General features: G+C 50.9%; 1 long non-coding RNA gene across 6 annotated transcripts, besides 8 other annotated features; it reads right to left on the bottom strand.

The window, feature by feature from the left end:
• Positions 1 to 13,959: 13,959 nt before the first annotated feature.
• Positions 13,960 to 47,787, bottom strand: LOC101928391 (uncharacterized). Of its 6 annotated transcripts, XR_007065559.1 has the most exons (8): positions 47,716 to 47,787; positions 45,952 to 46,085; positions 41,509 to 41,657; positions 34,526 to 34,651; positions 34,230 to 34,327; positions 21,023 to 21,147; positions 19,465 to 19,531; positions 13,960 to 15,933 (listed from the first exon to the last, which is right to left on the bottom strand). It is a non-coding gene; the product is annotated as an uncharacterized LOC101928391 (long non-coding RNA). The 6 variants fall into 6 exon arrangements; XR_947110.4 differs by lacking the exon at positions 13,960 to 15,933 and having other exon boundaries at positions 18,791 to 19,531; XR_947112.4 differs by lacking the exons at positions 13,960 to 15,933; positions 34,526 to 34,651 and having other exon boundaries at positions 18,791 to 19,531.
• Positions 20,193 to 20,487: a silencer, noted in NCBI's record as "tiled region #8493; HepG2 Repressive non-DNase unmatched - State 21:Repr, and K562 Repressive non-DNase unmatched - State 21:Repr". NCBI's record gives its function as "represses a minimal TATA promoter and a strong SV40 promoter by Sharpr-MPRA in HepG2 and K562 cells {active_cell/tissue: HepG2 | K562}" and the evidence as "EXISTENCE:reporter gene assay evidence [ECO:0000049][PMID:27701403]".
• Positions 21,213 to 21,507: a silencer, noted in NCBI's record as "tiled region #512; HepG2 Repressive non-DNase unmatched - State 21:Repr". NCBI's record gives its function as "represses a minimal TATA promoter and a strong SV40 promoter by Sharpr-MPRA in HepG2 cells {active_cell/tissue: HepG2}" and the evidence as "EXISTENCE:reporter gene assay evidence [ECO:0000049][PMID:27701403]".
• Positions 28,276 to 29,091: an enhancer, noted in NCBI's record as "H3K27ac-H3K4me1 hESC enhancer chr1:27376945-27377760 (GRCh37/hg19 assembly coordinates)". NCBI's record gives its function as "activates a minimal SCP1, AML or CMV promoter by ChIP-STARR-seq in naive H9 embryonic stem cells {active_cell/tissue: H9 hESC(naive)}" and the evidence as "EXISTENCE:reporter gene assay evidence [ECO:0000049][PMID:30033119]".
• Positions 29,092 to 29,909: an enhancer, noted in NCBI's record as "OCT4-H3K27ac hESC enhancer chr1:27376127-27376944 (GRCh37/hg19 assembly coordinates)". NCBI's record gives its function as "activates a minimal SCP1, AML or CMV promoter by ChIP-STARR-seq in naive H9 embryonic stem cells {active_cell/tissue: H9 hESC(naive)}" and the evidence as "EXISTENCE:reporter gene assay evidence [ECO:0000049][PMID:30033119]".
• Positions 32,741 to 33,241: an enhancer, noted in NCBI's record as "H3K4me1 hESC enhancer chr1:27372795-27373295 (GRCh37/hg19 assembly coordinates)". NCBI's record gives its function as "activates a minimal SCP1, AML or CMV promoter by ChIP-STARR-seq in naive H9 embryonic stem cells {active_cell/tissue: H9 hESC(naive)}" and the evidence as "EXISTENCE:reporter gene assay evidence [ECO:0000049][PMID:30033119]".
• Positions 36,719 to 37,271: an enhancer, noted in NCBI's record as "H3K27ac-H3K4me1 hESC enhancer chr1:27368765-27369317 (GRCh37/hg19 assembly coordinates)". NCBI's record gives its function as "activates a minimal SCP1, AML or CMV promoter by ChIP-STARR-seq in naive and primed H9 embryonic stem cells {active_cell/tissue: H9 hESC(naive and primed)}" and the evidence as "EXISTENCE:reporter gene assay evidence [ECO:0000049][PMID:30033119]".
• Positions 41,082 to 41,582: an enhancer, noted in NCBI's record as "H3K4me1 hESC enhancer chr1:27364454-27364954 (GRCh37/hg19 assembly coordinates)". NCBI's record gives its function as "activates a minimal SCP1, AML or CMV promoter by ChIP-STARR-seq in naive H9 embryonic stem cells {active_cell/tissue: H9 hESC(naive)}" and the evidence as "EXISTENCE:reporter gene assay evidence [ECO:0000049][PMID:30033119]".
• Positions 44,138 to 44,639: an enhancer, noted in NCBI's record as "H3K27ac hESC enhancer chr1:27361397-27361898 (GRCh37/hg19 assembly coordinates)". NCBI's record gives its function as "activates a minimal SCP1, AML or CMV promoter by ChIP-STARR-seq in naive H9 embryonic stem cells {active_cell/tissue: H9 hESC(naive)}" and the evidence as "EXISTENCE:reporter gene assay evidence [ECO:0000049][PMID:30033119]".
• Positions 47,788 to 60,948: the final 13,161 nt, after the last annotated feature.

Below are 60,948 nucleotides of genomic sequence, written 5' to 3'. Positions count from 1 at the left end.
CTCTCCAATACAGCCACTTGCTTCATCAAAGTGTGCAAAGAGGCAACAGAAACCTGGGCAACATAGTGGGACCCCATCTCTACAACATTTTTTTTTTTTTAGATGGAGTCTCGCTCTGTCGCCCAGGCTGGAGTGCAGTGGCATGATCTTGGCTCACTGCAAGCTCCGCCTCCTGGGTTCACGCCATTCTCCTGCCTCAGCCTCCTGAGTAGCTGGGACTACAGGCGCCTGCCACCACGCCCAGCTAATTTTTTTGTATTTTTAGTAGAGACGGGGTTTCACCACGTTAGCCAGGATGGTCTCGATCTCCCGACCTCATGATCTGCCCATCTCGGCCTCCCAAAGTGCTGGGATTACAGGCGTGAGCCGCTGGGCCTGGCCACAACATTTTTTTTTTAATTAGCTGGGCATGGTGGCTTGTGCCTGTAGTCCCAGCTAACTTGGGAGGCTAAGGTGGGAGGATCACCTGAGCCCGGGAGGTCGAGGCTGCAGTGAACCATGATCGCACCACTGCACTCCAGCCTGAACGACAGAGGCACTGTCAAAAAAAAAAGGCAATAGGGAGAGGCTGCTAGCAAGACAAAAGTTACTATCTTATGTAATCTAATCATGGAAGTGACATTGCATTACCTTTGCCATATTCTATTGGTTAGAAACAAATCACTTATCCCGCTGGGCGAGGTGGCTCATGCCTGTAATCCCAGCACTTTGGGAGGCTGAGGCGGGCAGATCACCTGAGGTCAGGAGTTCGAGACTAGCCTGCCCAACAAGGCGAAACCCTGTCTCCACTAAAAATACAAAAAATTAGCTGGGCGTGGTGGTGGGTGCCTGTAATCCCAGCTACTTGGAAGGCTGAGGCAAGAGAATCACTTGAACCCAGGAGGCAGAGGTTGCAGTGAGCTGAGATCAAGCCACTGCACTCCAGCCTGGGCAATAAGGGGGAAACTGTCTCAAAAAAAAAAAAAGAAAGAAAGGGCTGGGCGCGGTGGCTCATGCCTGTAATCCCAGCACTTTGGGAGGCCGAGGCAGGCGGATCATCTGAGGTCAGGAGTTCAAGACCAGCCTGACCAACATGGAGAAATCCCGTCTCTAATAAAAGTACAAAATTAGCCGGGCGTGGTGGTGCATGCCTGTAATCCCAGCTACTCGGGAGGCTGAGGCAGGAGAATCGCTTGAACCTGGGAGGCAGAGGTTGCGGTGAGCCGAGATCATGCCATTGCACTCCAGCCTGGGCAACAAGAGTAAAACTCCGTCTCAAAAAAAAAAAAAAAAAGGAAGAAAGAAAGAAAAAGAAACAAATCACTCATCCCACCCACACTCAAGGGTGGGGGATTATATAAAGCGTTGATAACAAGAGGCAGCGATCACTGGGGGTCATGGAGTCTGCCCACCTTGTGAGTAAAGGAATTGAATCAGTAGTCAAATATCTTCCCGTAAAGAAAACTCCACCCATGCCTGCTCAGTTCTGCCAAGTGTTAAAGTAACAATTCTGATCTTACATAAATCTTTGTCCTCATTTCCAATTATTCCCTTAGAACGGGGAAATTAATGAGGCAAAGCTCTTGACAAATGCTGCTGATTTCTTTTCCAGGAATGTTGTACTAATTTACACTCCTACTACGTTCTATACCTAATCTTTCCAACATTATGAAAATTTTCAAACATGAAGAAAAATGGAGATAACTGTACAATAAATGCACATATACTCACCACCTAGATTCTATAGTTGTTAGTATTTTGCTCTATTTGCTTTATCATAGAGCTATCCCTCTATTGATTCATCAACACATTTTTTTTAGTTATTTTCCAGAGATAGGTTTTGCCTCTTCTAGAACTTCATGCAGTAAGTACTCTTTCGTGTCTGCCTTTTTCTTTTTTTCTCTTTTTTTTTTTTTTGAGACGGAGTCTTGCTCTGTCACCCAGGCTGGAGTGTAGTGGCACGATCTTGGCTCACTGCAACCTCCGCCTCCCAGGTTCAAGCGATTCTCCCTGCCTCAGTCTCCCAAGTAGCTGGGATTACAGGCGTGATCCACAGCACCTGGCCCTGCCTTCTTTCACTCATCCCAGTGTTTTTGAGGCTCATCCACACTGCTGTCTGTATAGCAGTCCCTTCTGTTTTGTTGATGAGTGGTATTCTATTGTTTGAGTACAACAAAATTATTATTTTGATGAACACTTGGGCTGTTTCCAATTTTGGACTGTAACAAAGCTGCTATGAACTTTGTACGAATTTTTTTGTGGATATATATTTTCATTTCATTTCATTGCAGGTAAATACCTGCAAGTGGAATTACTGGTCATGCGGTACACGAATATTTAGTTTTATAAGAAACTGCCATTGGGAGGCTGAGGCAGGAGAATCACTTGAGCTCAGAAGTACAAGTACAGCCTTAGCAACATAGCAAAACCCCATTTCTAAAAGAGAAAGAAAGAAAGAAGGAAGGGGAAGGGGAAGAGAAAAAGAAGGGGAGGAGAAGGGAAGAAGGGGATGGGAAGGGAGGGGAGAAAAGAGGAGGGGAAAAAAGGAAAGGAGGGAAGGAAGGAGGAAGGCAGGAAAGAAGGAAGGAAAACTTTTCCTCTTGCCAACAATATATGAGTTTCAGTGGATCCTTGTCTTGGACACACTTGGTGTTGACAGTCTTCATTTTTAGCCATTCCGATGGGTCATTTTATTCCATAGCATCTCATTGGGGTTTTAATTTGCATTTCCTTGATAGCTAATGATATCGAACATTTTGTCTTATATTTATTGGTTATGCACATATCTTTCTTTGTGAAGCGTCTGTTCAAATCTTTCACCCATTTTAAAATTGGGTGTTTGGCTTTTTATTGTTGAGTTTTAGAAATTATTTATATTCTGGCCAGTCACGGTGGCTCATGCCTGTAATGCCAACACTTTGGGAGGCCGAGGTAGGCAGATTACTTGAGGCCAGGAGTTTGAGACCAGCCTGGCCAACATGGCAAAACCCTGTCTCTACTGTTACATTACTTACAAATGACAAAAACCACAATTGCTTTTGCACCAACCTAATAAAAATACAAATATTAGCCAGGCATTGCAGACCACACCTGCAATCCCAGCTAATTGGGAGGCTGAGCCATGAGAATCGCTTAAACCCGGGAGGCAGAGACTGCAGTGAGCTGAGATCATGCCACTGTACTCCAGCCTGGGTGACAGAGCAAGATTGTAAAAAAAAAAGAAAAAAAAAAGAAGTTCTTTATATTCTGGAAACAAATCTTTTGTCAAGCAAAGTGGCTTGTCTAATCATTTTCTCAGTGATGACTTTTTTTTTTTTTTTTTTTTGAGCCAGAGTCTCACTCTGTCACCCAGGCTGGAGTGCAGTGGCACGATCTCAGCTCACTGCAACCTCCGCCTCCTGGGTTCAAGCAATTCCCCTGCCTCAGCCTCCCAAATAGCTAGGATTACAAGATGTGCGCCACCACGCCCAGCTAATTTTTGTATTTTTGGTAGAGACAGGGTTTCACCATGTTGGCCAGGGTGGTCTCGAACTTCTGACCTCAAGCAATCCACCTGCCTCGGCCTCCCAACGTGCTGGGATTACAGGCGTGAGCCACCGTGGCCGGCCTAGTGATGACTTTTGATGATAGAAGTTTGAAATTATGATGAAGTCAAATTTATCATTTTTTAATGGTTATTGCTTTCTGTGTCCAGTCTAAGAAACAGTTGCTGGCCGGGCTCGGTGGCTCATGTCTGTAATCCCAGCATTTTGGGAGGCCGAGGTGGGCAGATCACCTGAGATCAGGAGTTCAAGACCAGCCTGGCCAACAAGGTGAAACCCCGTCTCTTCTAAAATACAAAAATCAGCTGGGTGTGGTGGTGGGCGCCTGTAATCTCAGCTACTCAGGAGGCTGAGGCAGGAGAACAGCTTGAACCCGGAGGTGGAGGTTGCAGTGAGCTGAGATCCCACTATTGTACTCCAGCCTGGGCAACAGAGCAAGACTCCATCTCAAAAAAAAAAAAAAAAAAAAAAGAACAAAAGAAAGAAAGCGTTGCCTACCCCCAGGTTGCTAAGATTTTCTCCGGTTTTCTTCTAGAAGCTGTATGGCTTTAGTTCTACAATTAATTTTGACAACAACTCAAGAATTTGGCAGGGCGCGGTGGCTCATGCCTGTAATCCCAGCACTTTGGGAGGCCGAGGTGGGCGGACCACCTGAGGTCAGGAGTTCAAAACCAGCCTGGCCAACATGGTGAAACCCCATCTCTACTAAAAATATAAAAATTAGCTGGGCATGGTGGCGTGTGCCTGTAATCCCAGCTACTCGGATGCTAAGGCAGGAGAATCACCTGAACTGGGAGGCAGAGGTTGCAGTGAGCTGAGATCACGCCACCGCACAGCCTGGGTCACAGAACGAGACTCTGACTCAAATAATAATAATTAGATGGTGTTTTTCTTTCTTTATAGGGGAGGAAACTAAGGCCATAGAAAGGCTAAGTAACTTGCACTTGGGCACACACATGCACAGCCATGTGCACACACACAATCCTAGTAAGTGATTGTGCTGGAAGCTGGAACAGGAATCCAGGCAGTAGGCTATAGACCCAGGCTCTGACACCACTCGGTGCCACTTCTGAAAGGGGCAGTGGGGCGTCCTCCTCAAGGTAGTAGGGTTCTCTGGAAAGAAGGAACCAGACCAAACTATTATCTAGGGCCAATGGCCCTGTCCTTTCCTACAGAAAGAGAGAGCCAGGCCCCTGGGGCTGGAGAAGGAGGAAAGAAAGGCTGGAAGGACTTGGGGTCATGGGTGACTCCAGGAGGGGTTGGACGAGTCTGGCCAGGCTCCCTCTGACTGCTCCAGGCCAGCCCCCAAGTCCCTCCACAGGCCCCACCAAGGGGCTTCCCATCCTGTTGGTCCCGAGGGCAGTATTTCTCTCCAGCTCTACCTAAGTTCCTTTTGCATTTAGCCAGCACAGGCACTGCAGCTAGAGGATTCATTCAGGACACAGACTTTTATTCAGGAAGAACCTGAACCCTTGTGTGTTTGCCCATCAAGGGTGAGGTTTCTCCACTGACTTCACCACTGGGCATGGGGGAACCAGGACGCATCTCAGATGATCCCACCCCACCCTGGGCTCTTCAGATCCTCCCTATCTCTGCTCAACAGCAGCTTCCATTTCCCTTTGAGACTCAGGGTCACACCATAATGACTCATATTTTATCATCTGTTTTCTCAGTGGTGGTGACAGTCTCAGCTTCCACTTCAGAGGAATCATTTTTTAACCTCCTGATGGATCCAGTCCTCCCCTGAGGACCAAGGATGTGCCACTCCCTGCACTGGCTCCCAGACCCATGGACACTGACTCCAGGAGAAACAGCATCATGTGTTTTTTTGAGACAAGGTCTTGCTCTGTCGCCCAGGTTGGAGTGCAGTGGTGTGATCATGGCTAACTGCAGCCTTGACCTTATAGGCTCGGGTGATCCACCCACCTCAGCTGCCCAAGTACCTGAGACTACAGGTGTGTGCCACTACACCTGGCTAATTTTTTTTTTTTTAGAGACGGGGTCTCACTACATTGCCCAGGCTGGTCTTAAACTCCTGTGCTCAAGCAATCCTCCCACCTTGGCCTCACAAAGTGCTGGGATTTCAGTCACGGAGTCACCACACCCGGCCGTATCACATGTTGTTACTGGCACAGAGCATATGCCCCCTTCTGCAGATCTGCAGGCTTCCAAGGTGGTGTGACTTGGCTGCCAGGGCAGTTCACCATGCAGAGACCACCTAACCCAGGGTCATGGGTATAAGGAAAGTCCAATGAGCCCCACAGGGACCGGCCCACTGTTCATTGTTGTTGTTGTTGTTGTTGGTTTTTTTGTTCTTTATGTTTTTGAGATGGAGTCTCACTCTGTTGCCCAGGCTGGAGTGCAGTGGCATGATCTCGGCTCACTGCAGCCTCCACCTCCCAGGTTCAAGTGATTCTTCTGCCTCAGCCTCCTGAGTAGCTGGGACTACAGGCACCTGCCACCATGCCCAGCTAATTTTTATATTTTTAGTAGAGATGGGGTTTCACCATGTTGGCCAGGCTGATCTTGAACCTCGGACCTCAGGTGATCCACCTGCCTCAGCCTCCCAAAGTGCTGGGATTATAGGCGAGAGCCACTGTGTCTGGCCTGGCCCACTGTTTCACACCTCTGCAGCCTTCACAGAAGCATGAGCTTCTCGGCAGGAGGCAATGTCCTGTAGGACACCCAACAGGTGCCCTTCAGTGAGACCCTGATTGGAAGTGCAGAGGGAGGATGGAAACGCAAGTCCAGCTCGACAACAAGGATCCATCGAAGGAGGACAAATTGCTGTCTTCCATGAAGGAAAATGTTTGTGTAACCAGGCAGTCACCAGCTGGCTGGCTGAGCCACAAGGGCTCAGGTGTGGCCACTCAGAGGTGATGGCAACCAGGTTGGCTTTGGTGAGGGAAGGTCGTACTGGAGAAGCTGGGCAAAACCTCCATGCCTGCCCCCATACCTGCCCCCATGCCTGCCTCCTTACCTGCCTCCATGCCTGCCTCCTTACCTGCCCCCATGCCTGCCCCCATACCTGCCTCCATACCTGCCTCCATGCCTGCCCCCCATGCCTGCCTCCATGCCTGCCTCCGTGCCTGCCCCCATACCTGCCTCCGTGCCTGCCCCCATACCTGCCTCCATGCCTGCCCCCATGCCTGCCCCCATGCCTGCCCCCATACCTGCCTCCGTGCCTGCCTCCGTGCCTGCCCCCGTACCTGCCCCCGTACCTGCCCCCATGCCTGCCCCCATGCCTGCCTCCATGCCTGCCTCCATACCTGCCTCCATACCTGCCTCCGTGCCTGCCCCCTTGCCTGCCCCCTTGCCTGCCCCCGTGCCTGCCCTCATGCCTTCACCCATACCTGCTTCCATGGCCACTTTGTTCGTGGCCCCATTGATTCGTTTCTTGACCAGCTGTGGCTTATGGGAGACTCACAGAACCCAGGACTTCACCACGTAACAGTATGTTCTCCTCTTGGGAAGCAGATGGAATTAACAAACGGTAACTATTAAGCAAGTTACACCAGGAGATAAATTACATATATTGCAACAAGGGGAAAGAAAACATGTGATGTTTGCAAAATTCTTAAGGGAATTTATCCTTGTCCTGGAAAAAAAAAAAAAAAAGCTGGCTTGCTGGTCAACATTTCTATTCGAAAATTAAGGCTCATCGTGCTTCAAGTAAGGTAAGGAAGTCTGGGATGTCACCCTGGATGCCACCTCAAATGAGGTAGAGTCACAAACTAGTGGTGACTAGTTCTGTCCCCAGGGAATAATGATCACATGTTGATTGGCATTATTAGAGCAGGATAATGGACCAGGAAAAACCCTGTAAATGGTCTGTATCCTCTTTTTATTATTATTATTTTATTTTTTTATTTTTTTGAGAAAGTCTTGCTCTGTCACCCAGGCTGGAGTGCAGTGGTGCAATCTCGGCTCACTGCAACCTCCGCCTCCCGAGTTCAAGCGATTCTCCTGCATCCACCTCCTGAGTAGCTGGGATTACAGGCGTGCACTACCACGCTCGGCTAATTTTTGTATTTTTACTAGACACGGGGTTTTGCCATGTTAGCCAGGCTGGTCTCAAACTCCTGACCTCAGGTGATCCACCGGCCTTGGCCTACCAAAGTGCTGGGATTACAGACGTGAGCCACCGCGCCCAGCGTGTATCTCTTATTCTAAAATTTAAGTCTCATTGCAATTGGAAGTATCAAAGGTAAGGCTACATGTGGTTGGGACATCTTCTTGAATTTTGTCCAGGTCCTAATAATAGAGAAAGGGAAGATGGTGACACCCACAGGTGTCACCTGACTGTTAAAAGCCTCTTTTGAGGGGGAGGGCTTTGGTAAACAGTCACTCGGGTCAAGCATTCTCTTGTAATCTGGGCCGTTTCTGAGAGTCCCACCACATAGTTGCTGACCCAGTGCCTCTGTTTCACCAACTTCCCCATCACCCCCTCCCAAGACTGGCCCACCCGGCAAGACCACCAGCCACTGCCCCGGCTGAAGTAGAGCCAGACCTTGGGCCACCTTTCCTTTCACACAAAGTGCAGCTCTTCATACAGGACCCCACGTGCCTGTCAGTGCTTCTGCCCAGGAGCTCCAGTCTTCACCAGTCTTTCTGCTTGCATCTACCCTGGACTGCTGCAGGCACGGGAAGGGCCTCTCCTCCCTCTTGCTGGTGGAGACAGGCAGCAGTGCCTCCGCAACTCATTTCAGGCTGGGGCTGGCTGCTGCGGAACCATCTGTTCCCAGGCTGTGGAGAGAGCTCAGAGTTGTCTGAGGAATGACCTCGAAGGCTCATCCTGGGTTGCCTGGCAACCAGCAAGCTGGGACCAGTGGCTCCCTGTCCATACAGGAGGGGCAGTGCCTGAACTCAGCTTCCCACGGAGGGAGTTGGGAGCCGAGGGAGATGGGAGTGCAGTGCCTCCGTACAGGCCCACGCTCCACCACACAGCTGGCACAAGCTCAAAATATTCATGCCCCACCCCATTGCCTAAGGTCATTCTCACACCCAGCCATGACAAGGGAGAACGTAGAGGGGCTTGCATCCCTGTGCTCCCTGATGCCTCCAGCCTCACACTGGACGCCATGTGCCTGTCACCGCTTCTGCCCAGGAGATCCAGTCTTCACCAATCTTTCTGCTGGCATCCACCCAGGCTGTCTGCCTGGCTCATGCTCGAGTGTTCAGTTGGTCTTAGGGACCTGTGCCCAAGGTATGGGCGGACGCAGGGGCTTTGGGAAGCTGGAGAAGGGACTCTGGGGAAGGAGCTGCCTGCTGAGAGGCTCAGCTGGGCTTCAGGACATGCCTGCGCTCAGCCCTCACCCACGTGTACTTTCTCCCCTTGATGACAGAAACCGTTGGGCACACCTGACTTTGTGGCAAGGTCAGACAGTGCTCAGCTCTGGTCACATGGTCCCCAGGTGCCGCAAGTCAGGTGTTCCATCTCCCCAGGGCCCAGGAGCTTACCAAAGGCATGAGCTGTTTCTCAGGAGAACCATGGTTTACAGAAGGGGGCGCAGCTTTGCACTAAAATCCTGGCTCCTGAGCTGAGATTGGCTTCCTGGGGCTGGTCCCAGGCTCCATAAGGGTAGCTCGATGTGCTGTAGACACTGGTAGCCTCAGATGATTCCAGCAAGCTTTGGAGTGAGCGCTGTGTGTGAGGGCAGGGTTACGAAGGCTGGGTCATCCTCACCATCCAGGGCCCTGGGGACAGGGCTACCTCCTCAGGGAGGGCTGCCCAGAGCCTGCCTCAGGGGATGGACACAGATGACCTGAGGCCCTGGGTGCTTGACCCCTGCCCTCCACCCTCACTGCCTCCCCCAAGTCCCCTGATCTCCACCTGCCTTCAGTTCACCCAAGGGTTCGGAATGGACTCCTGATTTTCTTAAGAGTTACATGAGGACACAGAATGAAGCCCTGTGGTCTCCAACTTGAGTGTGCCTTGAAGTCCTCTGCATGGAGAACGTGGTTAAAGGAGAACTGCCCAGGTCCCAGCTCTAGAGAGTCTAATTCAGCAGAGCTGAGTGGTATACCAGAATAGACATTTTATTTTATTTATTTTTTTTAGAGACAGGGTCTACTTCTGTCACCCAGGCTGGAATGCAGTGGCACTCACTTCAACCCCAAACTCCTGGGCTCAAGTGATCCTCCTGCCTCAGCCTCCCGAGTAGCTGGGACTGTAGAGAGGTGTGCGCCACCATGCCTAGCTAATTAAAAAATTTGTGTAGGGGCTGGACATAGTGGCTTACTCCTGTAATCCCAGCACTCTGGGAGGCCAAAGCAGACAGATCACTTGAGGTCAGGAGTTCGAGACCAGCCTGGCCAACATGGTGAAACCCCGTCTCTACTAAAAATACAAAAAAAGGCTGGGCGCAGTGGTTCATGCCTGTAATCCCAGCACTTTGGGAGACCGAGGTGGGTGGATCACGAGGTCAGGAGATCAAGACCAGCCTGGCCAAGATGGTGAAACCTCATCACTACTAAAAATACAAAAATTAGCTGGGCGTGGTGGCGGGTGTCTATAATCCCAGCTACTTGGGAGGCTGAGGCAGAGAACTGCTTGAACCCAGGAGGTGAAGGTTGTAGTGAGCCGAGATCACGCCACTGCACTCCAGCCTGGACGACAGAGCAAGACTCCGTCTCAAAAAAAACAAATGAACAACAACGAAAAAAAGTAGCCAAGCATGTGGTGGCGTGCATCTGTAATCATAGCTACTTGGGAGGCTGAGGCAGGAGAATCACTTGAACCTGGGAGGTGGAGATTGCAGTGAGCTGAGATGGCGCCACTGCACTCCAGCCTGGGCGACAGCCAGACTCTGTCTTAAAAAAAAAAAAAAATTCTTTTGTAGAGATGGGATCTTGCTATGTTGCCCAGCCTGGTCTCAAACTGCCAGGCTCAAGTGAGCCTCCCTCCTCAGCCTCCCAAAGTGCTAGGATGATAGATGTGAGCCACTGCACCTGGCCTATAATCTGTGTTTTAAACACGCTTCTCACCGTGATTCTGATTCAGGTAGTCACCCATCAACACTTTAAGAAACACTGGTGGAGTTTCTCAGGGTCAGGCAAGCCTGGGTCTAAATCCAAGTTCTACTCCAGCATTAATCTGGATTCATTTCAGCTACGAATGATGGATACCTGAATAACAGAAGCCTAAATGTGATAGAATTTTGTTGCTCTCATTTAAATTTTATTCTCTCTAGGAATACAGTCCAGGCTGGCACAGTGATGCCACAATCATTAGGGACCTAGACTTTTTCTGTCTTGTTGCTCCCAAATTCTCTGCATTTGTCTTTTGTCTCATGGCCCAAAATAGCTGCTCCAGCTCGAGCCATCATGCCTACATTTCATGCAGCAGGAAAGAAGAAAGGGGAGGAGAAAGACACATTGCCTCCGTTTAAGGGCAGTTCTTGAAAGTTGCATATGCCACTTCTACGTGCCAGAACTTAGTTATTTTGGCTAGAGCTACTGCAAGGGAGGTGGGAAAATGTAGAGATGTATTTAATTTTTTGTAAATAGTGACTTAAGGCACACAAAGAGTGTCTAAAGAAGCTGAAACAGGCTGGGCACAGTGGCTCACACCTGTAATCCCAGCACTTCGGGAGGCCGAGGCAGGTGGATCACCTGAGGTCAGGAGTTCGAGACCAGCTTGACCAACAGGGTGAAACCCCGTCTCTACTAAAAATACAAAAATTAGCCAGGCGTGGTGGCTAACGCCTGTAATCCCAGCCACTTGGGAGGCTGAGGCAGGAGAATCGCTTGAACCCGGGAGGCGGAGGTTGCAGTGAGCCGAGATCGTGCCATTGTACTCCAGCCTGGGCAACAAGAGCGAAACTCTGTCTCAAAAAAAAAGAAAGGCCAGGTGCGGTAGCTCACGCCTGTAATGCCAGCACTTTGGGAAACCGAGGCAGACGGATCACGAGGTCAGGAGATCGAGACCATCCTGGCTAACACGGTGAAACCCCATCTCTACTAAAAATACAAAAAAATTAGCCGGGCATGGTGATGGGCACCTGTAGTCCCAGCTACTCGGGTGGCTGAGGCAGCCGAATGGCGTGAACCCGGGAGGCGGAGCTTGCAGTGAGCCGAGATGGCGCCACTGCACTCCAGCCTGGGTGACAGAGCAAGACTCCGTCTCAAAAAAAAAAAAAAAAAAGGAAGCTGAAACAGAGAAAAACAGAGAAACAGAGAGAGGGAGAAGATGGTGCAAGCTAAACATAAAATCGGCTAACCTCAGTTGTGTACTTCCTGAGTGCCAGTTACAGTTCTAAGCCTAATTCCTCCCACAGTTCTGTGAGGTTGGACCTACTATTTTTTTTTTTTTTTTTTTTGAGATGGAGTCTCGCTGTATCACCCAGGCTGGAGTACAGTGGCGCGATCTCAGCTCACTGCAACCTCTGCCTCCCTGGTTCAAGCAATTCTCCTGCCTTAGCCTCCTGAGTAGTTGGGGTTACAGGCATGCGCCACCACAACCAGCTAGTTTTTTGTATTTTTAGTAGAGACAGGGTTTCGCCCTGTTGGTCAGGCTGGTCTTGAACTCTTGACCTCGTGGTCTGCCCACCTCGGCCTCCCAAAGTGCTGGGATTACAGGCATGAGCCACCGTGCCCAGCCTGGTCCTACTATTTCTTATCTTCTGGAACAGGGACACACACAACCCACCCCTGAACCCAAACTACACAGATTGAAACATGAGCTTTGCCTGCTTACTACCTGCATGACTCTGAGCAAGTTCTTTGCTAATGAAAGGGAATGTGGTGGGGCGCGGTGGCTCACACCTGTAATCTCAGCTCTTTGGGAGGCTGAGGCTGGCAGATCACTTGAGGTCAAGAGTTCGAGACCAGCCTGGTCAACATGGTGAAACCCCATCCCTACTAAAAATACAAAAATTAGCCGGGTGTGGTAGTGGGCACCTGTAATCCCAGCTACTCGGGAGGCTGAGGTGGGAGAATTGTTTGAACCCAGGAGACGGAGGTTTCAGTGAGTCAAGATCATACCACTGCACTGCAGCCTGGGCAACAGAGTGAGACTGTCTCAAAACAAACAAACGAAAATAAAAAAGGAATGGAAGCCATATTTAATTAGGACCAAACAAAATTCACCCCCTCCACCTGGGGATGTTGCCCCAACACCTTCACAGAGTCAGGCCTCTGCCAGCCAGGAGGAGGGGGCACACTCTGCCATGTCTATAAACTGGGTGTCGGCAGGGGTGCTCACGGGACTGAGGCAAGTTTTCCTCAAGCCCCATCCCATGCCCTGGGTCATGCGAAGCCCTCCCTCCATCCTCTGTACACTCCAGAGATTTTTGTTCTCAGGGAACTTCTAACTCTGGCTTCTTGTTCTGCTGAATTCTTAAGTCTGTGTGTGTTTGGAGCCTCGAGGTGCAATTGCTGGGCTCTGGCACTGCCAGTGGGTCTGCTTCTGACACAGTGCCGGGTACCACGAGGATGTTCAGTAAATGCTTGTTGAATTAATAATGACAACCATTATTTAATAAGTGCTTACCATGTGCCAGGCACCATGCTAAGGACTTTACATATATTCTGCCATTTGACCCTGACAACTGCCAAGATCTTCATTGTACCCACAAAGAAACTAAGACTCGGGCTGAATGTTGTGGCTCATGCCTGTAATCCCAGCACTTTGAGAAGCTGAGGCAGGAGGATCTCTTGAGGCCTGGAGTTTGAGACCAGCCTGGGCAACATAGTGAGATTCTGTCTCTACAAAAAAAAAAATTTTTTTAATTAGCCAGGCATAGGCATGGTGGCATGAACCTATAGTCCCAGCTACTTGGGAGGCTGAGGCGGGAGGATTACTTGAGTCCAGGAGTTCTAAGTTACAGTGAGTTATGATCATGCAACTGCAATCTAGCCTGGGCAACAGAGCGAGACCCCATCTCTAAACAAAAATAAATGGAGACTCACAAAGCTTAGGTACTTGCCAAAGGTCTCATAGCTGGTAAGTGTCAGAGCAGGAATTTGAATATGCAAATTTTTTTTTTTTTTTTTTTTTTTTTTTGCCCAGGTTGGAGTGCATTGGCGCCATCTCGGCTCACTGCAACCTCCTCATCCTGGGTTCAAGCGATTCTCCTGCCTCATCCTCCTGAGTAGCTGAGATTATAGGCTCATGCCACCATGCCCAGCTAATTTTTGTATTTTTAGTAGAGATGGGGTTTCACCATGTTGGTCAGGCTGGTCTTGAACTCCTGACCTTGTGATCCGTCCGCCTCAGCCCCCCAGAGTGCTGGGATTATAGGCGTGAGCCACTGCACCCGGCCTACAAATTCTTAACCATAATTATCAGGTGTCTACATCCCTCAAATGACCACCCCTCCCACCCCACTCATACTGCAACAGATCCAGGAGCCTAGGGTCCCAAGAAGGGCAGAGCCTATCTAAGGTGACGGCTCTGTGGGCTGACACCACAAGAATGAGTTTGTTTGTTTTTTTTTTTTTTTTCAGTGCCTTTATTTTTTATTTATTTTTTTTTTTTTTATTGATCATTCTTGGGTGTTTCTCGCAGAGGGGGATTTGGCAGGGTCATAGGACAATAGTGGAGGGAAGGTCAGCAGATAAACAAGTGAACAAAGGTCTCTGGTTTTCCTAGGCAGAGGACCCTGCGGCCTTCCGCAGTGTTTGTGTCCCTGGGTACTTAAGATTAGGGAGTGGTGATGACTCTTAACGAGCATGCTGCCTTCAAGCATCTGTTTAACAAAGCACATCTTGCACCGCCCTTAATCCATTTAACCCTGAGTGGACACAGCACATGTTTCAGAGAGCACAGGGTTGGGGATAAGGTCACAGATCAACAGGATCCCAAGGCAGAAGAATTTTTCTTAGTACAGAACAAAATGAAAAGTCTCCCATGTCTACTTCTATCCACACAGACCCGGCAACCATCCGATTTCTCAATCTTTTCCCCACCCTTCCCGCCTTTCTATTCCACAAAACCGCCATTGTCATCATGGCCCATCCCCAATGAGCCGCTGGGCACACCTCCCAGACGGGGTTGTGGCCGGGCAGAGGGGCTCCTCACTTCCCAGTAGGGGCGGCCGGGCAGAAGCGCCCCTCACCTCCCGGATGGGGCGGCTGGCCGGGCGGGGGGCTGTCCCCCCCACCTCCCTCCCGGACGGGGCGGCTGGCCAGGCAGAGGGGCTCCTCACTTCCCAGTAGGGGCGGCCGGGCAGAGGCGCCCCTCACCTCCTGGATAGGGCGGCCGGCCGGGCGGGGGGCTGTCCCCCCCACCTCCCTCCCGGACGGGGCGGCTGGCCGGGCAGAGGGGTCCTCACTTCCCAGTAGGGGCGGCCGGGCAGAGGCGCCCCTCACCTCCCGGACGGGGCGGCCGGCCGGAAGGGGGGCTGACCCCCCCACCTCCCTCCCGGACGGGGCGGCTGGCCGACCCCCCCCCGCCTCCCTCCCGGACGGGGCGGCTGGCCGGGCAGAGGGGCTCCTCACTTCCCAGTAGGGGCGGCCGGGCAGAGGCGCCCCTCACCTCCCGGACAGGGCGGCTGGCCAGGCGGGGGGCTGATCCCCCCACCTCCCTCCCGGACGGGGCGGCTGGCCGGGCGGGGGGCTGACCCCCCCCCCCTTCCGGACGGGGCGGCTGGCCGGGCGGGGGGCTGACCCCCTCACCTCCCTCCTGGACGGGGCGACTGGCCGGGCAGAGGGGCTCCTCACTTCCCAGTAGGGGCGGCCGGGCAGAGGAGCCCCTCACCTCCCGGACGGGGCGGCTGGCCGGGCGGGGGGCTGACCCCCCCCACCTCCCTCCCGGACGGGGTGGCTGCCGGGCGGAGACGCTCCTCACTTCCCAGACAGGGTGGTTGCCGGACGGAGGGGCTCCTCACTTCTCAGACGGGGCGGTTGCCAGGCAGAGGGTTTCCTCACTTCTCAGACGGAGCGGCCGGGCAGAGACGCTCCTCACCTCCCAGACAGGGTTGCGGCCCAGCAGAGGCGCTCCTCACATCCCAGACAGGGCGGCGGGGCAGAGGCGCTCCCCACATCTCAGACGATGGGCGGCCGGGCAGAGACGCTCCTCACTTCCTAGATGGGATGGCGGCGGGGAAGAGGCGCTCCTCGCTTCCTAGATGGGATGGCGGCCGGGCAGAGACACTCCTCACCCTCCAGACTGGGCAGCCAGGCAGAGGGGCTCCTCATATCCCAGACGATGGGCGGCCAAGCAGAGACGCTCCTCACTTCCCAGACGGGGTGGCGGCCGGGCAGAGGCTGCAATCTCGGCTCTTCGGGAGGCCAAGGCAGGCGGCTGGGAGGTGGTTGTAGCGAGCCGAGATCACGCCACTGCACTCCAGCCTGGGCACCATTGAGCACCGAGTGAACGAGACTCCATCTGCAATCCCGGCACCTCGGGAGGCCGAGGCCGGCGGATCACTCGCGGTCAGGAGCGGAGACCAGCCCGGCGAAACCCCGTCTCCACCAAAAAAAAACGAAAACCAGTCAGGCGTGGCACTGGGCAGGCTGAGGCAGGAGAATCAGGCAGGGAGGCTGCAGCGAGCCGAGATGGCAGCAGTACCGTCCAGCCTCGGCTCGGCATCAGAGGGAGACCGTGGAGGGAGAGGGAGAGGGAGAGGGAGAGGGAGAGGGACGAGTTTGTTTTTTTTTGAGAGGAGTCTCGCTCTGTCACCCAGGCTGGAGTGCAGAGGCGCGATCTCAGCTCACTGCAACCTCTGCCTCCCGGGTTCAAGTGATTCTCCTGCCTCAGCCTCCCGAGTAGCTGGGATTACAGGCACCCACCACCACACTCGGCTAATTTTTGTATTTTTAGAATAGATGGAGTTTCACCATGTTAGCCAGGCTGGTTTTGAACTCCTGACCTCAAGTGATCGGCCCACCTCAGCCTCCCAAAGTGCCAGGATTATAGGCATGAGCCACCGCACCTGGCCAAGAAAGGGTTTTTGTTTAGGCTTCAAACAACTGCAGGACATTTCTGTCCAATATCTTCTATTTCCTGCCCCCAGCTCCCCAACACCCACTTCTCCACCAGCAATTCTGCACAGCAGAGAATGGAGGCCACTTCCACTGTGGAAGGTGTGGGAAGGACAGGCCTTTCACCCACGGGGGAACTGGAAAACATTTCCAGAAAAGCAGCCTGGTACATAGCTGAGAGTCCGGACGCTAGCCTGCCACTCTTCAGCTCTGTGGCCTTGGCCAAGCCAGTGGGGATTAAATGAGTTCATACAGGTCACATAAAGCCCTTAGGATGCTGCCACTGCACTATCTACCCTCCAAGGGTTAGCCTCCATGATGATGACTTCAGCCACAGCCAGTACCAGCAGGAGTCAACAACCCTGGGGAGGGTGGGGTGCTGGCCCCTCATCTTTCTTTTTATAAATAATGACTTTTGGCTGGGCACGGTGGCTCATGCCTGTAATCCCAGCACTTTGGGAGGCCAAGGCAGGAGAATCACCGGAGGTCAGGAGTTTGAGACCAGCCTGGCCAACATGGTGAAACCCTGCCTCTACTAAAAATACAAAAATTATCTGGGCGTGGTGGCACATGCCTGTAGTCCCAGCTACTTGGAGGCTGAGGCAGGAGAATCGCTCGAACCCGGGAGGCGGAGATTGCAGTGGCCCAAGATCATGCCATTGCACTCCAGCCTGGGCAACAAGGGTGAAACTCCATCTCAAAAAAAATTTTTTTTTAAATAGCAAGTGATATATGGTCACTTATTATAAAAAAATGTAAAAATTCAGATTTAAAACGAATCACCTGGCCAGAGGTGGTGGCTCACTCCTGTAATCCCAACACTTTGGGAGGCCAAGGTTGGTGGATCACTTGAGGTCAGGAGTTGGAGACCAGCCTGGCCAATATGGTGAAACCCTGTCTATACTAAAAATACAAAGATTAGCTGGGTGTGGTGGCACATGCCTGGAATCTCAGCTACTCTGGAGGCTGAGTCAGGAGAGTAGCTTGAACCGGGAGGAGGAGGTTGCAGTGAGCTGAGATCACGCCACTGCACTCCAGCCTGGGCGACAGAGTGAGACTCTGTCTCAAAAAAAAATAAAAAAATTAAAAATTAAATAAAACAAATCACCTATAACTCACTCTCCAAAGATCATCTTTGTGGCTGTCTCACCCATCAGCATCTGCCATTGAGTCACCCTGGTCCCAGTCACCCAAGACGCTGGGTTTGCTAAGGGACTGATGTCTCAGGGAGGAAAAGAGGCTGAAGAACAGGCCGTGCAAGTGTGGCTGGCTTGTCCCCAGCAGAGAATTTAGGAGCAAAGCATTTCAGTGACTTTTAAAAGTAAATCAGGCCAGATGTGGTGGCTCATGCGTGTAATCCCAGCACTTTGGGAGGCAGAGGTGGACGGATTGCTTGAGCTCAGGAGTTCAAAACCAGCCTGGGTAACATGGTGAAACTCCGTCTTTACAAAAAGTAGCCAGCCACTGTAGCATTTGCCTGTAGTCCCAGCTTCTCAGGAGGCTGAGGTGGGAGGATCACTTGAGCCCAGGAGTTTGAGGCTGCAGTGAGCCAAGATCTCACCAGTGCGCTCCAGCCTGGGCAACAGAGTGAGACACTGTCTCAAAAAAAAAAAAAAAAAAAAAAAGGTAAATCAGAGGGGCCACCCCTGCTTAAAACCTTTCACCAGCTTCCCACTATGCTGAGGAAAAGGTCAGGGTCCCTAAAGTAGCCCGCAATGCCCATACCCCACACACCTGGCCTGCATGCTGGCCTCCATGTATGAGCTGTATGACTTTGAACGAGTTATTTAAACTTGTCTGTGCTTCAGTTTCCTCATTTATAAAATCGCAATAACAGAACCTACCTCAGGACTGTTTGAGGGTAAAATATGCTACATGAGGTGCTTAGAATAGGGCCTGCCATGCGGAAAGTCCTCAAGAAGCATTGCTGCTATTACTGTTATTATTTTTGTCCCACTGTCTCTTGCTCTCCCCGCTAGGATACACACCCCAGCTGCCTGACTGTGGAGCTCCGCCTTCTAACCCCTCTGGCAGCATCCAAAGGCAAAAGGCCACGGCAAAGCTTCTCCTCAGACGTCCTCCTTGAAGACGTCCTCCTTGTTTTATAAGGGGGTGGGGGAACTTTCCAGAACCCCTTTCTGTCTCATTGACTAGAATGGGATTCTATGCCTGCCCCTAAACAAACAGAGGTAGAGAGTGGGGCCGGGCGCGGTGGCTCACGCCTGTAATCCCAACACTTTGGGAGGCCAAGGCAGGCGGATCATGAGGTCAGGCAATCGAGACCATCCTGGCTAACACGGTGAAACCCTGCCTCTACTAAAAAATATAAAAAATTAGCCGGGCGTGGTGGCGAGCGCCTGTAGTCCCAGTGTAGCAGGACGAGCTGCAGACAAAACTCCTCAGACACCGAGTTGAAGGAAGGGGTTTAATCGGCTGGGGGCATCGGCAAGACTCCTGTCTCGAGAGCCGAGCTCCCCGAGTGAGCAATTCCTATCCCTTTTAAGGGCTCACAACTCTAAGGAGGGTGCGTGTGAGGGGGTCGGGATTGATTGAGCAAGCAAGGGGTACGTGACTGGGGTCTGCATGCACTGGTAACTAGATCGGAACAAAACAGATAGGGATTTTCACAGTGCATTTCTATACAATGTCTGTAATCTATAGACAACATAACTGATTAGGTCAGGGGTCGATCTTTAACTACCAGGCCCAGGGTGCAGCGCCGGGCTGTCTGCCTGTGGATTTCATTTCTGCCTTTTAGTTTTTACTTCTTTCTTTGGAGGCAGAAATTGGGCATAAGACAATGTGAGGGGTGGTCTCCTCCCTTACCAGCTACTCGGGAGGCTGAGGCAGGAGAATGGCGTGAACCCCAGAGGCGGAGATTGTAGTGAGCCGAGATTGCGCCACTGCACTCCAGCCTGGGCAACAGCGAGACTCCGTTTCAAAAAAAAACAAAAAACAAAAAAACAACATCAACAATAGAGGCAGAGAAGAAAGGGAATACCATAGTTATACACACCTGACCCAAAGCAGGGCTCTGTTCCCGTAGACTGGTGGTTCTCAGGTTCCAGGAGAGTCAGAATCACCTGAGGGTTTAAAAAAAAAAACAATTTCCAGGCCGGGCACGGTGGCTCATGCTTGTAATCCCCGCACTTTGGGAGGCCAAGGCAGGCGGATCACCTGAGGTCAGGAGTTTGAGACTAGCTTGGCCAACATGGCGAAACCCTGTCTCTACTAAAAATACAAAAATTAGCCGGGCATGGGGGTGGGTGCCTGTAATCCCAGCTACTCCGGAGGCTGAGGCAGGAGAATTGCTTGAACCTGGGAGGCGGAGTTTGCAGTGAGCCGAGATCGCACCACTGCACTCCAGCCTGGGCGACAGAGCGAGACTCTGTCTCAAAAAAAAAAAAAAAAAAAAAAAAGAATCCCAGCGTGGAAGAGGGGAAAAGATGTAACCCAGCCTGCAAATGCGGGCTCCTCCCTAGAGACTGGCATAAGGTGAGTGCCAGCCCAGACGTGGCCATCACTGTAGCTACACAAAGCCTCCAAGGTTTCTGCCAGCTCTGGGGGCTCATGTGCTCATGGCTGCTGTCCTGCTTCTGCTGATTCCTTGCAGCTGTCGCCTTTACTTCTGTCCTGGAGTTGACCCAAATGAGGGGCAAGAACTGCAGGACATTTTCCCCTGCTCCCAGAGCAACTGCGGGTATAAGGCTGTTGGGCTGTCGTGTGAGGGGGATTTTCCTAAAGACACAGCACACAGGGAGAATAACAGAAGTCACCTTCCTGAGGCTGCCCCGCACTTGGGTTCTGAGGACCTTCGCTCCCTCCCCTCCTTCTCTTCTCCTCCCTCCTGTCTCCCCTGCGGCAACCTGAACTACTCGGCTCTCTCCCCGCTCCTCCTCCTCCTCTGCAACTCAGCTCTAGTCCTGCCTGAGGCCGAACCCTTGAACAGGAGGCCAGGGCTGGAAAGTTGTGGAAATGCCCCTGTGGGGAGCCCTGCCAAGGATGCTGAGGCTGAGCCCCAGCCTGGGGGAGGGGGTGTCCTGATCTGAGCAGACCCTGAGGGCAGACAGAAGGCAGCCAAGGTCTAGAGCTGGTGCCTCTAACCACCTCTACCCCAGAGGCTGTGGGATGCTTGGGAGCCAGGATAGGGCCGGGCTTTGGGTCTACACTACCTTGGTCCTGAGATGGAGTCTAGGAACATTGGTGGGGGTGCCAAGCATTCTGTAGAGGTAGGATGGGGTGGGTCCCTCTCACTTCTTCAGCCCTCAAGATTGCATACAACAGGCTCCTAAGAAATCACTGAGGCTGGCTGGCACGGTGGCTCACAGGTGGCTGAGGCAGGAGAATCACTTGAACCCGGCAGGCAGAGGTTGCAGTGAGCCAAGACCGCGCCACTGCACTCCAGCCTGGGTGACAGAGCGAGACTCCGTCTCAAAAAAAAAAAAAGAAAAAAAGAAAAAAAGAAATCCCTGAGGCTTTTAAGCCTCGGAGGGAGAGCCTGCTGACTCCTTGAGGTGTACAGAGGCACCAGTTTTTAGGAGGACAGAATCTTTCTAAGGCAGTTTGATTTTTACCTTCTCAGGTGCAGGAAAAGTGACTGTTTCCTTCTCTGTGAATTTCCCATGGACTAAGGGACTCCCGACAGGGGGAGGGCCCTCTTGGCAGTCAGCTTATTCTGAAATTTGAATTTCCAATGCACCTGGAGGAATCCAGAGGGGAAAGGTTGTTATTTATAACCAAAGCTTCCTTCTAAGGAAAGTAGATCCTGCTGCATTAACTAAAAGGCCCTTTTGTTCTTAAAAGGCCCTTACTGGGTTTGGCTTGGCAGCCTGGTTTGGGAAGAGCAGGAGGGGCTAGGGAGAGCTGAAATGCAGGGTCTCCTGTGTGAGAATTGGAAGCCCCTGGGGCATCGAGGTGTCTGTCACGCAGGGGCTGAAGAAGGGAGGCGGGTAGATGGGCATGGGCGCCAGCAGATGGGAGCAGCAGCCCTGTGCGGGCGGGGCTGGAGGATGCCTGAGAAACCAGCTTGTAAGAGCAGAGACGTCCCAGTGCCACTTTCAGTCGTGTGCTGAGCCACTCTATAACTCTTCCAGGGACCCACAAATCTTAGTGAAATTCTGCTTACAGAGCAGTCTGGTATCCACGGTTTCTTGGGAGAAGAAACGGGCTGCATCCTACATTTGAGTCAATTCCAGGGCAGAAATAAAGGGAACAGCTGCTAGAATTCAGCAGAAGCCGGAAATCAGAGGCACACAATTGTAAGCCTGAGAAATTGCAGAAGCCTTGTGGAAAGTAAGGGATGGGGTCTGAGCCAACCTTATTTCAATCCCAGTGGGCTGGCGGACCCCAGCTACCAACCATGGGTTCTGCCTAGGGGCAGATATTTGCCCCCCCGCTTCCTTGCTAAAAGAAGCTTGTTTTGTTCTGGTGGGAGGACAATGTACTAATTACCCCCAGGTGGATGGTGACTGGGATATTTACATTTGATCCACTCCCCTCTGCTGGTAATTGGGTTGGGGAGAACCATGGGACCCTGTTCTGGCCAATGAGATAAGAGGGGGAGGCTGCTGGGGGCTTCTGGGAGGAATTTTCCTCCTCTTACAAAAAGAGATGTTTTAGGAGGACCCCTGTCCAAGCCTCCCTTCCTGAGATGCTGCCCGTGGCAAATGCAGCCACACAAAAGTGCAGGCTCCAGGGTCAAACCATCTGGGCTAAAAGCATGGCTCTGCCTCCGATTGGCTGTGTTGTCTTAAGCAGATTACTTGACCTTTCTGTACCTCGTGTTCCTCCTCTGCAAAATGAAAATAATTGGACTTTCTTCTCAGGGTGCTGTGAAAATCAAATGAGTGAATACACCTAAAATGCCCAGACAGTTCTAGCACATGATAAGTACTCAATATATAACAGCTGTTATTTAGTTGCTCTCTGTGGATATGATGCTTGGAGCCACGGTAGTCATCTTTCAACCATGAGGGCCTTGACTCAAAAATGGTCTACCCCAAGATATCTTAAGATAAAAGTCCTGTGGGGTTTTTTTGTTGTGTTTTTTTTTTTTTTTTTTTTTTTTTGAGACACTCTCACTCCATTGCAGAGGCTGGAGGCTGGACTGTAGTGGTGTGATCATGGCTCACTGCAGCCTTGACCTCCCAGGCTCAGACGATCCTCCTGCCTCAGCCTCCTGAGTAGCTGGGACCACAGGCACATACCACCGCACCTGGCTCATTTAAAAAAATTATTCGGAGAAGGCCGGGCACAGTGGCTCACGCCTGTAATCCCAGCACTTTGGGAGGCTGAGGCGGGCAGATCACGAGTTCAGGAGTTCAAGACCAGCCTGGCCAACATGAGGAAACCCCATCTCTACTAAAAATACAAAAATTAGCCAGGCGTGGTGGTATGTGCCTGTAGTCCCAGCTACTTGGGAGGCTGAGGCAGAAGAATCACTTGAACCCGGGAGGTGGAGGTTGCAGTGAGCCGAGATCGCACCACTGCGCTCCAGCCTGGGCAACAGAGCAAGCCTCTGTCTCCAAAAAAAAAAAAAAAAAAAAAATTATTTGTAAAGATAGAGGTCTCCTCTTATGTTGGCTAAGCTAGGAAACTCCCAACTCTTTAGACAACTTTTAGCTTAGTATTCTGTTACTTGCAGCCTAAATCTCCCTAACCAATTCATAGATAAAAACTTGATACTTATGATTGTTTTATGATAAGAAATTAAACCACCTAATCCATGGGATACTCATATTTACTGAGAACACTGCTGAGAACCCTGGAGGCAGATTACACAGCATTGACTGCTAGTCATCCTCAAATGCGTAGTTTCTCCTTCTCTCTTTAATAAATAGAATGGCCATATTTTAGCTGGGCACATGCTGCGTGGCTAGAAAGCACATTTCCCAGGCCGGGCCTGGTGGCTCACACCTGTAATCCCAGCACTTTGGGAGGCGGAGGCGGGTGGATCACTTGAGGTCAGGAGTTCAAGACTAGCCTGGCGAACATGATGAAACCCCGTCTCTACTAAAAATACAAAAAATTGGCCGGGTGTGGTGGCCAGTGCCTGTAATCCCAGCTACTTGGGAGGGTGAGGCAGGAGAATTGCTTAAACACAGGAGGCGGAGGTTGCAGTGAGCCGAGATCACGCCATTGCACTCCAGTCTGGGCGACGGAGCGAGCGAGACTCTTCATCTCAAAAAAAAGAAGAAGAAGAAGAAAGAAAGTACATTTCCCAGTTTCCCTTGCAACTAGGTGAAGCCATGGGCCCAAGCTTTAGCAAAGAAATATGAATCGAAGTGATACGTGCCAAAGGATTGGGTATTTTCCCACCTCACTCTTCTGTCTCTGTTTTTTTTTTTTTTGAAACAGGGTCTCACTCTGTCACCCAGGCTGGGGTGCAATGGTGTGATCACAGCTCACTGCAACCTCCACCTCCTGGACTCAAGCAATCCTCCTACCTCAGCCTCCGGAGTAGCTGGGACTAGAGGTGTGGGCCACCATACCCAGCTTATTTTATTTTATTTTATTTTTTTTGAGACGGAGTCTCACTCTGTCGCCCAGGCTGGAGTGCAGTGGTGCGATTTCGGCTCACTGCAACCTCCACCTCCCAGGTTCAAGCAATTCTCTGCCTCAGCCTCCAGAATAGCTGGTATTACAGGCCCCCACCACCACACCCAGCTAATTCTTGTATTTTTAGTAGAATCGGGGTTTCACCATCGTGGCCAGGCTAGTCTTGAACTTCTGCCCTCGTGATCTACCCGCCTCGGCCTCCCAAAGTGCTGGGATTACAGGCGTGAGCCACTGCGCCCAGCCGCCCAGCTTATTTTTTGTATTTTTAGTAGAGACGGGGTCTCACTATGTTGCCCAGACTGGCCTCAAATTCCTGAGCTCAAGTGATATGCCCACTTCTGTCTCCCAAGGTACTGGGATTACAGATGTGAGCCACCATGCCCAGCCAGAAGGGCCATTTTGAAGGTGGGCACAGTTGACCCACCAGACATGAAAACATGAAGACCTAACTCCGACCTCTTACATACAAGAAAACAAACAATCTTGTTTAAGCCACTGTATTGTTTTATTGCTTCACTGCAACAGATCTACATGAAGCTCCAGAATATCAAGTGGAAATAGCAGCACAGAAATACTGTCCTGTGAGTGTTTCTGCGACCCATTGTATCAGTTCGCTGTTGCTGCATAACAAACCACCCAAGACTTAGGCTTAAAACAGTAATGTTTTTTTATTTCTCATGAAAATGTGGGTTGGCTGCATTCTTCTGCTGATTTTTCCAGGGCTTACTTGTGCAGCTACGTTCAGCTGGAAGAATGGCTGTGGGCTAGGTTCAGCTGGGATGGTGGGGATGGTTAAGCCTCACTCTTCATGAGATCTTTCATCCTCAAGGATGACCATGTAGCCTAGGTTTCCTCACATGGTGGTTCCAGGACAGTGCTAACAGAGTAAGCCCCAAATCACAAGCACTTATCTGGCCTCTGTGTCATAGTCACTGATGTCCCACTAGCCAAAGCAAGTCACGTGGCCAATCCCAGAGTCACCATGGGAGGGGCCTATCCAAGGGCGTAGATACCAGGAGGCTTGATTCATTGGGCCATTTGATTAACAATCAACCTCATTCTATCATGCCCCATGAATTTTAGGAGCTCATTAAGGATAATTAGAAATCCTGGTGCAGTACTCATTAGGCCCATCTGCACAGGGACTAATATAGGATTAGGGGCAATTGAAATTCCTTCCCCTATTTGGTTATTCATCACCTAGCTCTGGAAAAAAGTTTGAAGTTGTTTACATAACTATAAAAGATTTTTAAATGATAAAATTAAAAATGAACGTTGGTGAGAATCAGAACAGAAAGAAAAAGAAAGGAGAGGAAAAAAAAAGATGGTATCAGGAGTAGGGTTAGAGCAAAAATTGCCTATCCCAGGGGCCCAGGCTCCTGCTAGGAGAGGGACTTGAGGTCTCGCTAGACAGTGCTGGGACAAGATCAAGGAGATGGTCAGGGCATGGTGGAGAGGATTGGGGTCGAGGATGTGGCCTTCCAGTGAGCACCAGCACTTTGTGCAATTTGCGGCACTTTGGGAGCTGGGATGAAGCTACATCTGAAACACTTCTCAACCTTTGCTGTGCATCTGGATCGCTTATAGAGCAGGTTTAAATATAGATTCCTAGGCCCGATGTCTAGAACTTGTTTTTTTCTTTGTTTTGAGACGGAGTCTAGCTCTGTTGCCCAGGCTGGAATGCAGTGGCGTGATCTCGGCTCACTGCAACCTCTGCTTCCTGGGTTCAAGCGATTCTCTTGCCTCAGCCTCCCAAATAGCTGGGATTACAGGCATGCCTGGCTAATTTTTTTTTTTTTTTTTTTTTTTTTGGGAGACAGGGTCTCAGTCTGTCATCCAGGCTGGAGTGCAGTGGTGCAAACATGGCTCACTGCAGCCTCGACCTCCTGGGCTCAGGTGATCCTCTCGCCTCAGCCCTGCAAGTAGCTGGGATCACAGGCGCTTGCCATCACGCCTGGCTAATTTTTCGTATTTTTTGTAGTGATAGGGTTTTGCCATGTTGCCCAGGCTGGTCTCGAACTTCTGAGCTCAATTGATCCACCTGCCTTGGCCTCCCAAAGTGCTGGGATTGCAGGCGTGAGTCATGGCACCGGGCCTGGAACCTGTATTTTTAACATACTTCCCAGGTGATTCTAAAACAAGTGGTCTTTGAACGACATTTTAAGTGACTTTGAAGCCCATAAGTGGGTGCCAGAATCTGGGAAGGATATTCACAGGGGAAGAATAGGTGAGAGGAAAGGTTCTTTTTCTTTTTTTTTTCTTTTTGTTTTTTGAGACAGAGTTTCGCTCTTGTTGCCCAGGCTGGAGTGCAATGGCGTGGTCTCGGCTCACCGCAACCTCTGCTTCCCGGGTTCAAGCGATTCTCCTGCCTCAGCCTCCCGAGTAGCTGGGACTACAGGCATGCGCCACCACGCCCGGCTAATTTTGTATTTTTAGTGGAGACGGAGTTTCACCATGTTGGCCAGGCTGATCTCGAACTCCTGACCTCAGGTGATCCGCCCACCTCGGCCTCCCAAAGTGCTGGGATTACAGGCGTGAGCCAGCACGGCCGGCCGAGAGCTAAGGTTCTTAAATTAGTGAGTGGTTCTCAGAATCTCAGGAAGATCCTAGAAAAGGGAGGGGGGGTGTCATGGGCTCTTGGACCACCCTAATATCTCAGATCCTTTTTTCTACACAGAACAAACCTCTTCCTTGAGTAGCTATCCTCCTAGTGAGTTTCTTGGCCCTCAGCTGTGTTAACTGCCCTAGGACCTGCCCCACCCCTACGCCATCATGGCTGGGAGTCCACCCCTACCCCGCCATTGCTGATTGGACCAGGGATGGGCACCTGACACGGCTGAGCCAATTAGATTCTGTCTGCCAGGAAATTGGAGCAGAGACAAGTCTCTGGTACCAAGTCTAGCTGTGCTCCACAGTGAGAGCCCATGAACCCCCGCTGTTAGCATCCACAGGACTGCCCTGGTCCCTGCCCTTCCTGGGCCTTGGCTCTTCAATTTCCCTTTGTACTGTGACGCACTCTGGCACCCTCCCACTGGATTCCACTTTTTTTTTTTTTGGAGGTGGAGTCTCGCTCTGTCGCCCAGGCTGGAGAGCAGTAGCGCAATGTTGGCTCACTGCAAGCTCCGCCTCCCGGGTTCAAGCACTTCTGCCTCAGCCTCCCAAGTAGCTGGGACTACAGGCGAGGCAGCTGGGACTACAGGCGCATGCCGCCACGCCCGGCTAATTTTTTGTATTTTAGTAGAGACGGGTTTTCGCCGTGTTGCTCAGGCTGGCCTTGAACTCTTGAGCTCAGGTAATACGCCCACCTCGGCCTCCCAAAGTGCTAGGATTACAGGCGTGAGCCACCGCGCCCGGCCTTGGATTCCACTTTTGGCTGAGTTGGCTTCTGTCACTGGCCTCCAAAAGAACCTTCACTGTAGCTGGCTGGTAGAGTGAGATGAGGATAGAGTTAGTGGGTTCAAGGTTGTCCCTGTGGTCTTAAACTGGGCTGTCCCTAAGAAATGGGCTCATCTAGTCAGTTTCCTGAGGAAACCATGAAATGCCAAAGGCTGAGGCTGTTGTTGGAACAGCTGTGGCAGTCGCTGGAGGACCCCTTTTTGCTATGGCCAGAACAGGCTGCTGAAACACAGAAAGTGCCAGTGAGTGAGGGGCAAAGCAGGAAGTGAGCCACTGGGAAGTTGGTGGGGCCTGCACGGGGCATCTTCCTCATCCTTCTTCAAACACAGAGCCCCTCATGGATAGAAGATGCTTAAACCCATTTATGCCTAGTGTTCCATTATTGGAACACTAAGCATGTGGGAGTTATTTATATCCTACTGCTCAAGGGCACCGCCAAGGTCTCATTGCAAAAATTCAAAAAATTGCAACCTCAGGCATAAATGGGTTCTCTTAGGTAGTTCTCGGAGGCATGGGAACCACTGAGTATAAAGTTTGAAGATTTACCTGAAGATTAACCCAAAGGCTGGTGAGGTAGCCAGCCTCCAAGATGGCCCCAGCAACCCCTACCTCCTGCTAGTTACAACCTTGTGTGGTCTTCTCTCACATTAAATAGGGTTGGCCTGGGTGACCAAGGGAGTACAGCAGGAGTGATAGCGTGTGATTTTCAAGGCTAGGCCATAAAAGAGATTGGTGGCTTCAACCCTGCCATGTTGGAACGCTTCCTCTTGGGGAGGGCAGCCACCATGTTGTGAGGATGTACAAGCAGCCCTGTGGAGAAGCCCATGCGTGAGGAACCAAGGCCGCCTGTCATCAATCAGCACCAACTTGCCAACTATGTGAGCTGCCTTGGGAGCAGATCCTCCAGCCCCAGTCAGGCCTTCAGGAGTCGGTCATCCCAGCTGACATCTTTTTTTTTTTTTGAGATGGACTCTTGCTGTCACCCAGGCTGGAGTGTAATGGCGCGATCTTGGCTCACTGCAACCTCTGCCTCCTGGGTTCAAATAATTCTCCTGCCTCAGCCTCCTGAGTAGCTGGAATTACAGGTGCGTGCCACCATGCCTGGCTAATTTTTGTATTTTTAGTTGAGAAGGTGTTTCACCATGTTGTCCAGGCTGGTCTCAAACTCCTGACCTCATATGATCTGCCCGCCTTGGCCTCCCAAAGTGCTGGGATTACAGGCGTGAGCCACCACGCCCAGTCCCAGCTGACATCTTGACCACAACTTTAAGAGAGACCCTGAATCAGGGCCACCCAGCTAAGCTGCTCCTGGATTCCTGACCCTCAGAAGCTCAGTGAGAGGATAAATGTATACAAATGTATATTGGTTTTGGGGTTTTTGTTGTTGTTGTTGTTGTTGTTGTTGTTGTTGTTGAGACGGAGTTTCACTCTTGTTGCCCAGGCTGGCGTGCAGGGGCACAATCTCGGCTCACTGCAACCTCTGCCTCCCAGGTTCAAATGATTCTCCTGCCTCACCCTCCCGAATAGCTGGAATTACAGGCATGCACCACCACACCCGGCTAATTTTTTGTATTTTTAGTAGAGATGGGGTTTCTCCATGTTGGTCAGGCTGATCTCAAACTCCTGACCTCAGGTGATCCGCCCGCCTTGGCCTCCCAAAGTGGTGGGATTACAGGCGTGAGCCATCATGCCTGGCCAAATGTATATTGTTTTAAGCTGCTAAGTTTGGGGATGATTTGTGCCCTACGAATAGATCTCTAAAATACCTGAGGATAAGAATGTGCTGGGCTTGGAATATCTCCAGAAATCACTCATAAAGGCGGTAATGGAGTGAGGCTGTGTGGCCCAGATTTGCCTCAGTGGGACTTCAGGCACCAAAGGCAGCTGTGCAGAGCCCTCCACCTTCTCCTGTATCTGCCCCTTTGGAAACGGAGGGAGGGAGCCCACGCCATAGGACACGGCTGCTAACATTCCTGGCCCTCTCAGGTGCACCCTGCTTCATCAGCATAACAGCCAAATTAAATCCACAGTTCCTCTGATATTCAGAATACTAGTGTTGTAGGAGTTATTAAGAAATTATTTTAGGCAGATAGAGAGGAAAAGGAGTCCTTGGAAAGTTTTTGTTTTTTAAAGCATCTCCAGAAAAGCCTTTAATATGCAAATGCAGGTCATTAGAAACTGGGTCCACCCAACATGGCAATTCCTGCAGCCTTCTTGCTCTTGCCCCACATGTTCCTGGCAACATGGCTGCCCCCACATATCCCCACGTGTGTAAAACATCCTGGCACCCTGCATTTGCATATTAAAAGGCTAGGGTGGGAGGGCCAGCTTTTTTGCGGGCTAAGTGAATGACAGGCCTGGTCAAACCAATCCCCTGAGCCCCATGCAAATCAGACACCGCCTCCTCCAGCCTCTGTATATATACCTGGCTGGTTTGCACCCCACTTGGGGTTCCCTCTCTCAGCTTTGGAGTCCTCCTCTCTCTGTCTCTGTATGGGGGAGCTTCTTCTTTCTGCCTTCTCCCTTCTTGCCTATTAAACTCTCCACTCCTTAAAACAACTCTACATGTGTCTGTGTCGTTTTATCTAAACCAGCATGAGAACCAAGGACCCTGGTGTTCCTCCAATCATCAGAGCCATATCACCAGGATTTCTGAGTGCCCTTCCTATTGGTGGTAGAAGGTCCAACTTTTCTTCTCCTGAGGGAAGTCCAAGGATCCCAGAGTGTCTGACAGTCTAAACGAGGCCATCCTGATCCGTTTTTCCCAGCAAAGGAAGAAACCAAAAAATCTCATCTAGACCTCTGAGGGCCTCAGCCTTCCCCAAACCAGAAATTCCAGCAGTTTCTCACAGTACATCTGAGGAAATGAAATACTGCCTTTACAAAACCCCCAGGGACCCATCCTGATGGAATAACTTTGGGATATTGTTGTGGTTGGACTATTTGTCTCCACCAAAACTCATGTTGAAATACTTTTTTCTTTTATATATGTGTGTGTGTATATATATACATATATGTGTGTGTATATATACATATATGTGTGTATATACATATGTGTGTGTGTGTGTGTGTGTGTGTGTGTATATATATATATTTTTTTTTTTTTTTTTTTTTTTTTTTGAGATGGAGTCTCGCTCTGTCGCCCAGGCTGGAGTGCAGTGGTGTGATCTCGGCTCACTGCAAGCTCCACCTCCTGGGTTCACACCATTCTCCTACCTCAGCCTCCCGAGGAGCTGGGACTACAGGCACCTGCCACCACGCCCGGCTAATTTTTTTGTATATTTAGTAGAGAAGGGGTTTCACCGTGTTAGCCAGGATGGTCTCGATCTCCTGACCTCATGATCCGCCCGCCTCAGCCTCCCAGAGTGCTGGGATTACAGGTGTGAGCCACCGCGCCCAGCTCTTTTATATATTTGAGACAGGACCTCGCTCTGTTGCATAGGCTGGAGTGCAGTGGCACAGTCATGGCTCACTGCAGCGTCAACCTCCCTGGGCTCAGGCAATCTTCCCACCTCAGCCCCTGGAGTAGCTAGGACTACACGTGCATACCACCATGCCTGGCTAATTTTTTTATATTTTGTCAAGATGGGGTTTCACCATGTTGCCCAGACTGGTCTGGAACTCCTGGGCTCAAGCAATCAGCCCACCTTGGCCTCTCAAAGTGCTGGGATTGCAGGCATGAGCCAGTGCACCCAGCCTATGCCGAAATGTAATCCCCAGTGTGGCCATATTGAGAGGTAGGACCTCTAAGAGGTGATTGGATCATGAAGGCTCTGCCCTCATGAATGGATTAATCTCGTGGGTTAATGGATTAATGAGTTAATTGGTGATTATAGGAGTGGGACTGAGGACTTTATAAGAAGAGGAAGGGACACTGAGGGACACCACTCAGCCCCCTCACCATGCGACGTCATGCCCTCCCACAGGAGTCTGCAGAGAGCTCCCACCAGCAAGAAGACTCCCACCAGATGTGGCCCCTCGACCTTGGACTTCCCAGCCTCCAGAACTTTAAAAATACATTCATTTCCTTTAGAAATTACCCAGTTTCAGTATTCTGTTGTAAGCAACAGAAAACAAACTAAGACAGATGTCTGAATCTGTCAGAGCAGAGAAGTCCAGGCCCCAGCACAAGCTGTCATCCTGGAAGCTATCAGACCACATGCTTCCCAGGAAAGGAAGGGAGATGCAAGGTCGTGCAAACTGCAGGAAGCCCGCTGGCCTGTCCGGGCCCTGGGGGTCTGGTGCTGCTTCTCCCCTACCTGCCTTCAAATTTACCCCACCATCCACTTCATTCCCAGCAGATCTCACTGCCTATAGGCCTCAGGTGGCCAGAGACCAGGGACCTTTCTGCTCAGGATCTGCTTCCCAAGGACTCCTACTCTTTTCTCTGATTCTCCTTTTAGGGAATCCCTGAGACGCAGGAGCACTGTGGTGACTTCTTTCCTGCTGCTGTCACAGTCACGGGGCAGAGGGCAGAGACCCTAACCTAGAAGAGGAAGGTTTTCTCCCTGATGCCCCACAATTGTGCACCCAGCATACAGGGAAGAGCCAAGGAGCCAGGGAAACACTGCCCAGCCAGCACCCAGTGGGACAGATGTGTGCCCTGGCCCCGGTGCAGACCTCACTACCATGATGGCCTGCACACCCTGCCTGCCCACCTCCTTCCCCTTGGCCTGCTGCCCCTACCCCAGGGCAGGGTCTCAGCTGAGGAGGGAGCTGTGGTCACCCCAGCACTCCTTGCCTGCTGAGTTGGGATGGGACTGTGCTTGTAGTTATTCCCACTACATTCTGGAGAACTTTCCAGGCCCTTGGGAAGCGCATAGGAGGTGCTTCTTATGCTGCAGTCCTCCATGAATGTGAGTTTATGGGAAGGCCAGGGAAACAGTGAGGCCTGGGGACAGCTCTTCAGCCATCCTCTGGCCTGAGTAAAGCCGAGTATAGCAAAGAGATACAGCCTTCCCCGACGACCAGGACAGACCCAGAGGAGCAGTAGCCACTTTCTCACCTGTAAAATGGGAATGAAGCCGGAAGCGGTGGCTCACACCTGTAATCCCAGCACATTGGGAGGCTGAGGCAGGCGTATCACCTGAGGTCAGGAGTTCGAGACCAGCCTGGCCAGCATGGTGAAACTCCGTCTCTACTAAAAATACAAAAATTAGCTGGGCGTGGTGGTGTGCACCTGTAATTCCAGCTACTCGGGAGGCTGAGGCATGAGAATCACTTGCATCCAGGAGGCAGAGGTTGCAGTGAGCCGAGATCGCACCCCTGCACTCCAGCCTGGGTGACGGAATAAGATTTTGTCTCAAGAAAAAAAAGGGGGGGGAGGAATGAGAGCTTGAAAGGAGAGAAAGAAGTAAAGCTTTTTATTCATCCTCTGCTGAGGTGCCTTTTCCAGGTTTCCAGGGGGGTGTGGATACACCCAAAGGCAGGGCAGGGGTGGGGGGGGGGGCAGCATGGGATGGGGCCCTGAGATGGCAGAATTCATCCTCAAAGGTGAGTGAGGCCTTGCTCCTTCTGGGAGCAGCAAAGCCGGACAAGCAGAGACAAGGGCTGCTTCTTGGACACAAAGAATTCCTGGAGAGCCTCAGGAATACGACTTGGGGCCTGGACACTTTGTCAAATCAAAGATTGATTGAATCAGTGAATGGCTGAATTTATGGCTGGAGATGAGCTCACTTGGAAGCAGCCCTGTGATCATGAGAAAACTTGACCCAAAAGAGGGGGAATGGCCCGGCGCGGTGACTCACGCCTGTGATCCCTGCACTTTGGGAGGCCGAGGCGGGTGAATCACTTGAGCCCAGGGGTTCAAGACCAGCTTGGGCAACATAGCGAGACCACGTCTCAAAAAACTAAACAACAACAACCAAAAAAAAAAAGAAGGAAGGAGGAGGAGAAGAAGGATAAGGAGAAGGAGGAGAAGAAGAAGGTGGGGAGGGGGTGGGGAGAAAGGGTCCCGTGAAATCCTGAAGTCAGGAAACCTGACTCCTGCGGGGCCGCAAGGGTCAAAGAATTCCCCACGTGCGGCTGAGATTTTTGCCTCAGCGCCACCTGCTGGCGGTTACTGACCCTGGCTGCAGCTAGAAGTTACCGCCTGAATGGGGAAGATTTTGCAAAGAGGAGGACCAAGCTCTAAGATGGCCTGCCTGCTCAGCAATGGCTGCTACCTGATTCATCCTGATCCTTCCAGGAGTCGGCCAAGAAAATATATCAAAGCCTGGGAAAAGGCAAGAGATTTCTGGGTGTGTTCCTTTCAGAGGAGTGCCGGGTGTTGGCTGTGACCCTCTAGTGATGATCTGATTCTTTAGGGGTGTGTGCTTGTGTGCTTTTGATTGTCTTTGATTGGCTTTATAGCTCTGTAGGGATAGAGGCAATCTGAGGAAAACAGATCACAAAGCAAATGATTCCTGCTCATAACCGTGCAAAGGAATTTTGTCCAGTAGAGAATATAAATACCCGTAAGTCAAATTCTCAGTTGAACTTATTTTAACATCTTGCTGATTCCATGTCAATTAATAAGTCAAAGAAAATCTTTGACACATGTTCATTTTAATTTGTATGGGAGTCATGATATTGCCTCTTTGAAAGTTATCCTGGAGCAGGTCCTTTGCGCATAAGAAATCTACAAAGTCTCTCACACATTTCCTCCCTTCCCTCCCACAACCGGTTCAGGTGAGACCAACAACTGCATCCTCTGGGTCCCCAGACCCAGCCTCACCCTCCAGACTGCCAGCTCCCAAGGGCAGGGGCCAAGTCTGATCCTTGCTGGAACTGCGGCGCTCTTGTAGATGCTGTTGAATGAGTCTATGGATATATTTAGATATAACTCACCTTATTACTTATTACTTATCCATTACTGGCGATGGAGCACCAATGGGAAAGGCAATGCATGCACGTGGCCGAACGCTTCTGAGCCTCAGTTTCTGCATCTGCAAAATGAGGATAACGGGTTCGGCCTACAGATGGAGAAGTCTTAAGCCAATCCTGCCTGTTTTCCATTTATCTCTTTTGGTTTCTATTCCTACCTCCTATCCCACCCCCAGGATGCTAAGAACAGGAACCAGGTCATTTCCTCTGGCTCCCCACCCTGCAAGGCCCACAGGAAGTGTTCCGTTAAGTCCTCCTACCTGGTTCATGAATGACAAGGGGAGGAGGGGTTGGTTTAAGAAGCCTGGGCGTGGAGGGAGAGGTGCCTGCTCAGCGGGAGACTCGGGCTCCAGTGCTGGAGGGAAAGGGGTACGTACAGGGAACCCCTAGGAGACAAACCGAAGGGAGAGGCTGAAGTGGCTGGACTTTAAGCAAATCTAGTGCCAAGCCCCACTCCATCCAAGCTTGAGGAGCCTACCTGCTTCTCTGGCCCTTTTTCCCCGCAAACAGCTTCCTCTGCTAAGAAGCGCCGCTGAGTCCCTCATAACTGGGATTCAGGCGCCATCTCGTGGCCATTCCTGGAACTGCCAAGGCTGAGGGGAGCCCTGACGTCCCAGGATAGAGGAAACCAGGCCAACACTTCTCCAACTTTCTGGACCTCCATCCTCCTCATCTCCATCTTCTCCTTTCCATTTATTGAGCACTGACTATGCCAGCCTCTGTGCTCAGCCCTTTACAGGCCCTTAGCACATTTATTTCTTGAATAGCCTTAAAAGGAAGTTATATTTAAGGTATGCTTATTATCATTTTACAGCTGGGCGCAGTGGCTCACACCTGTAATCCCAGCACTTTGGGAGACCCAGGCAGGCGGATCACCTGAGGTCAGTAGTTCGAGACCAGCCTGGCCAACATGGTGAAATCCCGTCTCTACTAAAAATACAAAAATTAGCCGAACGTGGTGGTGGATGCCTGTAATCCCGGCTACTCTGGAGGCTGAGGCAGGAGAATCGCTTGAACCAGGCGGCGGAGGTTGCGGTGGGCCAAGATTATGCCAGTGCTCTCCAGCATGGGCGACAGAGCGAGACTACGTCTCAAAAAAAAAATCCAGATGTGGTGGCTCACGCCTGTAATCCCAGAACTTTGGGAGGCTGAGGCAGGAGGATCACCTGTAGTCAGCAATTCAAGACCAGCCTGGTCAACATGGTGAAACCCCGTCTCTACTGAAAATACAAAAAATTAGCCGGTCATGGTGGCGGGTACCTGTAATCCAGCTACTCAGGAGGCTGAGGCAGGAGAATCACTTGAACTTGGGAGGCGGAGATGGCAGTGAGCTAAGATTGCGCCATTGCACTCCAGCCTTGGCAACAAGAGCAAGATGCTGTCTCAAAAAAAAAAAAAATTTTACAGATGAAGAAACTGAGGCACAGAGAGATGAAAGAGTTTTCCCAAAGGCACGCAGCTAGGAATTGGACCAGAATAGCTTTTCTCTGGAAAGGAGAGTGACAGTGACGCAGCTGGTCCTGCCCCTCAACAGTCATTTGGGCCTGGAGCCCTTCAGCTCTAATTCAAATATGGTTTGGGACTGGGCACAGTGGCTCACACCTGTAATCCCAGCACTTTGGGAGACCAAGGTGGGTGGATCACTTGAGGTCGGAGTTCGAGACCAGCCTGGCCAACACAATGAAACCCTGTCTCTACTAAAAATACAAAAATTAGCCGAGCGTGGTGGCGGGCGCCTGCAATCCCAGCTGCTCGGGAAGCTGAGACAGGAGAATCACTTGAACTGAACCTGAGAGGCAGAGGTTGCAGTGAGCTGAGATAGCGCTACTGTACTCTAGCCTGGGCAACAAAGCAAGACTCTGTCTCAAAAATAAATAAATAAATAAATAACGTAAAAATACAAAAAATTAGCCAGGCATGGTGGCAGACCCCTGTAATCCCAGCTCACAAGCGTGAGCCACTGCATCCGGCCAGTCTCCTGTAATTCCATCTCAGTTCCTGTTAATGCCCTTCACAGCCCCTATCACTGTTTATATGGCCTGATTTACTTAAGTGTCTGTCTCCCACCCAAGACTGTGGGCTTCCCGAGAGCAGGGACCTTGTCTGTTTTCTTCACTGCCATGTCCCCAGAGCAAAACATGGATTCCAGAATACAAAATAGGAGCTCAATAAACATCTGTGAGTAACTGATACATAGATTAATTAATGGAAGATTAACCAAAGACTTGTCCCTGCCCTGTGTCTCAAAAAAAGACACTGTCTCAAAAAAAAAAAAGCCAGAGAGGGTGCCGAGTGTGGGGAGATAACACGAGGCAGAGGCCAGGTGGAGGAAGGTCTCTTGCCCACTGGTATGCCCAAATGAGGATGTAACATGTAGTAACAAAGGGACACAATGGGAGGAACGCAGGAGCTGCTCGCCAGGCCACTGTGCGCTTGCATCTCATTACCCAGCCACACCTCCCACTGTGCACTATGAATTCATATTTTCTATAAATCCTCTAATTATCTTGTGAATAATAGCACAATTACATGGCATTGCATTGTGTGTGTGTTTTTAAAAAGTTCGTTTGTTAAACATAAACCTTTAAAATGCATGATGTTTTCCGCAGCCTTTTTATTTTTTAATTTAATAACACTGGAAGCCTTAAAATTGGAAGCAGCAGGGGCTTTTCCTTTTTTTTTTTTTTTTTTTTGAATCGGAGTTTCTCTCTTGTCACCCAGGCTCGGGTGCAACGGCGCAAACTTGGCTCACTGCAACCTCTGCCTCCCAAGGTTCAAGAAATTCTCCTGCCTCTGCTTCTGAGTAGCTGGGATTACAGGTGCCCACCACCACGCCGGGCCAATATTTGTGTTTTTAGTAGAGACGGGATTTCACCCTGTTGGCCAGGCTGGTCTCAAACTCCTGACCTCAGATGATCCACCCGCCTCGGCCTCCCAAAGTGTTGGGATTACAGGCGTGAGCCACCCATGCCCGGCCTGCAACAGGGGCTTTTCTTGACCTTCAAGAGGTTGGTCCTGGGGTAGTCTACACGCACAGTCACACTCACACAGCCACCCACCCTCACACTCACTTGCCCATGGTGCCCAGCCAGAGGGCAGAGACCTGTTCCCCTGCCACCACAGGGTGACCTTGGGCAGGTCACTGCAGCGTCTTCACTACCTGGGCTCCACCTCACTCAGCCCTTTTACACAGAACATGTTTACATGTTTTACAAAAAACATTCCCATCCTCGTGGACCTTCATTACAAAACAGTCAGAGATGTGTGTGTCCATTTTACAGACAGGTAAAATGAGGCTCTGAGAGGTGCCTGCTCAAAGCTGCTGGGGAGAGCACAGGGACTCCAGAGAAGACAAGATGGGGACGGGTGGCCTGGCATGGTGGCTCATGCCTGTAATCCCAGCACTTTAGGAGGCTGAGGCGGGCGATCACTTGAGATCAAGAGTTCGAGACCAGCCTGGCCAACATGGTGAAACCCCATCTCTACTAAAAATACACAAATTAGCCAGGTGTGGTGGTGGGCAACTGTAGTCCCATCTACTCTGGAGGCTGAGGCAAAAGAATTGTTTGAACCCAAGAGGCGGAGGTTGCAGTGAACTGAGGTCACACCACTGCACTCCAGCCTGTGTGACAGAGCAAGACTCCATCTCAAAAAAAAAAAAAAAAAAAAAGATGGGGATGAAGAGATTGAAAGGTTTAAAGGTGACCAGAGGGGCAGGAGAGTGTCAACATGAACGCTTGGGTGGGCTATGACCTTCGATAGACCTATGTTTGAATCCCAGCCCCACCATTCATTTATCTTGGGTAAATTACTGAAGCTCCCTGAGCCCCAGTTTCCAAATCTTTACAGTGGGAATAATGATAGCATCACCCCAAGATCCTCTCGTGCAGGTTCAATGAGGCAGTATGGGTGAAATAGCTGCTGTTATTTTCAGACTTACCAAGCTTGTGACCCTGGAGTGTAGGGTGAGGTGCGGTGGGGAAGAGGCCACTCAGGGTACAGCCTGCCCAGCCACAGGCTGGGGAGACTCCTGCTGTGTTGCTGCCTCTGCCTGCTAGACAGTAGTTATTTTACAATTACTATCGTCCATCCTTTCCCATCACTCCTGCTTTAGAGTTTACAGAGTGCTTTCATTCATTCATCCCTCCATTCACTCATTCAGCTTTTACAGAGTGCCTCTTATGTAAGCCAGGCATGGTGCCGGGCTTCCAGTATATCCTGGTGAACGAGGTAGGTACTGTCCTTGCACCTGGACGACTTACAGACATCCAGTAGTTAATCACACGAATAAATATGTAGTTAGAAATTGGATTGCCGGGCGCAGTGGCTCACACCTGTAATCCCAGCACTTTGGGAGGCCGAAGTGGGCAGATCACAAGGTCAGGAGATCGAGAATATCCTGGCTAACATGGTGAAACCCCATCTCTACTAAAAATACAAAAAATTAGCCAGGCGTGGTGGCAGGTGCCTATAGTCCCAGCTACTCAGGAGGCTAAGACAGGAGAATGGCGTGAACCCGGGAGGCAGAGGTTGCAGTGAGCCGAGATCGCGCCACTGCACTCCAGCCTGGGCGACAGAGGGAGACTCCACCTCGAAAAAAAAAAAAAAAAAAGAAGTGGTTTCCCTGAGAAACTGGGAAGGCCCTTCAGAGTGGACCCAAACTGAGGCAAGGTGGCCAGGCCTTTGAGCCTCCCATTAACCAGTAACAGGCTGCCCCTGGGGAGCAGACATGCCCTTGTCCCTGAGGATGGGACATTTGACTGAAATTTGAAGGCTGGAAAGGAGCTGAGGGAAATGGAAAAGAGCCCTGCTACAGAGGGAGGCATGGGGAACAGGGAGGCAGCCTTGAGGCAGCTGCAGCAGCTGAGAGGAGGTGTGCAGAGCTGGGAGGTAACCCCCGGGGTCAGGAGCTCAATTTATCGTCAAAGCAATGGGTAGCCTTGAAGGGCTTAAGCTGGAGATTGGCTGGATCTGCTTGGATCCTTCTGGCTGCCCTGTGGAGAAGGGGTCAGAAGAGGCAAGAGAGCCGGGGGGGGGGAAACCACTTAAGAAGCTGTGGAGATTTAGACAGGCCACAACCTTGGCCTCAGGCGGTGGCTCCCGAAATGGAGAAAGAAGGAGGAGGCAGTAAAGTCTGACCCTCGGGGGGCTGAAGCCAAGCCAGAGCCTCCACTATGGCTGGTTGGTTGTCTCAGGAGCAGTCACTCTGGGCTCTGGGCTCTGGGCTCTGGGACCCTGAAACAGACTCAGAGGAGATCCTCACTCAGCAGCTTACGGGGGGCTGCTCTCAGGGACCACCCCAAAAGGGAGTGAGAAGCAGAAGCTACAGCCAAGGCCTCAGCCTATTCCACAGGGAATTCTGGGGCTGAAAGGGCCCTTTAGAGGCGACCCAAACTGAGGCAAGGCGGCCGCATCTTTGAACCTCCCTGTTGACTGTTAAAAATCTAGACTTATTACAGAGCTCTCCCCCATCCCTCCCATTTGCGGAACTTCACAGGTGTTTACATACATCCAGGAGCCCACACTGGGTCAGCCTCAACTCTGGGTGCTGCTCGGCCCAGTACACAGTAGGCGCTCACTGAATGTTAGAAGGCCCAGACAGAGTGGAGGGAGGAAAGAGGCTCAAGTTCTAAGGAGGCTCCCAGCTTTCTTTGTGGTTTGGGCCCCAGGCTAAAACAGGCCAAACTGGGGAGAGAAGACCATGCAATGAGTTTGGGACATGTGAGGCTGCGGTGGCCAGCCCCCCGAGAAGCCCCACCGTGAAGGAGGAAGAGGAAGAGACCGAGAGGAGAGGACTCAGGGAGGGGGAGCCTGGAAGGTAGAGTTCCAGAACGCATGGAGGTGGCAATGATGACGCCAAGGAAGGAGCAGCAGAGATGAGGACCCAGAAGAGGGGATGCAGAGAATGCGGCAGGGTCTGGTGAGGGCAGGGTCAATGCAGGAAACAGAAACCCCTCTTGGTGTTTTTAGCAGCAAAGTATTTAATACAGAGCAGTAGGTCCTTGCACAACCATCAGAGAGGCTCAATGAGCCAGGCCTCCAGGAATGATTCCAGACCTTTCCATACTCGACCCACTGAGAAAGTCAACGCCAGAGCTATGAATTCAACAACTTACCACTGAAGCTTCAATGCAGGGATCAGAAAGCTGGATTTAAGAAGCTGCTACCCCTGCTTTCATCCCTGCGACTACCTCTGAGCAAGCTCGAGGCTGGAGCCTGACACCAGATCACCAGTGCAGAAAAACCTCGTGTTCCTGCAACCTTGCAGGCTGGCAGAAACAGCCAAAAGGGGGCACAAAATAACTTAAAATTAATAAAATGACAATTTAGCAACAACAACCAACACTTACATAGTGCCTATTATGTGCCAGGCACTGTTCTATTATTATTTCTATTTTATTTTTATTTATTTATTTATTTTTATTTTTATTTTTTTGAGACACAGTTTCACTCTTGTCACCCAGGCTGGAGTACAGTGGTGTGGTATCAGCTCACAGCAATCTCCGCCTCCTGGGTTCAAGCAATTCTCCTGCCTCAGCCTCCCAAGTAGCTGGGATTACAGGTGCCCACCACAACGCCCAGCTAAGTTTTGTATTTTTAGTAGAGATGGGGTTTCACCATGTTGCTCAGACTAGTTTCGAACTCCTGACCTCAGGTGATCCACCCGCCTCGGCCTCCCAAAGTGCTGGGATTACAGGCGAGAGCCACCGCGCCTGGCCTATTCCTATTTTGTAAATGAGGAAACTGAAGCACAGAGAGGATTGAGCCTCACTTCTGCCTTCCAAACCCTGCTGCAGTGAGTCTCTTGGTGGAGCCTGTCCCCCACGCAGGCACAGCAGGGAAGGGACAGGCAGTGCTTTGCTGTCCAGCTGCCCCAGCTAGGAGGGTAAAATGGACTTGAGAGAGCCAAGCCACAGCGTCTGCCCCACAAATCACCACTACCACTGTCACCTCTCCACCAAGACTATGATCTGCCACCACCATTAGCAATCACTTGAACTACCCTCAAGTCATTACCAGCCCCCTCACTTCCTCCGCCAACATCGAGATCTAATAGAGCCATCACCTTTTCGTCACTCAGCATCACCATCAATGTCACTGCCACCGCTGCCATGATTACCCCCATTACTCCCACCCTGGCGGCAGGGTGGTGTCGAGATGGCAGTGAGATCACTTCCTTGCCTTGGTGCTCCCTGTGGTAATTGCTTAATGAGATGTTTGCAGCTCTGAGCATACTACTTACCCTGCACAACTAGGAACCCTCCCCAGGTTCTGATGAGGCCAGGATGGTTTGTGAGCGGAGGGCTCTGCGGCTGTAGTGTGGCTGGGAGGGTCTGAGAGCACCTCTGGAAGGCCCATTTTGTCCGTCCCCCTGCCTCATCAATGTTTTGCCTTTGTGGTGGAGAAAAGCAAGAGTGTGATAATGTAGGGAACTCGAAGAATCTGTCTAGGTCAACTTACACAACTGACTTCCCCTCTCTGGGCCTCAGTTTCCTCATCTGCAGGATAGGAGCAAGAAGAATTATCTGATCGAGTAATGTGGGGATTCGAGGTAATGCAAATAAAGAATCTGGCACAGTGCCCAGCGCCCAGGTGGCTCCCACATGGAAGCTGCTAATATCTTTATTTTATTAAACATTTATGGCTGGGCACCGTGGCTCACGCCTGTAATCCCAGCGCTCTGGGAGGCCGAGGCAGGCAGATCACCTGCAGTTGGGAGTTGGAGACCACCCTGACCAACATGGAGAAACCCCGTCTCTACTAAAAATACAAAATTAGCCAGGCATGGTGATGCACGCCTGTAATCCCAGCTACTCGGGAGGCTGAGGCAGGAGAATTGCTTGAACCTGGGACGCAGAGGTTGTAGTGAGCCAAGATCACACCATTGCACTCCAGCCTGGGAGACAGAGAGAGACTCCATCTCAAAAAAATAAATAAATAAATAAATAAATAAATAATTTATATAATAGTCACTTTGTGCCAGGCATTGCTCTGACACTTTACAAATTTCAACTCACTGATTTAAACCTCCTGAGATAGGTACTACTATTGCTCCCATTTTACAGATTAAAAAAACTGAAGCAGAGTTAAGTAGCTTACCCAAGATGACACAACTAGTTAGTGACAGAGCTGGGATGTAACAAGGGAGTCTGAGCTCTTAATCTTGGTGCTCTTTGGCCCTAAGTGCTTCACCCTGTTCTAAAAACCTTCCCTGCCCGCCCTGGCCAGGCTGAAGAAGACTCTGCTCTTTTTGTCTGTCATTTGGAAAAGGGCCTCCAGAAGTCAGTCCCTTGTCTTGGGATAGAAATGCCCCCACTGACCTTGTCCAGGGCCTCCCATCCCCCCCAGTCAGGAAGTCCTTCCTGTTGTCTGACTTGAATCTGGGCTGAGGCAGCAGTTCCCAGGGAAGAACCTCTTCAGCTGGGATACCTGGTGGGAGGGGCCTCAGGAGATATGGTGGAGGAGGGAGGGGGCTCAACCCTGAACTCTCAGAGAGTGGAATTTGGGGGGCAGGTTCTGGGCATCTGAGTGGTGGCAGAGCTCTGGGGCAGGAAACCCTGTTAGCTCCTCTCCAAAGGGATCTTGCTTTCCCCACCCCTCCATAACTGCACCAGCGACTTCTCAAACTACCTCCCAAGCTCAGATAAAAGCAGGAACGAAGGAAGTGACAGCATTGGACAGGCCAAGCCTGCTGCAAGACATCTGGATATCACTGTCACCATCAGACACCACATTGGCAACTGCTACCAAAGACCACTTTTCTTTCCTTTTTTTTTTTTTTTTGAGACAGAGTCTCCCTCTGTCACCCAGGCTGGAGTGCAGTGGCGCGATCTCAGCTCACTGCAACCTCAGCCTCCCGGGTTCAAGCAATTCTCCTGCCTCAGCCTCCCAAGTAGCTGGGATTACAGGCATGCGCCACCACGCCCGGCTAATTTTTTTTTTTTTTTTTTGTATTTTCAGTAGAGACAGGGTTTCACCATATTGGCTGGGCTGGCAAAAGCCTCCTTTCTAAGTGAATTCTTACCCTCCTGTCTTGGCATCACTCACTCCAAGCCCTGGGCTACGCCCCTTGGCCGCCCCAGGTTATGTGCCCATGTCCTCTCTGCCAGGGAGTAGGAAGAGGGGTCTGTGGTCCCCTCCAGCTTCTATAGTGGGCAATAGGGCCCAGATGTCCATCAAGACTCATGTAGTGGGGGCTCCTCCCCAAAGAGAAAGGGGCTTTGAATGTAATGGGAAGACAGGAAGGGCTGTCCTTTGATAAGAGGAGGAGTTCGTCCTCAGGAGTGAGGGAGGAAGGAGGAAATGGGCACAAGGCAGACAGAAAACAATGAAAGTCCTGCTCAGAGAGGAAGCCCGGGGGCCGGGATACACATAGAAGCTGGAGGAAATGCTGCCCTCTGTACCAAAAGCAAATCAAAGTTGGAGGCGCCCGGACCTCTCAACCCCAGGAGGCTCAAAGCCCCTTGAGCTCACCCAGCAACCTCTGCTGCCCCCCACCACAGGGGCACCTGCAGAGCACTAGCCCCTCTTTCATACTCTGGCCCAAATGTTGGGGGGAAGCTTGGCCCATTCCCTTTAGAGCCCGGTGGAGAGAAGAAACCAGGCTTGGACCTGCAAACAAGATGTTAGCAATGGCCCAGGGACAACAAAGGGGAAATAAACACAGACATGTACTATATATTCCATGTGCATTTATCTGGTACCAGCCAGATTCCAGGTACCACAGACAATGAGCACGCTGCCCTCATGGAGCTTACACTCTAGTGGGGAAGACCCTGAAACAAGTCACACTGCAGTAAACAAGGTGACCCATCAGTGCTGGGCTGACCACAACAAAGGTGAAAACATGGAGAGTAACTGGGGAGCCCCCTTTAGAGGGAAAGGTCAGGGAAGGGCTCTTTGGGCCAAGACTGGGACGATGAGTAACCAGACACGCAGAGACTGGGAGGCAACTGTGGGCTCCAAGTCCCTGAGGTAGGAACAAGCTTGTTGTGCTTGTAGAACAGAAAAGGGGCCAATCGAAGCTGAAACACAAGGAGCCGGGGGTGGAAGGGGGAGATGAGGCTAAAGTCATCCCGTAAAGAATCAGCATTTTATTCCAGCCAATGGGAAGTCACTAAGGACTGTCCTTTAGGCCTGGCGTGGTAGCTCACGCCTGTAATCCCAGCACTTTGGGAGGCAGAGGCGGGAGGATCACTTGAGGTCAGGAGTTCGAGACTAGCCTGGCCAACATGGTGAAACCCCATCTTTACTAAAAATACAAAAAGATTAGCTGGGCGTGGTGGTGCACACCTGTAATCCCAGCTACTCAGAAGGCTGAGGCAGGAGAATTGCTCGAACTTGGGAGGCAGAAGTTGCAGTGAGCTGAGATCGCGTCACTGCACTCCGGTCTGAGCTAGAGAGCAAGACTCCGTCTCAAAAAAAAAAAAAAAAAAAAAAAGACTGTCCTTTGATAAGAGGAGGGACCCAACCTCAGATGTGAGTCAGGAAGGAGAAGAAGAAGGGCACGGTGCAGGTAGGAATACAGATTACACCATGGAAAGGTGAGCGCGTCCCACAGCTGGGCTCCTGTCTCCTCAATGCAGCATGAGGCCAGGTCATCACTGCACAGTGGAGGAAGGGGAGAGTGGCAGGAGATGTGTTCATTAGGTCACATCAGGTTTCCAGTTTCCTGCATAGAGCCACAACACAGCCCTGAGGACCCTGGGCCCTAATTGGCCCTCATACCCCTGGGCACCTGGCCGTGTCCCTTGAGTGACAGAGGCATTTACTTCACTGGCCTCTTCTCCCCGTCACTGAAAACACACCAGTAACTGAAGCTTCAACCATCACAATCACAATGTCAACTATAGCCACAATCATAATCACAGTCACACCAACAGGCACAAGGGCAGGACAGGAAGTCCTCAAGGGTACCCTAACTTGGCAAGCCAGCAGGACCCCAGCCCCTTTCTGGGCCCCGTGGAAGGCAACGGGACTGTCCTGGAACAGGTACGGGGGGTGCTGGAGCCAATTCTGCACATCTCTTCACAACTTCACGTGTAGTGGCGTCATGTGGGTAGCCTGAAATTGACCATGGTGGAGGGCTTTTGGTTATTCTTTCCAGCTAGCCAGTTTACCAGAATCCATACCTCTGGACAGAGCCCTGAGGACAGTTAGAGAAGCTGTGCCCTCCCCGCCCCCACAAGTCCAGCTGCCACTAGAAAGAGCTGGTTGTGGTACCACTTTCTTGTGTAAGCACCAGGACCTTAAGTAGGAACAGTGGAAGGAGATGGCCAGTCATGTTCACAGAGTCCTGGTGGCTGAGCTGTAAGGTGGGGAATGTGGGTCGAGATGGGGAGTTCATCTGCCCTGAAAACCCACCCAGTGGTGAGTCAGAGACCCTGGGCCTCAGCTCGGGGACATCACCTTCACTCAGAGCCTCTGCTCTAGCCCAAGAGCCTAAGACCTGTGGGCTCCAAGACGCCTGCCTAACTCACCCTACTAGAACAAGAATCCTGGGCTGGTTCTGTCCTGGGAGAAGCTAAGAGCTGCTTCTCCCTGTTCCCTGATCCCAGGATGGGCCCTGACCTTGGTCATAAACTGAGCCTGTGCCCAGTGACAAAGATCTCCACCCAGGCCCAGAAAGAGCCCCACCTGTTCTGGGCTAGGCCTCGATGGGGTCACTCACAGAAAACGCACTCACCTCTATCTGATCCTGCCACAGGCCCCAGCTTGGCCCTAGACTGGAGACAGAGCCTGGCCCTTGAGCCCAGACATGCCCAGAGAAGGGCTGGCACAGCCTCTCTCACCTCTGTTGTCAGGGCTTGGGCCTCCTGCCTGGGAAGCAAAATAGTGAAAAACAAAAGCAAGTTAAAACCCACTATCATCTCCTTGCGTTAGTGACACATATCTGTCTTAGGAAATAAAGCATAAAGGCAAAGTGTATTTTCAGAGGCACTAAAACTTCTCCCCTTCCCTGCTGGGCGGGTGCTTTGATTTGGAGTATTCTTGCCCTAACCCCTCCCTCCCACGGTACCCAAACACAGGCCCCAGTTGCTCAAGCAGGAAAGACAGGGAGCTGTGAAAGGCTCAGAAACTTCATCTGAGACCCTAAGGAGTGGGGGTCAGAACCTTATCTGGCTTCTGAGCTTGGGCAAGACCCTTCCCCTCGGTGGGCCTGAGCTTCCCCCTCTGTATAATGGTTTAGACTTCCAGCTCTGGTATTCGAAGTTAAGGATCCTGATGGTGGCCAGGCGGGGTGGCTCATGCCTGTAATCCCAGCACTTTGGGAGGCCGAGGCGGGTGGATCACTTGAGGTCAGTTGTTTGAGACCAGCCTGGCTAACATGGCGAAACCCTGTCTCTATTAAAAACACAAAAGCAGGCCAGGCGCAGTGGCTCACACCTGTAATCCCAGCACTTTGGGAGGCCGAGGCGGGCGGATCACCTGAGGTCAGGAGTTCAAGACCAGCCTGGCCAACATGGTGAAACCCCGTCTCTACTAAAATATACAAAAATTAGCCGGGCGTGGTGGCAGGCGACTTAATCCCAGCTACTTGGGAGGCAGAGGCAGGAGAATCGTTAGAACCCAGGAGGCGGAGGTTGCAGTTAGCTGAGATAGAGCCATTGCACTCAAACCTGCGGGATAACAGCGAGACTTCTCTCAAAAAAAAAAAAAAAAAAAAATACAAAAGCAGCCGGGCGAGGTGGTGCACACCTGTTATCCCAGCTACTCCAGAGGCTGAGTCAGGAGAATCTCTTAGAACCTGGGAGGCGGAGGTTGCCGTGAGCCGAGATCGCGCCACTGAACTCCAGCCTGGGCAACAAAGGGAGACTGTCTCAAAAAAAAAAAAAGGATCCTGATGGAAATTTAGAGCCCCACGTTCAAGGGTTGGAATGGTATTCCTGGATAATCCAGGCCCAGAAGACCCAGAAAGCTTCTCCTAAAACATGTATGGCATATCAGGTTCAGGTCCTGGAATGTCCTCTGAGCTCTAGCACCTTGTCCTAGTGACTTGGCCTCTCTGGGCCTCAGTTTTGCCATCTGTCAAATGGCAAGAACACCGAGTTTATGAGGATAAAACATGACAGTGGCAAGAGAAGTGTCCTGTAAACTGCAGAGTGCAGTCCTCCTGGGAGGGAAGGACAGTTGTTGTTGTTGTTAGGGGCTCATGTTTTGCCTTCCAGCGGCGCCGGGCGAGCAGATTAGCCTGGCCTCGTTCTCACGGTGGGAGACCTCCTCCGTCCTCCCCAGGAACCACGGCCCCTGCCCTGCCCAGATCAGCAATAGCCCTCCATAAGCCTCCCACCTGGAGGGAGGTGGCGGGCAGGGAACAGCCAGGTAACCGTGGGCTCCTCACTGCAAGGGCCCAGCTCAGATTGAAGGCAGAGGGAACGAGCGAGCGAGGAGGAAGTGGGGAGAGACGGAAGGAGGGGCAAGCGAATCAAAGCACTAGGGATTTACTCACCCAAGCAGGGACAGGGAAGGAGATGGGGCTAGCAGGGCGGGGGACGCCCATGCGCCGCCCCTTCAGAGGACAATTCCCGGGGCCTCACTCCCTCCCACTCTCTCCCTCCCCCGCGGCCCATTCCCGGTGCGACTCCTCCCGTGGGAACTGCTGTCGCTGCAGCGGGCGCCCTGCCACGTGGATGCCAGGAATCAGACTGGGCGGCTGCGGCAGGGCGGGCGCTTCCCTGGGCAGCGATCAGGGCAGGCCTGGGAGAGGGCTGACCCTCACTGGGGTCTGGGGAGAGGGCGGCTCTGGGCGGAAGGGCACCTCGGGAACTGGACGCCCTGGGCTTCGCAGCCCCTCAGATCTGCAGCCAAGGTCATCTTTTCCCAGCTTGAGGAGCAACAACTGGGCACCACCTGGGAGCAGGTTAGAAATGCAGGCTCTCAGGTCTAGCCCCAGACTTGCTGACTCAGAACCTGCACATTCCAAGGAATGTGCCCCAGGTGGCTCCCGGGCACTTTCAAATTTGAGAAGCCTTTTTTCTACAAGAGTAGGCCTGAGTATTTACAGGTTTAAAAAGACGCGGTGGCTCACGACTGTAATCCCAGCACTTCGGGAGGCCGAGGCCGGCTGATCACGAGGCCAAGAGATGGAGACCACCCTGGCCAACGTGGTGAAACCCCGTCTCTACTAAAAATACCAAAAAAAAAAAAAAAAAAAAAAAAATAGCTGGGCTTGGTGGCGTGCGCCTGTAGTCCTAGCTACTCGGGAGGCTGAGGCAGGGAGGATCGCTTGAACCCAGGAGGCAGAGGTTGCAGTGAGCCGAGATCGCGCCACTGCACTCCAGCCTGGTGACAGAGCAAGACTCCGTCTCAAAAAAAAAAAAAAAAAAAAAAAAAAAGACAGACAAGGCCAAGGCCAGGCACGGTGGCTCATGCTTGTAATCCCAGCACTTTGGGAGGCCGAGGAGGGCGGATCACTTGAGCCCAGGAATTCAAGACCAGCCTGGGCAACACTGTGAGACCCAGTCTCTACAAAAAAAAAAAAAAAAAAAAAAAAATTAGCCAGGTGTGGTGGCGTGCACCTGTAGTCTCAGCTACTGGTGAGGCTGAGGTGGGAGAATAGATTCAGCCCAGGAGGCAGAGGTTGCAGTAACCCTTGATTGAGCCACTACACTCTAGACTGGGCAACAGAGCGAGGCTCTGTCTCAAAATAAATAAATAAATAGGCTGGGCGCAGTGGCTCACGCCTGTAATCCTAGCACTTTGGGAGGCCGAGGCGCACCTGAGGTCAGGAGTTTAAGACCAGCGTAGCCAACATGGTGAAACCCCGTCTCTACTAAAAATACAAAAATTAGCCAGGCGTCGGCCAGGCGCGGTGGCTCACGCCTGTAATCCCAGCACTTTGGGAGGCCGAGGCGGACGGATCACAAGATCAGGAGATCAAGACCATCCTGGCTAACATAGTGAAACCCGTCTCCTCTACTAAAAATACAAAAAAAATTAGCCGGGCATGGTGGTGGGCGTCTGTAGTCCTAGCTACTCGAGAGGCTGAGGCAGGAGAATGGCGTGAACCCAGGAGGCGGAGCTTGCAGTGAGCCGAGATCACGCCACTGCACTCCAGCCTGGGCGACAGAGTGAGACTCCATCTTAAAAAAAAACAAAACAAAACAAAAGAAAAAAATTAGCCAGGCGTGGTGTCACATGCCTGTAATCCTAGCTACTTGGGAGGCTGAGGCAGGAGAATCACTTGAACCCGGGAGGAAGGGGTTGCAGTGAGCCAAGATCACGCCATTGCACACCAGCCTGGACAATAAGAGTGAATAAGAGTGAAACTCCATCTCAAAAAAAAAAAAAAATTAGTAGTGTATAAATAGACCACATAATCTATGAATTGTATTCCATTATAGGAAAGGGGCATTGCAAGATACTTGTTACAAAAGGGGGCGTGAGGCCTGCTGGGGCTGGGAACCCACTGAGGAACACTCACTCCTGTTTTCAATCAACAGCATGGCTCTGAGGAAACAGAAGCAGGAACTAAATGGCGCTTGAATCTGAGGAGCTTCTACCCTGGCAGGCGAGATGAGATAGAGACGCAAATCGCCACCTTCCTGAGCCTCAGTTTCTTCACCTGTGAAATGGGCTTTCTCACCACTCACCTCTGCCTGCCTCCCTGCAGGGTCGGATCAGATGGGCCGAACCAGCTTCTAGACAGGGAGGGGCTTCATGAGCCGCTCCACACCTGAGGGAAGGGAGATTGGAACATCTGCCCTGCTCACATCGTGCCAGGGACAGCTCAGGCTTCTGTGCCTATCTTGGTCTTCAGACTCCAGCCTCTGGCCCTGCAGATTCTCTCTCAGGGCCTCGTCTGCTTTCTCTGGTGTCCCTCTCTCTTCCACCTTCCTTCTCCACTCCCCTGTATCCCCGCACCACCGAAATCCACACCTGTCTGAAGCTTGTACCAAATTAGCAAATTGGCAGTTTCTGAGGAGGGCAAGCCAGCCTTGACTACATACCAGACACTGCTCACACACTGGGTCTTTTATGCTAGCCCTGAGAGGTAGATGGTGATGACCTAATGAATAGAGGAGAACACCAAGGCTCAGTGAAGGGGAAGGGTTCGCACCCAGGTCACCCAGCCAATAAGAGGCCAAGATGGGATAAGAACTGGAGCTTTGGCCGGGCATGGTGGCTCACGCCGGTAATCCCAGCACTTTGGGAGGCCAAGGTGGGTGGATCACCTGAGGTCAGGAGTTCAAGACCAGCCTGACCAACATGGAGAAACCCCATCTCTACTAAAAATACAAAATCAGCCAGGCGTGGTGGCATATGCCTGTAATCCCAGCTACTTGGGAGGCTGAGGCAGGAGAATCGCTTGAACCCTGGAGGTGGAAGTTGCGGTATGCCGAGATCACGCCATTGCACTCCAGCCTGGGCAACAAGAGAGAAACTCTGTTTCAAAAAAAAAAGAAAAAAAAAAAAGAAGAAGAACTGGAGCTTTGACTGGGCACGATGGCTTATGTCTGTAATCCCGGATCGCTTGAGCCTAGGAGTTCAAGACCAGCCTGGGCAACATCTCTACAAAAAATACAAAACTTAGCTGGGTGTGGTGGCGAGTGCCTGTAGTCCCAGCTACTCAGGAGGCTGACAGGGGAGGCTGGCTTGAGCCCTGGAGGTTGACGCTGCAGTGAGCTGTGATTGTGCCACTGCACTCCCAGCCTGGGCTACAGAGTGAGACCCTGTCTCAAAAATATTTTTAAAAATGTTTTAAAAGTACACACACTCAAGAGGGGAGTGTGGGTGTACTCAAGAAAGTCACACAAGGGGCTTTGTGGTTTCTATTTTTTTTTTTTTTTTGAGGCAGAGTTTCGCTCTTGTTGCCCAGGCTGGAGTGCAACGGTATGATCTCGGCTCACTACAACCTCCGCCTCCCGGGTTCAAGTGATTCTCCTGCCTCAGCCTCCCGAGTAGCTGGGATTACAGGCACGTGCCACCACGCCCGGCTAATTTTTTATTTTTAGTAGAAACGGGGTTTCACCATATTGGCCAGGCTGGTCTCAAACTCCTGATCTCATGTGATCTGCCCACCTTGGCCTCCTAAAGTGTTGGGATTACAGGCGTGAGCCACTGTGCCCAGCTGTGGTTTCTATTTTTATAGGTTTCTTTAACCAAGGGGTGGAATATTTATGAAAGTTACTGGAAAAAGGTGGAGATTTCTTGGAACTGTGGTGCCACCCATTTTTACACCAAATATGGGAACTATAGTGGTGCTGGTGGGTGTGTGATTTTTAGTATGTTAATAAGCGTATAATGAGGTCCTAGGAGAAACCTGGGTCAAATCCAGCACCATGCTGTGTCCAGTTGGTCTCAGCCAGCTTGCTCCATGCCCTGATTGTTCAGGGTCTTATGAGCCCCTAGCTTCTGCAGTTATTTCAACAGCTTCCTTTTGCTAGTCATGTGAAACTGCTGCCTGGAATTTTCCATTCTTCTGCGACCCATGTTAGTCCTGTCTCACCTTCACTCATCCCGTGAATATTTACTGAGCACACACAGGTTTCCAGGTGCTGGATTACATAGAAAACAAAATCCCTGCTCTCCTGGAGCTTTGGTTCCAGGGGCGGGAAATGGGGCAATAAATAGGTAAATACGCAGCATGGTAGATGGTGTTAGGTGCTTTGGAAATAGAGAAGAGGCTAGCAGGTGTGGGGAGCGAGGGCGCCATTCTAATTGGATAGTCAGAGAAGGCCTCCCTGAGAACAGGAGACATGGAGAAGACGACCTGGAGGAATTGAGAGAGCAGCCATGTGGGGATCAAAGGAGACCGTGCCAGGCAGATGGAAGAGCAGTCGCAAGGCCCTGAGGTGGGAGCGTGCCTGGCATGGTTGAGGAACATCAGGGAGGCCAGTGTGGCTGCCCCCGATAAGGGAAGGGGTGTGGGAGGAGATTTCGGCTTGTATTCCAAATGAGAAGGAGGCATTAAAATGACATGATCTGACTTGTGTTTAGAAAGGATCACACTGGCTTGCTGGGATGAAAACACTGTAGGCGACAAGCACGACGGCAGAAAGGCTCCAAAAATCCTGGAGAGTGGGGCGTGGCTTAGACCGCAGAGATGGCAGTAAGCTGGAGGTGGGGCCAAGATGTGGTCAGGGCCTGTTTGGGTTCTGAAGGCAGAGCCACAGGGCTTGCTGACGAATGAGAAAGTGCAGCGTGAGAGAAAAAGGAGTGGAAAGTGGCTTCAGAGTTTGGGGCCAAGAACTGGAATTTGCCATTTGCTAGGACTTCAGTTCGAGAAGTCAACATTGAACGTGCAAAATTTGAGATGACTACAAACATGAAAGTAGAGATGTTGACTAAAATTAAATAAATGAGCCTGGAGTCCCAGACAGAGCTCTGGACTGGAATATATAAATTTGGGATTTTGGGAGAGAGAGGTTGCAGTGAACCGAGATCACACCACTGTACTCCAGCCCGGGTGACAGAGTGAGTGAGATGTCGTCTCAAAAAATAAATAAATAAATAAATAAATAAATAAATAATAAATAAATCTGGGATTTGCCAGCACAGAGATGGTATTTCAAGCTTGAGACTGGTGAGATCACCAAGGGAATGAGTGTAGACAGAAAAGAGAAGACCAGGGAATAAGTCCTGGGCATTTTATTCTTTAGAGGCTGAGTGGATTCGGAGGAAACCACAGCAGTCAGTGAAACAGAAGGAAAACTAGGACACTGTGGTGTCTTTGAAGGCAAGGGAAGGTCCGCACATGGTGGCTGACACCTGTAATCCCAGCACTTTGGGAGGCTGGGGCGGGTGGATCACTTGAGGCCAAGAGTTTGAGACCAGCCTGGCCAACATGGAGAAACCCACATCTCTACCAAAAAATACAAAAATTAGCTGGGCGTGGTGGCCTGCGTGTGTAGTCCCAGCTATGCCAGAGGCTGAGGCACCAGAATCACTTGAATCTGAGACGGAGGTTGCAGTGAGCAGAGATCACGCCACTGCACTCCAGCCCAGGTGACAGAGCAAGACTCTGTCTCAAAAAAAAAAAAAAAAAAGCCAAAGGTAGAAAGTATTACAAGGGGCCAGGCACATTGGCTCACGACTGTAATCCCAGAATTTTGGAAGGCCGAGGTGGGCGGATCACCTGAGGTCAGGAGTTCAAGACCAGCCTGGTCAAGATGGTGAAACCCTGTCTCTACTAAAAATACAACAATTAGCTGGGCGTGGTGGTGGGCACCTGTAATCCCAGCTACTCGGGAAGCTAAGGCAAGAGAATCACTTGAACCTGGGAAGCAGAGGTTGCAGTGAGCAGAGATCGCACCGCTGCACTCCACCCTGAGTGACAAAGTGGGAATCCATCTCAAAAAAAAAAAAGAAAGAAAGTATTACAAAGAAGGAATGATTAGCTGTGTCTTGGGCAATTTAGAGATTAAATAAAATATGAGGATTAATAATTAATAATTAAAATGGGAGAAAATTTTGCAAATCATATAAGGGACTGTATCTAGAATAAAGAACCCTTACAACTCAATGATAATAAATAGCACAATTTAAAAATGGGCAAAGGAACTGAATTGACATTTCTCCAAAGATACAGATGACCGATAAGCACATGAAAAGATGCTCACCTCCTTAGCCATCAGGAAAATACAGTCAAAACCACAATGAGACACCATTTCACACCCATCAGGATGGCTATAGTCAAAAAGGACAGTAATCAACAAGTGTTGGTGAGGATGTGGAGAAACTGGAGTCCTCAAACACTGCTAGTGAGAATGAAAAATGGTGCAGCTGCTTTGGAAAACAGTCTGGCAGTTCCTCAAAGGGCTAAACAAAAAAATTACCTTATGACCAACATTTCTACTCCTGAGTATATACTGAAGAGAAATGAAAACATATAGGCCAGGCGCGGTGGCTCATGCCTGTAATCCCAGCACTTTGGGAGACTGAGACAGGTGGATCCCTTGAGGTCAGGAGTTCGAGACCAGCTGGCCAACATGGCAAAACCCCATCTCTACTAAAAATACAAAAATTAGCCGGGTGTCATGGTGCACGCCTGTAATCCCATCTACTTGGGAGGCTGAGGCAGGAGAATCGCTTGAGCCCAGGAGGCAGAGGTTGGAGTGAGCCAAGATCGCACTATTGCACTCCAGCCTGGGTGACAGAGCCAGACTCCATCTCAAAATAAATAAATAAATAGTTTTTTTAAAAAAATGGATGAATTATGCCAGGCGCGGTGACTCACGCCTGTAATCCCAGCACTTTGGGAGGCCAAGATGGGGGGATCACAAGGTCAGGAGATCAAGACCATCCCGGCTAACACAGTGAAACCCCATCTCTACTAAAAACACAAAAAATTAGCTGGGCGTGGTGGCGGGCGCCTATAGTCCCAGCAACTCGGGAGGCTGAGGCAGGAGAATGGCGTGAAGCCGGGAGGCAGAGCTTGCAATGAGCCGAGATCGCGCCACTGTACTCCAGCCTGGGCAAAAGAGCAAGACTCCGTCTCAAAAAAAAAAAAAAAAAAAAAGGATGAATTATATGTTATGTGATTTATGTCTCAGTGAAGTTGTTCTTTTATAAAAATAATTGGCCGGGCACGGTGGCTCACGTCTGTAATCCCAGCACTTTGGGAGGCCAAGGTAAGTGGATCACCTGAGGTCAGGAGTTCAAGACCAGCCTGGCCAACATGGTGAAACACTGTCTCTACTAAAAATACAAAATTAGGCAGTCATGGTGGCATACGCCTGTAATCCCAGTTACTTGGGAGGCTGAGGCGGAAGAATCACTTGAGCCCGGGGGGTGAAGGTTGCAGTGAGCCAAGATCACACCACTGCACTCTAGCCTGAGCAACAAGAGTGAAACTCCATCTCAATAAATAAATAAATAAATTCAAATAAAAATAAAAAAATAATTAATTAGATTTGGCAATGTGAAGGTCACTGGTGACTTTGACAAAAGCAGTTTGGGTAGAGTGCTGGCAACAGAAGCCTGGCTGAAGTGTATGCAAGAGCGAACAGGAGAGCCCTGAAAGCAGCAAGTGTAGATGCTGTCAAAGAGTTTTGCTATATGGAGAAATGGGGGCCGGGCACGTTGGTTCACGCCTGTAATCCCAACATTTTGGGAGGCTGAGGTAGGCAGATCACCTGAGGTCAGGAGTTCAAGACCAGCCTGGCTAACATGTGAAACCCTGTCTCTACTAAAAATAGAAAAATTAGCCAGGTGTAGTGGCGGGCGCCTGTAATCCTAGCTACTTGGGAGGCTGAGGCAGGAGAATCACTTGAATGGGGAAGGTGGAGTTTGCAGTGAGCCAAGATGGAGCCGCTGCACTTCAGCCTGGTAACAGAGAGAGACTCTGGCTTAAAAAAAAGAAAAAAAAAAGAGAGAGAGAAGTAGGGTAGAAAAGGAGGGAGGTTTGGGGTCAAGAGACGCTCTTGGTTTTGTTGTGGGTTTTCTTTTTTTTTCAGATGCAATAAATTATTATTATTATTATTTTTGAGACAGAGTCTTGCTCTTGTCGCCCAGGCTGGAGTGCAATGGCACGATCTCGGCTCACTGCAACCTCTGCCTCCCAGGTTCAAGTGATTCTCTTGTCTCAGCCTCCTGAGTAGCTGGGATTACAGACGCGCCCACCACGCTGGGCTAAGTTTTGTATTTTTAGTAGAGATGGGGTTTCACCATGTTGGCCAGGCTGGTCTCAAACTCCTGACCTCAGGTGATCCGCCCACCTGCGCCTCCCAAAGTGCTGGGATTATAGGCGTGAGCCACCGCGCCCAGCCTGAAGTTATTATTATTATTATTATTATTATTATTAGAGACAGGGTCTCACCCTCGCCCAGGCTAGAGTACAGTGGTGCAATCATAGCTCATGGCAGCCTTGAACTCTCACGTTCAAGTAATCCTTCTGCCTCAGCCTCCCGAGTAGCTAGGACTACAAGTGTTAGCCATCACACTCGGCTAATTGTTTTTCATTATTTTATTTTAGAGACGGGGGTCTTGCTATGTTGCCTAGGCTGGTCTTGAACTCCTGGCCTCAAGCAATTCTTCCTGCCTAGGCCTCCCAAAGTGCTAGGAATACAGGTTTGAGCCACTACTCCTGGCCCAAGAGATCATATTTTAATGGTGATTGGAATGATCTAGTCAGGGAGAGAGGGACACTTGCTGGTGTGAAGGCCTTGGGCAGGTGAGAAGGGTGGGATGTGGTGTACAAATGAAGGTGTAGCCTTGGAAAGGAGCAAGCAGGGTTCATTCCCAGGGGCAGGAGGGGAGGCTGAAAATAAGGCATAGCCTCAGGTGAATGGATAGAGGTATTCAGTCCAAGGAAATTGTCTTCTTGATACTGGTGGGCTGGGGAAGGTCCCCCAAAGCCGGCGGAAACTCGACCCCAGCCAGTGTCCAGGTTCTTGATGCCATCGCGAGAAGGAATTCATGAATGAGTCAGAAAGTAGTGAAAGTACCGAGATTTATTGCAAAGCAAAAAGTACACACTGAACGGGAGTATGGGCAGACTCAAGAGAGAGTCACACAAGAGGGTCTGGGGCTGCTACCTTTATGGTTTTTGTTTTTGTTTTTGTTTTTTTTTGAGATGGAGTCTCACTCCCACCGCACAGGCTGGGGTGCAGTGGTGCAATACTGGCTCACTGCAACCTCCACCTCCCGGGTTCAAGCAATTCTCCTTCTTCAGCCTCCCGAGTAGCTGGGATTACAGGCATGCACCACCACGCCCAGCTAATTTTTGTATTTTTAGTAGAGACGGGGTTTTGCCATGTTGGCCAAGCTGGTCTCGAACTCCTGACCTCAGGTGATCCACCCGCCTCGGCCTCCCAAAGTGCTAAGATTACAGGCACGAGCCACTACGCCCAGCCATTTTATGGGTTTCTTTCACCACGTGGTGGAATATCATGAAAACTCCTGGAGAAAGGTGGAGGTTTCTCGGAACTGTGGTGCCACTCATTTTTACACCAAATATGGGTGTTCTCAGAACTGTTGTGGTGCTGGTGGGTGTGTGATTTTTGGTATCTTAATGGGCATGTAATTGTTGTAGGAAAAAACGGGTTCTTCTCACAGGACCAGGAAGAGTTAGGCACGCAGAGACTGAAGGATGAGGGGGGACAGAATTTACTGGGCAAAAAGGAAAAAAAAAAACTCAGCATAGCAAGAGGGGTTCCTGCTTACAGGCCCCCACCTCACAGATTGAATCCCAGGTCCCCACCCAGGAACAGGAGAGGCCATGCTCCTGCCCCTCGCAAATGGTGTGAACTTCCTGAGTCTCCACCCCATCTTCCCAGTGGACAGGGTGGTGGGAAATTCTCCGGGGACCCTCCCCCTTATCTTCCTTCTGCATCTATCATAATGAGGTCCGAGGAAAAACCTATGTCAAATCCAGCACCATGTTGGGTCCAGTCAGTCTCAGCCAGCTTGGTCCACATCCTGTTTTTCAGAGTCTTATCAGCCCCTCGCCTCTAGTCATGTGAAACTGCTGTCTGGAATTTTTATTCTCCTCTGACCACCCCATACTATTCCTCTTACTCTGATTGCCTCTGTTTTTCTTAGTGAAGTAGGAAGCAGGGACACCAGATGAGAAGACGATGGGGGAGGAGCTGTCAGGGACAGAGGAAAGAGGAGAAGTTATATCCTTGTCCTAAAGGACTGCGGGAGGGTGAAAAGCCTGGGTCACATGGTGGGATTGCCGGCCAGCGAGTGCTAAGGGCCCCTGGAGGATAATGGGCATGATGTTCGAAGGAGACCAGTCGGCAGGGCTGTGTCTTTCACTAGCCTCAGTCACCTGTGTGGAATTAACCAGGGTGTGGCCTTGCCAGGTGGATGCAGTTTAATGAGAGCGGGCCAGGGGGTTGAGGGAAGTAATTATGAGGGGTTGCTAGGATGTAATTATAACAATGTTCCATGGAGTCTAGCTGGTAAAAGAGGAAGGTCAAGACATGAGGGAAGCAAGGAACAGTGACCAAAAACAGTTAGTATCAGTGGACTGGAGGTTCTGGAAGGTCAAAGAACTGCTGGACTCCCAGCTGTACAAGGAGTGAGCTGGAAAGATAGGAGGTGCTGTTAGGGGGATAGGATACTTGGTATTCAAATTACCTGGGGTAGGGATACAATTATTGTTAATGACAAGGTCCATTACCTTGGTAGGACCTGAGGTAGGGTGGAGGACAAAAACCAGAGAAGGAGGGGATGGGTGATCCCCCCTTCAGTGTGTGTAGCTGAACTCACTGTGTCATCTTCAGAGGCAGAGCCCTGGGTAGGGAATAGGCCTGGGATTCAGTCAGAGCTGCTATAAACTCCCTCTTTCCAACTGTGGAGCCCTGAACAAATTACTTAGCCTCTCTGAGCTTCAGTTTCCACTTCTGCAAAGTAAGAGTTTGCTCCTTTTCATAAGATCATGTTCTGAAAATTAAATAAGGCCAGGTGCGGTGACTCACGCCTGTAATCCCAGCTTTTTGGGAGGCTGACGCGGGAGGATCACTTGAGGTCAGCAGTTCGAGACCAGCCTGGACAACATGGTGAAACCCTGTCTCTACCAAAAAATACAAAAATTGGCTGGGCATGGTAGTGCATGCCTGTAATCCCAGCTACTCGGGAGGCTGAGGTGGGAGAATCGCTTGAACCTGGGAGGCGGAAGTTGCAGTGAGCCAAGGTTGTGCCATTGCACTGCAGCCTGGGAGACAGAGCAAGACTCTGTCTCAAAAAAAAAAAAACAGAAGGCCAGGTTCAGTGGCTTACACCTGTAATCCCAGCACTTTGGGAGGCTGAGTTGGGTGATCACGAGGTCAGGAGATCGAGACCAGCCTTGCCAACACAGTGAAACTCTGTCTCTACTAAAAATACAAAAAATTAGCTGGGCATGGTGGCACGCTCCTATAATCCCAGCTACTTGGGAGGCTAAGGCAGGAGAATCACTTGAACCCGGGAGGCGGAGGTTGTAGTGAGCTGAGACTGTGCCATTGCATTCCAGCCCAGGTGACAGTGTGAGACTCCGACTCAAAAAAAAAAAAAAGAAAAAGAAAATTAAATGAGAGACTGGAAACACCTAGTGCAGTTCCAGGCACAGAGGGCACTCAGTAACCTGGGCTGATAATATAGCTACACAGCACTTCCCAGAATACTTCTGTCTGGGGTCCCAAAGCTGAGGAGGGGCCAATGTATGAAACAAGACTCTCCTCAGGACCCTTTCTCCCTTCCCAAATCATAGAAGATATGAATGGAAGAGCCTGGCTCCTATTTCACTCCCATTTTACAGAATAGGAAACAGGTCCAGATGGGGAAAGTGATTATATCACTAAGACTCAATTATCATACAGAGTAAGTTTCCTTTTAAAATCCATTGAGGCCTGGCATGGTGGATCAAGCCTGTAATCCCAGCACCTTGGGAGGCCTAGGCAGGAGAACTGTTTGAGCCCAGGAGTTCGAGAGCAGCCTGAGCAACGTGGTGAGACTCAATCTCTACAAATAAAAAAATTAGCCCAGCATGGGAGTGCATGCCTGTGGTCCCAGCTACTGTGAAGACCAAGGTGGGAGGATCACTTGAGCCTGGAAGGTCAAGGCTGCAGTGAGCCATGATCAAGCTACTGCATTTTAGCCTGGGCAACAGAGCAAGACCCCATCTCAAAAATAATCAGTTGGCCAGGCACGGTGGCTCACACCTGTAATACCAGCACTTTGGGAGGCGGAGGCGGGCAGATCACTTGAGGTCAGGAGTTCGAGACCAGCCTGGCCAACATGATGAAACCTTGTGTCTACTAAAAATACAAAAATTAGCCAGGTTGGTGGTGCACACCTGTAGTCCCAGCTGCTTGGGAGGCTGAGGCAGGAGAATCGCTTGAATCCAGGAGGCAGAGGTTGCAGTGAGCCGAGATCATGCCACTGCACTCCAGCCTGGGCAACAGAGTGAGACTCCATCTCAAAAAAAAAAAAAAAAAAAAAAAAAGGATCAGTTGGAGTTCAGGTGCGGGGTCTCATGCCTATTATTGAAGTGCTTTGAGAGGCAGAGACAGGGGGATCACTTGAGGCGAGGAGACACCACCCCGAGTAACATAGTAAGACCCCATCTCTGCAAAAAATTTTTAAAAATTAGCTGGGTATAGTCTTAGCTACTCAGGACGCTGAGGTGGAAGGATCACTTGAGCCCAGATGTTTGAGGCTGCACTTGAGCTATGATCACACCACTGCATTCCAGTCTGGGTGACAGGAGAAGCAAGACCATGTCTCTAAAAAAATAAGAATAGGCTAGGCCCGGTGGCTCATGCCTGTAATCCAGCACTTTGGGAGACTGAAGTGGACAGATCACCTGAGGTCAGGAGTTTGAGACCAGCCTGGCCAACGTTGCAAAACCCTGTCTCAAAATACAAAAATTAGCTGGGTGTGGTGGCGGGCACCTGTAATCCCAGCTACTCAGGAGGCTGAGGTGGCAGAATTGCTTGAACCCAGGAGGCGGAGGTTGCAGTGAGCCAAGATCACACCACTGCACTCCGGCCTGATGACAGAGTGAGACTCCATCTCGGAAAAATAAATAAATAAATAGGAATAAAATAATAAAATCAGGTGGAATAATAATTAAGATGGAAAAATTATGTAGGAGGAGGAGGGAAGGCTCATATATAATATCTGAAAGCCAACTGGACTCTTCAGAATGTACCCCAGTCAACGTTCCCCTCCATTCACTGGAACAATTAAAAGCTGGTCTTGGTGAAAATGAAAAATCTTACTGGATATACCCCTTCTCTCTCAGCTTCCTACA

This window comes from Homo sapiens, chromosome 1 (assembly GCF_000001405.40).
Source record: "Homo sapiens chromosome 1, GRCh38.p14 Primary Assembly".
In the NCBI taxonomy this organism is placed as follows: Eukaryota; Metazoa; Chordata; class Mammalia; order Primates; family Hominidae; genus Homo; species Homo sapiens.
Note: the sequence above shows the minus strand (reverse complement) of the source record. Positions and strands in the feature narration are given on the sequence as shown.